The sequence below is a fragment of the Pleurodeles waltl genome, chromosome 3_1 (genome assembly GCF_031143425.1).
Source record: "Pleurodeles waltl isolate 20211129_DDA chromosome 3_1, aPleWal1.hap1.20221129, whole genome shotgun sequence".
NCBI classification, from domain to species: domain Eukaryota; kingdom Metazoa; phylum Chordata; class Amphibia; order Caudata; family Salamandridae; genus Pleurodeles; species Pleurodeles waltl.
The window spans coordinates 1,404,402,465-1,404,474,553 of record NC_090440.1 but is presented as its reverse complement, the minus strand read 5'-3'; the positions used below and the strand labels follow the sequence as shown (position 1 = coordinate 1,404,474,553).

The 72,089-nt window shown below is 45.5% G+C and overlaps 1 non-coding gene across 1 annotated transcript; it reads left to right on the top strand.

The window, feature by feature from the left end:
- Window positions 1-48,827: 48,827 nt before the first annotated feature.
- LOC138286239 (U6 spliceosomal RNA) lies at window positions 48,828-48,933 on the top strand. The gene has a single exon (XR_011201904.1). It is a non-coding gene; the product is annotated as a U6 spliceosomal RNA (small nuclear RNA).
- The last annotated feature ends 23,156 nt before the right edge of the window (window positions 48,934-72,089 follow it).

Genomic DNA, 72,089 nt, shown 5'->3' with positions numbered 1-72,089 from the left:
TTATATATATATTAATTTTTCTTAATATTATTTCTAAAAATTAATTAATTAAATAATTATTTGTAGATTACATATAGAATTGTTTTGTTTTTTTGGTGTTAGAAATTTTTGCATTTGCAATAATGTTTTTTTTCATGTAAATTTAATTTTTTTTAAATAAAAATACCATTCATTTTTTAAAAATATTTTTTATTTTGAACATAATCAAGTTTAATAAATGCAAAAAAAAAATTAAAATTATTATTTGATATTTACAGATTTATAGAATTTTTTATTATTTTTTATATATTTCTTTATCTATTTTCTGTGGTATTTTCTTATTTTCCCTATTATAGTCTATGATTGAAATAGTCAGTTTTCTATTTTTAGTGCTCTTCCATGTTTACGTTGTTTGATGTCTTCTGTATTCAGTCGGAGGAGCGTCGCGGTCAAGATAGGACGGAAGCGGAGACCTCGTTCAGGTAAGTGGGATTATAATTGTTTTTTACAGTATGTAGTAGGGTATTTTTATTACAGAAATAGTTGTCGGAGGTAGTTATAAGGTAGGTAGTAGATTTTCAGTGTTTCTTATGTTTCTAATGTTTAATTATTTGTTTTCGTATATTTTTGTATACGATAGTGGTTTCGTAAAAGTAAACAAATTTGTTTAGCAGTGTTTGATCTTATAAATGATTATACTGCTTTTGTAGTAGTTGGAAAGAATTGTATATTTTTTTGATAAATTTAGTTTTGGGATTTTTGAGGGAGTCAGTTGTTCGGTTTATGAAACAAGACATTAGTTCATTGTAATAGGTTTTGTGATTAATTTTTTCTTTTGTGTTAGTAGTATCCTTTATATTGTTTTAATGTATTTTTCTTGATAGTTAATGTTTTAATTAATCATGTGGCTTTGGTTAGTATGTGATTAATTTTTTTACTTTTTTTTGGCAAAAAAAAGTATATTTGGTATTTTACGTTTTTTAGATATTTTTCGAATTTCTGGTTTGGTAAAGTATTATATTTTATTTCTTTCATTGTTTTTATAGTATATAGAGTTTTTTTTTTATCATCCATGTAATATGAATATTTTTCTATTTGTTTTTGGATGATTAATGTTTTTTTTTTCTTTTCGAAGTATGAGATGCCTCTTTCTATATTAATGAAGAAGATTTATTCAGCATCACGTGTTTGGATAAAGACATGAAAACTTGAAAGGTAAGAACAATTTTTGTTGTGTAAATTTAGTGTAAAATTTGAAAAATGCCAATTTAATTGATGGTGTTTTTTTTTTTTAGAACTGGCAAGTAATTTTTCAATAGGTTAGTGGTTGTTAGTAATGTAGAATATATGCTAGACTTTTGAGGTAGTCTGATGGTGTTATTGTATCAAATTGTTGTATTTTTGCCAAAATTCTTTCGGTCATTTCTTTGCTTTTTTTACGCGTGGGTTCAGGCTACCTGACAGTGATTGAGCAAGTCTCATTTCTTGGAAACTTTGTTCCTTTTTCAAAATTTCCATGAAATGATACAGGTTTGGGTTGGGTTTACCTATTACTTTATTGAAGGCGTTGTGCCATCCTTCAATGGCATTATTAGTCTTTGCACCACCTTCTAAACAGGTTTGGTAGCAGTTCCACCATTCTATTGGAAATCTTGGCTTTCGTCTGCAACCAGATCTGTTTAGGTGTCCAATCCAGGTTTCTTCGAAGTAATTTAGTAAGGGTTCTAATTTGTCTTCATTTTGTGTATAATAGTTAGACTCTGTTATTGCGGTGTAATACTCATCTACTTTTGTAGGTGGTACAAAGCATAATGCTGTGAGTTTTTTTAATTCAAATTGTAGTATGCAATCTGAGAAATATTCTCTACTTAGGGATGATTTTTGTATTCTACGCCAATATGCTTGTGAAAAGTGGAAAAAGCATCCTTGAATTTGGGTTTGTGGATATATTTTTAGTATTGTATTTATCATTGATAATTCGAAATCTAGTATTACTTTTCTAGGTGTTTTATTTAATGTTTTGTTTTTGATTGTTGATAAAAATTCACTGTATGTAGAGGAATGTTTATCAGGCAGTAATGCATACACTAGGGGGATTGTAGTGTTATTTTTTGTGGCATGTATGGTGTAAATTTGAGTGAATGGATGGGGTGTAGATTTAAAGGTTCCATCCATCATCCAAATTTCACTATTTTGTAGGATTAGTAAGTTGGATGTTGTGCTGAATATTAAAATTCTTTTTTGAGGGTTTTCGTTGTCGTGAATGAGGAAAGTATCTTTGGAGAAGGTAATTGTTTGTTCTGGGGGATGTTAATGTCTTCATTGGTTTGTGGTGGTATATGTTGGGGATTACTTGCCAGTCTTTCTTGTTGAAATATTCTCCTAAGGTTTGGGAGAAGGCATGCTACAGGAAATCTGTATTGGAATATTTTGTACTACCTCCCTTATAACCTGTCCGCAGGAGTCATTGGAGGTGTGTGCAATGTTTTTTATTTTTTGTATGTTTTCTCTTATCTCAATTTCTATTGCAGAGGCAGAGTGGTTGTGATCTGTTGTCTTAACAACTGTGTTTTCTAGAGATAAAGCTCTGCCTCTACAATGTGAAGAGTAGAATTGTACACACCTCCAGCGGCTCCTGAGGTTGACAACCTTGTCTCTGCAATAAAGATAACCTTCATACTTTAGTAGCTGGTTTCCGGTTCTTGAGGTTATGTAACTTGCTTCTCCTTGCGATGCCATTTGTGAAAGATCTGTAAATAATATAAAAGAAATAGGTTAAAAGAAGTTTGCAGTTTTTATTATTAAATTTGTGGTGGATTTAGTTTACCACTTAGTAAGTTAATTAATATATAATGTGTCCTATTTGTAGGTGTTTGGTGTAGGTGGTTTGTTATCTTTTATATTTGGTGAATGTGTGTTATTTATTGAGGTAATTAGGTTAGTGGGGGGGTTTAGGTTTAGGGGAGGGGGTGGGGGGTTAGGGGTTTTAGGTTTTAGGGTGGGGTTGGGGGGGTGGGGCGTTTTTGGTTTTGGGGAGGGGGTTGGGGTGAGGGGGTTTTAGGTTTTGGGGTGGGTTTGGGGGGGTGGGGTGTTTTTGGTTTTGGGGAGGGGGTGGAGGGTCAGGGGGTTTTAGGTTTTGGGGTGGGGTTGGGTGGGTGGGGCGTTTTTGGTTTTGGGGAAGTGGTGGAGGGTGAGGGGGTTTTAGGTTTTGGTATGGAGTTGGGGGGGTGGGGCGTTTTTGGTTTTGGGGAAGTGGTGGAGGGTGAGGGGGTTTTAGGTTTTGGGGTGGGGTTGGGGGGGTGGGGTGTTTTTGGTTTTGGGGAGTGGGTGTGGGGTTAGGGGGGTTTAGGTTTAGGGGTGGGGTTGGGGGGGTGGGGTGTTTTTGGTTTTGGGGAGGGGTTGGGGGCAGGGGGTTTTCAGTTTTGGGGTGGGGTTGGGGGTGGGCGTTTTTGGTTTTGGGGAGGGGGTTGGGGGTCAGGGGGTTTTAGGTTTTGGGGTGGGGTTGGGGGGGTGGGGTGTTTTTGGTTTTGGGGAGGGGGTGGGAGATCAGGGGGTTTTAGGTTTTTGGGTGGGTTTGGGGGGTGGGGCGTTTTTGGTTTTGGGGAGGAGGTGGGGGTTAGGGGGTTTTAGGTTTTGGGGTGGGGTTGGGGGGTGGGGCGTTTTTGGTTTTGGGGAGGGGGTGGGGGGGTCAGGGGGTTTTAGGTTTTGGGGTGTGGTTTGGGGGGTGGGGTGAGGGATGTAGGGTGAATGGTGACTATTAGTAATGCTTTTATCAAGAATGCTTTTACAAGGAAATATTGTTGTTAAGGCATTTGTGGTAAAATTATTAGTAGTAAGAACAAGGTTGGTGTTCTGTCCTTGTTGTTAAGGTACTAGTTGTTTTGGAAGTTGGTGTTTTGTTGTAAAATGTATTTATGTTTATTGTCCAGCAGCTGTTTAGAGGTAAGTGTTTGGTGGAGTTGTAATAGTTATTTTTTTTATATAATATATGTACTGTGTTTGCGAAGTGTTTTTAATTTTATTGAATTTATGTGTGTTTGGTGTTACGTTAAGGGGTATTTGAATAAGAATGTTTGTTTAGTTTTATTTAACTAGAAAATCTGGTTGTATGTTATAATGAAAATATTATACTTACTTTGAGTTTTTTTTCTTATTTCAGATGTTATTTTTTTTCAAATTTATTTATTTCACTTTTTTATGTCTTCTGGTGTTTTTTTGGGTTCTTGGGCCAGTATTTATACTTTTTTTAGCACCGCATTTGCGCCGCTTTTTGACACAAAACGGCGCAAACCTACAAAATACAATGGTATTTTGCAAGTTTGCGCCGTTTTTGCGTCAAAAAACGACGCAAATGCGGCGCTAAAAAAGTATAAATACGGGCCTTGGAGTCTGTAAGAAATAAGAAAGAGTGTATTATTTAGTTTATTCTTTTGTTTTAAGAATTATTTAGTTTTTTTGATTTAGAAGTAATTTTTTTAGTGGGTTTGAAATTTGGTGAATAATATTTGGTTTTTGGTTAAATTTATTAGGTGAATTAATTTTTTTTTAAACTAATTTGTAGTTTTAATATTTTAAATATATATTTTAATTATATTATTTAACAATTTTTTTAATGCTATTGTTTATGGTTTAGTGAAATTGTTTTTGAATAATGGTAATGGTTTACCTTTGATGGTGAAGGTGTGGTGTTTATCTTTTTGGTCAGATTCTTGATATTTATGCCTGTAACAAAATAGTACGAAAGGTACATCAATTATATATTATTTTAGCTGTGGTATGGGTTAGTAAATTTATTTTATTTATTTATGGATATTTTACCTTGTTATCTCAGTAGATGGCGGTGTTGGATAAATTATATTTTAATTCTTTTCCGTAGTGATATGCTCGTCTTCTCTGTAAGTTGTTCGGTGTAGTAATGAGTACAAAATGGAGGTCGTTGGTATTTATATGTGTTTTTGTAAGTATTGTTTTATTTGTAAATTGAATGTGTTTTGGATGTGTTTTTTTATTGTGAATTCGTTTGTGATGTTAGATATATATAATTGGGGAGTGTATTTGTTTTATAGTTTGTATTTTTTTTTATGTTCGTTCTCGTTTGTTTAGTAGAGGAAGTACTTCACGGGTCATGTAGAAAGTGTTGTAGGACTATCGTTTTATGTAGGTTTTTTTTTTAGTGTTGGGTTTGTTTTATAATTATTTAAGTATTATTTATTTTGATTTTAAACGGTGTTAATATGTTTTGGATTTTTGTGATGTTTTGTTTTTTGTATGTAGGAAATATATTGTTATTTTCGATTTCGTTTATTTTTTACGTAGTACTGTAGTGGTTTTAATATTTAATTTATTAATCGTTATTGTTTAGTTGTGATATTAATTATTAATATTTTTCGTTGTTTGGAGTTCGTTTTAAATATATTAGGTGTTTAGGCGTTTTCGGTGTTGGGTAGTATTTGTTTGGGTATTCGTTGTTTGGCTAGTCGTTTGTTTGGGTAGTAGTTATTTTAGGATTCGTTGTTTAAGTATTCGTTGTTTGGGTAGTAGTTTGTTTGGGTATTAGTTATTTGGGGAGTCGCTATTTAGGTAAAAAAAAAATTGGGTAGTCGTTGTTTAGGTAGTAGTTATTTGGGGAGTCGTTGTTTAGGTAGTCGTGGTTTACATAGTAGTGGTTTAGTGGAATATTCGTGATTTAGTGGTTTTCGTAGTCGTTAAATAGGTGTTCGTTGTTCAGGAATAATTTCGTTAATGTTTTTTTTCATTGTTTAGACTTCGTTGTAAAATAATTCGTTTTATAGTTTTTTTCGGTGTTGGGAAGTCGTTGTTTAAGTAGTAGTTGTTTAGGTAGTAGTGGTTTAGTGTCATATTAAGCTGATAAGTTTAGCTCCTAGCCTAGGAGCTAGATCTTTGGAGCAATTTACAAAGGAAGAGAGATCTGATGTAAAATGAAGAAAAAAAACAGATGGATGGGACCAAGATTCACCCCTGGTTTAGGCTATTCTCAGTGTTCATCTTTAGTGATAAAACTTCACCAGCAAGTTTGATCTGAAGCCACTTATAATCATGTAGAGACATGACATTAAACATTGTAGTAAAAATTTATTAATACCCCATTTTGTTAGTCTGTCCCAGAATTTTTCTAATTGACTTTATCCAAGGCCTGGGAGTAGTCAACATAGCATACTTATAAAGGCAAATGTGTTTAATACATAATTTACCAGAGGTTTATGGACACCATTATTTTCTATTGTAGAGAAACCTAATGTGAATCTAGATCGATTGACTGGAATTAGATGCCTGCTGGGGGCCCAAACGGGGAGATGTTTGCAGAGATTACAGAGTGGGTTCGGTGAAATACAGGGCATGGACTGGGCTCCTACACCAATTCCTACACCAATTAGAAGTTACAGACTAAGGCCCTCATTACAACCCAGGCGGTCAGTGTTAAGGCTGCGGTAAAACCGCCAACAGGCCGGCGGGAATTTTTTTTTAATCACGACCATGGTGGAAACCGGCAACATAGACAGCCACTTTAACACTCCGACCGCCACGGCGGAACAAACAAACACCGCGGCAGTAACCACCAACAGACAGGTGGAACACAATGTACCGCCCACAGTATTACAACAGGCCAATCCGCCACCTTTTCCGGGGCGGATTCACCCCGAACAAAAACACGGTGGAAACAGGACTTCGAAGGGAAAACACTCACCTCTACACACCCCACGAGGAACCAGGACGCCATGGAGCCAGAACTCCATATTCTACCTGCCTTTGTCTTCCTGGAGCACGAACGCCGGCGGCGAAGACCACGGTGAGTACTGCACCTACGACACAGGGGAGGGAAAAGAGAATGACACACACACGCAACACGCAACACCCCCACCCCCACCCTCACCCACTACAACACACCCACTAATACATGTTGATATATTACAGTTACACCTCCCAACCCCCCCCGGAAGAATGCAAAGACAAAAGGAAATGATTGTAACGATTGTAATCAATTAAAATCCAGTACTCAAAAATATATATACACTATTAACAAATATATACACCAAGAATACAAGCCCAGGTACTGCACCATTTATAGTCCGTAGACCACTGGGCCCAAAATGCATGGGCGAAGCCCACACAAGAAACCCAATCAAAACGGAGAGAACACTGCAGGGGCATCAGATAGAAATACAACAGGCACCTCAGGGGGAAGGGAAGAGGGGGCACCTCAGCCGGATGAGTGCACAACACCAGATCCACGAGTGGGCTCTATGCCCACTGCTGTATCCTGGGGAGTGCAAAGCCACAGTCTCTCAAGTCTCTCCAGTGGGTGGGTTGCCCACTGCTTTAGTAATAAAAAGAGGGATGGGGAGGAATATTGGTCCAGTGTACAGCCTCCCTAGAGATATGCAAATAAAGAAAAATACACTGTTCCAGCTAGAAAGAGAGAAGGATATGTAAGAGGGGTCCTATTTTTTAGGAGCAAAAAACCTCACACGCCCAGATGGGTGTCATGCTTCATCATCGGAGTTGCTCCTCGTCAGACTGGCGCTGCAATATCTGACGGGCACCACCCCAAATGGGGGGGCTCTTTCCGGAGTTCTTATCTGAGATGATGCCACGACCCTAGGTGTGTGTGTAAAGGAAGGATATCAAAAAGAACGAAATATAAAATTGACTCCCTAAACCTGAAAAGAGTGATCTATTTATTAGTCCAAATGAAGGTCAGAGGCCAAGATTAAAACTAATCATAAGAGTGAAACAGAGATAATGGTCAATCACTCTCTGACAAGAGGGTGGGGAATTTCCACGCCATCCCTCATAAGGGTCAACATGTTTCGCGTCTCTCAAGGCCCAAACGGGTTCAGTGACGCTTCTTCAGGACCAGATTGAGTAAATGTATCTCCTATTCGTAAAAAACGCGGAAAAACCAAAACCTGAAATTGTCAGGACAAACGTATCCAGTCACTTACGCTAGTATGGGACAACTAATCCTCTCTGTCGCCCGTCCCCATTAGGGAGCGCGCTACATGGGACCACACGGACCAATGGTCAGGCACACAACTCCTTTATTACGGGTGCTCCTGACAGCGGGTCTCCTACCCGGGTCCGCGTCTCCCGAATACATATCCTTCTCTCTTTCTAGCTGGAACGGTGTATTTTTCTTTATTTTCCCACTGCTTTATCCTGGGAAATGCAAAGCCACAGTCTCTCAAGTCTCTCCAGTGGGTGGGTTGCCCACTGCTGTATCCTGGGGAGTGCAAAGCCACAGTCTCTCAAGTCTTTCCAGTGGGTGGGTTGCCCACTGCTTTATCCAGAGGAGTGCAAAGCCACAGTCTCACAAGTGGATAACAGTCTCCACTGGTTCTGGAGGGGGCTTTGTGCCCAGAGTGCTTCATCCTGCCAAGTACAGAGGTAGTGGATGCCTTTCTCCACTGGTTCTGGAGGGGGCTTTGTGCTCAGAGCGCTTCATCCTGCCAAGGACAGAGGTAGTGGATGCCTTTCTCCACTGGTTCTGGAGGGGGCTTTGTGCCCAGAGTGCTTCATCCTGCTTGTGGCGGCTTCAGTAGCGGCGGTGCTTGCGGCGCTCATTGGCCTGCGGTGCTGGTGGGTGGCTCAGTGAGCGTGCTGCTGTCGGCGGTGTCCTTGGCAGCGATGCTTCTGGCGGCGGTGTCCTTGGAAGCGGTGCTGCTGGCGGCGGTGTCCTTGGCAGCGGTGCTGCTGGTGGCGGTGTCCTCGGCAGCGGTGCTGGTGGCGGTCTTGTCCGCCGTGCAGGTTGGCGGCGACTTCCCTTTCTTTCTGTGCCCCTTCCCCACCTTGGATGGTGGCACAGCTGTCTTCCCACTCCCAACTGTAGTCCTGGGAGAGCCCTTGGTGGAAGGTGTTTTGTCCTTTTCCCTCCGGGCAGTTGCCAACTTCTTATGCTTCTGAGGTGGGGGACTGTCCGTGGTCTGGCTCCTTGGCACACTGGCTGCCCTGCTGCTTGGCGCACTCCAGAAGCCAGTTACTGCTGGCACCACTGTTCCCGCTGATGTGGTGTCTGAGGTGCTGGGTTGGGACCTGGAAAGGCGTGCCCTAGGGGACTGAAGGGGTGGGGGAGGTGAGGGGAAGAGGTCATGGTTGGACAGGAAATGTTTTTTAGACACACTGGGACAGGTAGATTGAGGGGGTTTGGGAGTGGAGGAAGAGGGAGTGGTTGTAGGAGGTGTACGTTTGCTGACTTTGGGTGAATGTGCATGGGCTGGAGGCTGTCGTGAGGTGGATGGCTGTTGGGTGGGTGTGTGACTGCGTTTGTGTACCTTGGGAGGTGGGCTCACAGACACACTGGTAGAGCACACAGGGGATGTGTGAATGGTAGTGGTGGTGGTGAGTGCACGTGAGCAGTGTGTGGTGATGGATGTGCTGGTGATGGACGTAGTGGATGAAGATGTAGTGCATGCAGGTGTGAGTGGAGACGTGACAGGGAGGGAGGAGGGAGACGAGGAGGAGGAGGGGGACACAGTGGAGGCAGTGGCTGTTGGTATGTCTGCATGGGTATGATGCTTGTGTGAGTGCCTGTGGGATGTGTGGTGCTTATGTTTGCCAGAGCTTCCCTTGTTTGTTGAGGTGTGTGCATGCTGGTCTGATGGTGTGCTTGGGATAGGCTGAGGTACAGGGGTTTGGGTCTGGGTGGAGGAAGTTGGAGGGGGGAGGCTGGACACAGGAACAATGGCTGCCATCAGTGCTGAGGCCTGAGTCTGAAAAGCTCGCTGTTGGGCTGCCTGAGCAGAATGAATGCTCTCCAGGTGTGCATTTGTCTGTTGCAACTGCCGCTCTACACCCTTGATGGCATTCAGAATGGTAGACTGCCCAACAGTGAGGGATCTGAGGAGGTCAATGGCCTCCTCACTGAGGGCAGCAGGGCTGACTGGGGAAGGGGCTGAGGTGCCTGGGGCGAAGGAGATGCCCACCCTCCTGGGTGAGCGGCCACGGGGCTGCTGGGAGGGCGGTGCTGGTAAGGGGGAGTGGCGGCTGTACCTGTAGATGCGGGGGCCACAGAGGGGCCCACCATCGCAAGGGAGCTCCCATCAGAGGAGGAGTCCGTGTCGCTGGTCTCAGCTCCTGTCCCCGCCGTGGAGCTCCCATCGCCCTCCGTCCCACTGGTGGCTTCAGACTCCGTTGTCTCGCCCTCCAGGGCCATGTGGGATGGAGCTCCCTCCTGCTCCGGTGCCACTGCGCCTCCGCCTGATGATGCTATTGCACACAAGAGCAGGGAGACCAAAAAAAGGGGGGAGAAAGTCAGAAGAAAGATATGTTGAGTGCATGCAATACCGCCACTGTTAACGGACACTACAGACACAAAAGACCTCTGCACTACGCCGTGCACTTAGAGTTCCCTAATTAATCACAGGGACATGGGGTACAAGGCCTATGCCCGATTGCTGCACACATGGAAGCCACAGGAGCCTGACTAGGTGTACTTGGCTCTGAACACTGGTGGGGTGGGGTGCCACATGGCCTGCCTTACGAAGGGACCTTGCCTACTAAACTCGCCCTGGCCTAGGGGAACCCACAGCCCACCCCCCCCCCACTCAGACACCTCGTAATGCGTGCTGATTCAGCTGAATGAGAGTGTACTCACCCCCTTGTGGCTGCTGTGATGCTCTCAAGCGCCCATCCAACTCCGGGTACGCCACCGCCAGGATCCGGAACATCATGTGGGTCATGGTGCGACAGGCACCCCTCCCACGTTGGGAGGCCATCCCCAGCTGGGCCTACGCCGTCTTCTTGCTCCAGCGGTGAATGTCCTCCCATCTTTTCCGGCAGTGGGTGCTCCATCTGTGATGGACCCCCAGGGTCCGGACTTCCTTGGCGATGGCACGCCAAATATCCTTCTTCTGGTGGGCGCTGACCTACAGAAATAGTACAGGGGAAAAGGAGAAGAGATAACCGTCCGGACCGTCACAGTCAATGGCCCACGTTCCTACCCTTGCCATGATGCACATGCACTCACCGTCGTTTCATGCACGCCTCATTCTCCCCCCCTCTTTCTTCCATCCACACCACTCAACACAGGCATTGCCCATACAGCATGCTCACAGTGTACTTACCTGTTTGTCTGGAGGACTGTAGAGTAGTGTGTACTGGGGGAGGACCCCATCCACTAGTTTCTCCAACTCCTCCGTGGTGAAGGCAGGGGCCCGTTCTCCAGACATATGAGCCATTGTCTCTTCCAGACCGAGGTCACAGCAGCACTAGCAGTGTAGGTCCTCTCCTGCCGAAGATCAGGTATCAAGCGAGTGAACAGATAGAAAATGGCGGTCACGTCCGCAGCGGTGCGTACCGTCACCTCCGGCGTAAATCGTCATTGGCTCCTGGGACCCATAGCGTCCAATGTTAACCAATGCAGGATTGCGCCACGGTCTTCGACCGCCTACCGCGACGGTGTACAACGCCAGCGCAGTTACCTCATATCCCCTTGTCCCACATTACAGGTCAGGCAGCTGCCATTTCAGGGGGCCACATGGCATTATTTTTAGATGTGTCACACATATCTAGGCCTTGCATACACATTAAGACAGGGACATAGCGGAATGAAAAATGTGTGCAATAAAGTTGTGTTTTCGTACCTCAGTGTTGGCTGACCCTCTGCTCGCTGTTCCCCTCCATACAGCACGTCCGCTGGGGCAGGTGAGGAGATGGCAGCATCCTCCGGTGTACAGACAGCTGGTGGACCTGTCGACAATGGAAGAGGGACATGTAATTGTCACCTACAGACTGGACCGTGCTACAATCCAGGAACTGTGTGCCCAGTTGGAGCCGGACCTAATGTTAGCTATCCGCCATCCCACAGTTATCCCCCCTCTAGTATAGGTGCTGTCAGTACTCCATTTCCTGGCAAGTGGGTCTTTTCAGATGACAGTGGCCATAGCATCAGGGATGTCCCAGCCTATGTTCTCCAACGTGTTGTCCAGAGTGTTGTCTGCCCTGCTAAAACACATGCGCAGCTACATCGTTTTCCCTCAGGTGGAGGATTTGCCTACAGTGAAAGATGACTTCTATGCCCTGGGACATATCCCCAACATCACTGGTGCCACTGATGGGACACATGTGGCCTTGGTCCCCTCTGCAGGAGTGAACAGGTGTACAGAAACCGGAAGAGTTACCATTCTATGAATGTACAGATGGTGTGTTTGGCCGACCAGTACATCTCCCATGTGAATGCCAAATTTCCTTGCTCAGTGCATGACGCTTACATTCTGAGGAATAGCAGCATCCCTTATGTGATGGGGCAACTCCCGAGGCACCGTGTGTGGCTATTAGATGAGGACATGGACCCTAAACAGTGTGACTAGGTGTCTGGGTCTGGGGTTGTCCCTGAGGGTTAGTGTGTGTCTAACAGTTGTCCCTCGACATTTGCAGGTGACTCTGGGTACCCCAACCTGTCATGGCTACTGACCCCAGTGAGAAATCCCAGGACAAGGGCAGAGGAACGCTACAATGAGGCCCATGGGCGAACTAGAAGGGTTATAGAAAGGACCTTGGGCCTCCTGAAGGCCAGGTTCAGGTGCCTCCATATGACAGGTGGTTCCCTATTCTGCTCACCAAAGAAGGTGTGCCAGATCATCGTGGCCTGCTGTATGCTTCACAACTTGGCTTTGCGACAACAGGTGCCTTTTCTGCAGGAGGATGGTCCAGATGGAGGTCTTGTGGCAGCTGTGGAGCCTGTGGAGAGTGAAGACGAGGAAGCAGAAGAAGAGGATATCGACAACAGAAACACAGTGATTCATCAATACTTCCAGTGAGACACAGGTAAGAAGACATCACTGCCTGCTACATCTGATACACTTGTTCTACCTCTTATCTGTCTGTCACTTTCACCCAGTGTATGGACCCTGAGTTGTCACTTTCCCTTTTGATTTCACAGGTGTGACATCTGCTTTGTTTCCTCATGGACTAGAGCTGTGTGACATAGGTATGATGACAATACAATGGATATTGCAATTTTTTACTCAGTTATTGCAAATACCCATTTTCGAAAGCACAGACTGACTCAAGATAGTTTTGTGATTTAAGGGTGTTTATTTAAGTGCTAAATAGTGGACGGGTTGTAAAATGGTCAGGGGTGATGGTGGAGGAATGTCCATGGCAGAGTCCAGTCTATTAGTCTCACAGGTGCATTGTCCAAAGGGGCATAGGAAGTGGAGCTGGGGCAGTTGATGGATGGACAGGGTGACAAAGTAGGACAAAAGGATGACAATCAGGGTGGTCTCATTTCTTGGCGGGGGTCTTGGCATTGTTCTCTGTCTTTGTCCTGGATCTCAGGGACCGCTTGCGGGGTGGTTCTCCATCTGCAGGGGGTGGGGTGCTGGTGTTGTGGTCCTGTGGCGGTGCCTCCTGTCCCCTATCGCCGGTGGAGGTGGTGGGCAGTTCATCATCCAGGCTAGTGTCAGGGGCCCCTTGTTGTGCCACAGTGTCCCTCCTGGTGTTCACGAGTTCCTTCAGCACCCCTACAATGGTGCCCAGGGTGGTATTGATGGGTTTGAGTTCCTCTCTGACCCCCATATACTGTTCCTCCTGCAGCTGCTGGGTCTCCTGAAACTTGGCCAGTACCGTTGCCATTGTCTCCTGGGAATGGTGGTAGGTTCCCATGATGTTGGAGAGGGCCTCGTGGAGAGTGGGTCCCTGGGCCTGTCCTCCCCCTGTCGCACAGCAGCCATCCCAGTTCCCCTGTGTTCCTGGGCCTCTGTCCCCTGAACCGTGTGCCCACTGCCACTGCCCCCAGGTCCCTGCTATTGTTGGGGTGGTGGGTTGGCCTGATTCCTGTAGTGGTGGACACACTGCTGCTTGACGTGTCCTGGGGACAGAGGTATGGGCCCGCTGGGTGGGTGCTGTGCTGGTGTTTCCAGAGTGGGGAGGCTCTGTTGTGGCTTGTGCCAGTGTGAGGGGAACCGACTGTCCCGAGGTCCCAGATGGGCCGGGCTGTCATGATTCACCCTTGGCTTACCGTCTGGATCAGAGAGGGATGGTGTGCGGCCCTGGTTCCTGCAAGTCCTACTCTGACCAAGGTAGGGGAGACCCCTTCCGGTAGCCACGGTGCTGTTAACAATAGTACGCCACCACAGTCCGTCCCTTCCAGAAGGAGTCCCAGAGGAAAAAAACCAAAGGGAAAAAACCTCCAACCAACAGGAACTCCTGGAACAGAAGGAGGACACAAGGAATTAGCACTCAGAAGCCTGGAAATACTGGAAAGCAGAGGAAAAAACAGGAACAACTGGAGTCCAAGCGAAGACCAGCCGGAGCGTGACCACCACAGCAGAAGTGTTGCAACGCAATGAGAAGAAGAATTGATTCCCCTCATATACCCCTAGACAGGAAGTGATAGACAGGAAGAAGTAACACCACCATTTTGGATTGGGAAGGGGCTATAGCAATAGATAGGAACAGACACCATAGCAAAAAAGGGAACAGATGCATGCAGGGAAAAAGAGAGGTGCAAGGTGTGCTGGGAAGGCATGGCTCCATTAATCAGGAGGAAAGGAAGGCCCTGAAATGGGGCACCCGGTAAGTGTGTGATGCGAGGGGGAGGTGCAGACACCCCACGACAACACCCGCGCCGTGCGATGTGCGCGGCGAGGACCGATGCCCAGTCCTGGGCCCCAGGCCTCGCCACGGCAAAAAGAACAGCGTGCGGCGTGAGAAAAGGGCCGCCGCGGGCCCCACGACCCTTAATACTCCCACCGTGGCGCGCAGCCGGAAAAAGGGCCGCCATGGGCCCTGCGACCTCTAACACGGGCTTCGGCTCCCACTGTGATCCGATCAGGAGATACCGCGGGTCGCCGCGGCACGACACGGGCTGGTCATCTAGATCCAGTTGGACAGAGCTGCTGTCATCACTGTGGGCCTCTTCTGTGGGGGGAGTGGACATGTCTGGAACCTCCTGTCTGGTGACGTTGGGTAGGGGTCCTGCATGGGTGTAAAGGAATAATTATTGCATCTGTGTGTGCCATGGTGTGCAATGGGTGGGTGACCCTGTACCCCAGTGCTTGCATTCTTGTGTAGGACCTTGTGTGATCATTGTTTAGGGGTGTGTGTGGGTATGTGCAGCAGCCATGCATTGGTGATGGGTGTCCATGCTTTGGTGTTGCATGCAGGGCTTGGTGTTGGGATGGGTGGGTTGTGATAGTGGGACATATGTGAGGAGTTAGAGTGATGGGGGTGAGGGCAGGGGTATGTGATAGCATGCAGGTAGGGTGGGGGATGAAGTAGTGAAAGATTTGACTTACCAGAGTCCATACCTCCAGCTACTCCTGCGAGTCCCTCAGGATGCAGTATAGCCAAGACCTGATCCTCCCATGTTGTTGGGGAGGAGGTGGGGGTCTGCTGCCAGTCCTCTGAACCGCGATGTGGTGTCTTGAGACCCCGGAACGTACCTTCCCCCCTAGGTCGTTCCACCTCTTCCTGATGTCATCCCTAGTTCTTGGGTGCTGTCCCACTGCGTTGACCCTGTCCACGATTCTGCGCCATAGCTCCATCTTCCTAGCTATGGTGGTGTGCTGCACCTGTGATCCGAATAGCTGTGGCTCTACCCGGATGATTTCCTCCACCATGACCCTGAGCTCCTCCTCAGAAAACCTGGGGTGTCTTTCCGGTGCCCTGGGGTGGTGTGGGTGATGAGTGAGGTGGTGTGTGTTGTGATGTGTGGGGTGATGTTTAGGGGTGTGTGGTGTTTTGTGCGTGGATGTGTATGTGTGATGGTGTTGTGTGCCTCTGTATGGTGGGGTTGTCTTTGCTGTGCTGTCTCTCTGGCCTTCGTCTACATTTCTGGTTGTAAGGGTTTATGGGTGATGTGGGTGTGTGTTTTATATTGTATTGAGTGTGTGGGAGTGGTGTGTGTATGTGTATCAGGTGTGTGTACTTGGAATTGTCCAATGTGGTTGTGTTTTGTAAATGTGTGTGTATTTTGAGCGCGGCGGTGTGTACCGCCAATGGAATACCGCGGTTGAAAGACCGCCGCGTGGATTTGTGGGTTGTGATAGTATGGGCTTATTCCTGGTAGCGTGACGGTGTGGGTTTTGTTATCACCAGTTTATCACTGACCTTTGGTGTGGCGGACTTGTGTGGGTGTCTGGATTTTGGCAGATCTCGAGCTGTGGCTCGTAATAGCTGTGGCGGAATTCCGTGGCGGTGTGTTGGCGGTCTTCTGCACGGCACTAAGCGGCATTTACTGCCAATGTTGTAATGACCCCCTATGTGATTCACTCCATTTTATTCAAACAGGGAAGCAGTAGTCGTGTTGGATTGGGGATTTAGGGAGGGTTTCAGTTTGGGTTATTTAAGTGCCTGCAAAAAGAGGTGAAATGACTATTTGAATTAAGCAAAGGAGTGGCTGCAGATTGTGTGACACAAGGTTTAGAAAGAGGTGGAGAACGGTAGAGTTGCAGGTCCCTTTGTTACTTGGCCTTTACTTGACCTGATAATTACCCTGTTATGAGTTAATCCTAAGAATGAGGAATTTTGTTAGATTTATAACTCATTCTGACCAACAGGTAATTCTGTGAATGATTTTATTGTACAAAAACAATTCTTCAGTTAGGTACCTCACAGTGAGTGATTCTATAAATCTAATGGCATTGCATGGAGAGGTTGAGCTGGTGAACTACAATATTAAGTCTGCATTCAGGCTTTTGTCATAGTATCCCACTGATTTCTCTTTGTTGTGAATGTAGTTTCAGTGAAACACAGGGGGGGTTTCTCTGCTATGGCGGAGGAGCGTCGCCCCCCGCCAGCAGCAGCAGGAGCTGCAAACCTTTAGAAATAAAACGATAATAAATTGTGTTTTCTATCGTTTTATTTTTAAAGGGGCGGGCCAAGGGGGTGACAAGCAGTGAGGGGAGTCTCGGGCTGGCCAAACACACTTGCGCACAAGGGCTCTCTCCAACCCCGCACTGTGTTGCTGAGTTGAAGAGAGACGGCCTAGGCTCCTAGTCTGCATTGGTGCACCCAGCCGGGGTCCTCCAGGCAATCATAATGCTGCTATGAGCAGCATCATGATTAGTGCATTGCAGGCTGGGAGCCTGTGCCTGGAGTGCAGTGGTAGTGACCAGGTAAGTTTGATTTTTTTATATATATTTTTATTTTTGTTTCGCTCCCCCCACCCTCCCAACACTTTGCCGAGTGGCCAGCCGCGACTGGGGAAACTTATTTACTAAACAAACATTTGCAATGCAGTGGGCCTCACGTTTACTCGAATTAAAGCTATTAGCTTCGTAAACTCCTAACCTGACTTTTCTTGCCACATTAAGAGAAAAGTAAAACAGTTTCACCAAAGTGATCTGACGTTTGCCATGAGCTCAAAGCAAACACACAATAGGAAACAGAAGTTCGCTCGCAGTGAAACGTATCAGCAAAAGTGCAATTATCAATGTAACCCGCAAAAGTGCAAATATCCATGTAATCGGCAAAAGTGTAAATATCCCTGTATCAAAGTAGTCAAGAAACCATGCTGAAAACACAGAGCCTTGTATGTTTTCGGTAGTTGGCTGGTGCGCTCGAAAGGGGCTAAACATCGGAAAAGGTATGACATGTGCATGCCTTTCACTAATGAAATGAAGCAAATTGTAAAAGGCAAGCCCTCAAACCAACCAAAGTGATGGGCCTGACATGGGTGTGGTTACAAGCCAGTAGAGACTCTGAAAAGGTGTTGCACATGGGTTGTGCCATCTCTTGCTCCCTCTTTGCAACGTTTAGTTCTAATTTGCAGTGTGCCTTTTTGTTGAAATGAGGTTGTGAACAGCCAATGCTTTATTTTTGTGATTTTTGTTTGTTGGACCCAAGATGTCAGGTTTGTTCCTGTAGGCTTTCACACAGTTTGGGATTTTGGCAGCTGAACTCAGTGCTTAGTGTGATTCTTACAAAGGAGAAAAAGGAAAGCAGAGCACTGTTTTGACTTACTTAGGTATTGAGCTGAGGATGACAAGGATGCAATTACACCCTTCACTTAGCTGTACTCAGAGCAGGACTGGCACTCATCAGTAGATTTCAGTAGTGGGTTTCAAGTTAAACATCTTTTAGAAGCCCTCCTAGTGTATTCTGGTCAACGTGGTCTATCGATGCAAAGTTGCAATTCTTCTAATGAAGCAAAACTTGATAATGTTTAGTTTCTTCCCATATTTCTTAGCTCGATAACCCTTCATCTCATCTAATATTTCACTTTCTTAGCCCAAAATGCATGTGGTTTGCTCTTTCACAAGCTTCTTACTAGAGTGCAGCAGGTACTGAGTGCCAAACCTTTTTTGCAAGATATTTAAAGAACACTGCTTTTGTGACTGTTCATCAAACAATGTATCAATATGTTACTGCTAGCATCATCTTCCTGTGTATGCAATAACCACCTCCATGTGGCTGCACTCAAAACAGGACTCACACTCACCAATAGACTGCAATCAATACACAACTCACTAGCCCTCCCAGTCCATTCTGGTCAATGCAGTCTATCTATCTAAGGTTGCAGATCCTCCAATGAAACAAAGCTTGATAACTGTTAATGTCTTCAAATATTTCATTTTCTTAGCCCAAGACACTTGTTTTGCTTTTCATAAGCTCTTAGGTGGAGCACAGCAGACACTGAGTTGAAGCAAGACAGGTGAATCATGGTCTTTGAATTCATTTCTAGGATGTTGAGATTGGTGTTGTGTTAGAACTAGCAAACAATGGGTGACTTTCAATATTGATAACCATTAACTAGAGGAGTTTATAAATTGATATAAAGCTGAGGACATGCAGGTGCTGAAGTTCCTACATAGGTTCATGATGGCTTGTTTGCATCACAATGTACTTTTTAAATCAATGCAAGTGCCATGTGTGGACATATAACATAGCTGATGGTTTATCTCATTTGCAGTGGCAGAGATTCCATGGGCTGGAACGAAAAGTAGAAGAGCTGGAGCTTTAGGAGAATGAGAGCGACAAAACTGATCAGAAATGTGTTGATGGCTTCAACTAGGAGTAGTTAGGCACAGGCTTGGCAGTGGTGCCTGGATAGTGATGGTAGGAAAACGCACCCTCTGGGGTGGAGTTGCATAGCAGGAAGGTTGACTTGGCCCATTTCATCATAGGCTTGATTAAGAATATGCTTTCAGCCTTGACTATAGTGGACAAGCTTCCCTTTTCTGGAAAGTTGTTTTGGAAGTATGAACTGGCTGCAGGGGAATTAGAGAAAATGATATTAGACGGTTAGGCTCCTAGAAAAAGAGGCGATTGTGGAATAGTCGACAACCTGTTTCTGCCAAGCTATTGGTAGATTTAGTTGGCATGCTACCCAGGTACTGTTGTGCAGATTTTGAGGTCAAGGTTTTAGCCTTGCGCATGGTTTGGATGTCTTTTTGGTGCATTCAGGCTACGTGATTTGTTAGGTTGCAACACAAGAGTGAGTATTGCGCATCGAGGGATAATAGGGGCTACGGAAATAAAGCCTTGGGGCTAAGGCAGTCGAATACTGATCAGCGAGGAAAGGGACAGTAGGTTTTTTGGAGCCCTGCTGCAGGTGGCTGTTTGTGTCCAGGGCCAGTTTGATCGAGCTTTGTTGATTTAAGGGAGAGGGTCAGGATGGACAAGTGACTGAGGGCTTTGGACTTGCCATTTGACCAGTATGGCACGGATTCCTTCAGGATAGAGGCTGTCATGCAGGGAGACAGATTGGGATTTTCCAGAACAGAGATTATATGCATGGGGCATTGGAAACCTCCTTTCTATTTCTATGAGAGATGTATTAGGCCCACTGATATAGAGATGTAAACTTCAATAGCCTTTATTATTCCAATTCTTTTTCTGCTGTTTTTCCTGCAGGTTGTGTCCTTGGGACTTCTGCGGCTAAAGCCACAACATGGGTTTCTCTGCGGCTAAAGCTACAACATTGATTGTTATGCTTTTGTTAGTGAAATGGAATACCAAGAATGCGTATTCGTGAGCATTTGAATGCTTGCTGGGGCTGAACAGCAGTAAGAATGTGGTATGCTGGTAGGGTAGGACTGGAATGGGATTGACCTTTCTACTGCTTTTGTTAGAGGCGTTGTTCAAGGAAGAGGATACAGGGACAAATGTTCCTTCATCTTGGAGAAAATGATCAAGTCCAGCTGCCAGAGTTAGACCTATTGAAGGTCATTACACATTTGTTACAGATTAAGCCACTTTAGATGGGAAGTGTTCTGCAAAAGTCATGGTATGGGGGTTAAAGCAAATAGTAGCATACGTTAAGATAATTTTTCAATGTTTCACTCTGAAAGGGTACAGATTTTATTGGTTAGCAATTACTACTACTTGTTGAAGGTAGGGGAAATTATATCAAAAGTTGTATCTTAGATTCTGGGTTAGAACCTGTGGTTTTAATTGTGGTGTTGGACCTTGGGTGGTAGTCACTTCAGGCTGAGCGGTTACCAGGAAATCTCCTGGTCATGGTTTGCTCGGTTTGCAGAGGGGAGGCTGGTGAGCCGGTATTTGGACTGGGTTTCAATGGGGTTGCTGGTCTGTTATTTCAGGGATTTAGATAAAGGAAAAGTGGGCAGGGTAAAGAAGCTGAGGATTCAGTGAGATGTTGCAGTTTGGAAGGATGAGCACTTGCTGGAAGAGTGAGGGTGGATGTTTGAGAGTGTATTTGTTATCACATGCAGATATCACTGCATGAGCAGGTTTTATCTGAATGTGGAATAAGTCGTGAGACCTATTTAAAGATAAACCAACTCTGAGAACCAGTTGTAAACCCAGAGCCCCTCACGTAGACTACTTCAAAGTACAACATGACACCCAACCCCCACCCAGCCTCCTTTGTAATACATAACCACTGACTCCCAGGTGACACCAAGGTCCACCTTCTTAGGTAGACGGCCTCTCAGTGTGCGAAAAGAGAACTACATGACTCAAACCGGTGCAAGCACATGCAGAGCTGTGTATGCTATGGTGGGAACAAGCTTGCAAAATACCTGCTGCGTGGTCTTGATTTATTTTCTAGTATACGTCATGCATGAAAAAGGCAACAAATGGTCCTCTTAAGAATTTCACAGTAAGCGCAAAATATGATCGGACAGAAATATGTAACTAGTGCTTTAAGATAAATTAATCATCAACAAAATATCTCAGCACCTGAGCCTAATATTTAAAGTGCGTGAACTGCATTAAGCTGCCACGTGTATCTTGCTTTATAAATTTGCAATCAATCACGGTTTCCTGTTAGGAACATCTAACAAACAGCCGCTAAAGTGCTTCGTGAAGGTTACCCTGAGCGCAATCAATAAGGCTTCTCTACCGCCGTCAACCTCCCACATAAAATGACCCCCATTATGCGCATAAGCGAGCGAAAAAATAAAGGAAAATCGTCAATAAACTTAATGCACGGTTCGTAAAAAGAGTAACAGAGAGAAAAGAAGCCCCGCAGAAATGTGGGTGGCAAACTGGCACGTACTGAATTAAGATGCCTTATCGAAATATTGCCATGTAGCTAGGCTACCACTTATTGGGGCCCAACACAAAGCTTCCTTCGTCTCTAGAATTGACAGCCTACATAATGGAAACAAGAAGTTACAATGCAATAGGTTTCGCATTCGCTTGAGTTGGAGCTATTGGCGCTGTAAAAGCATAACTGGACTTTTCTTGCCACATAAACTGGTCAACCCTGCCGCATAATTTGGGCCTCTCTGCCACATAATTCCAGTAGCCCTGTATATAACTAAAGCACTTCCATTTACCTAAATTGGTGTACGGTGCACATTGAAGTGGAGTTACAGGGAAACATTTACCTAAGCTGGGGCACCCTGAAAAGTTAGGTGCTTGTGCTACAACTCTGAAAGGAAGGGAGGAAAATAATACAGCGAGCACCGCGGAGAAAGCCTTCACAGTAAATTCCGTTTTTTATTTATGGGTCACAGCCCACATCCTTGGGGTACAGGTGTAGGAGGCTGGACTGGCTTGTAGTGAGTACCAAGGGGTACTTGCACCTTGCACCAGGCCCAGTTATCCCTTATTAGTGTATAGGGTGTCTAGCAGCTTAGGCTGATAGATAATGGTAGCTTAGCAGAGCAGCTTAGGCTGAACTAGGAGACGTGTGAAGCTACTACAGTACCACTTAGTGTCATATGCACAATATCATAAGAAAACACAATACACAGTTATACTAAAAATAAAGGTACTTTATTTTTATGACAATATGCCAAAGTATCTTAGAGTGTACCCTCAGGGAGAGGATAGGAAATATACACAAGATATATATACACAATAGCAAAAATATGCAGTATAGTCTTAGAAAACAGTGCAAACAATGTTTAGTTAAAATAGGATGCAATGGGAACACATAGGGATAGGGGCAACACAAACCATATACTCCAAAAGTGGAATGTGAACCACGAATGGACCCCAAACCTATGTGACCTTGTAGAGGGTCGCTGGGTCTATTAGAAAATAGTGAGAGTTAGAAAAATAACCCTCCCCAAGACCCTGAAAAGTGAGTGCAAAGTGCACTAAAGTTCCCCTAAGGACAAAATAGTCGTGTTAGAGGGAAAATGCAAGGAAAACACAAATCAGCAATGCAACAACGATGGATTCCTGACTGAGGGTACCTGTGGAACAAGGGGACCAAGTCCAAAAGTCACAAGCAGCTCGGAGATGGGCAGATGCCCAAGAAATGCCAGTGGTTGGTGCAAAGAAGCTCTTACTAGGCTGAAGAACTGTGAATACTGCAGGAACGACAAGGGCTAGAGACTTCCCCTTTGGAGGATGGATCCCCCACGCCTTGGAGAGTCGTGCAGAAGTATTTTCCCGCCGGATGGACGCCAACAAGCCTTGCTACACGCAAATCATGCGTTTGGCGTTTTTGGACGCTGCTGGGGCCCAGGAGGGACCAGGAGGTCGCAAATTGGACCTGCAGAGAGAGGGGACGTCGAGCAAGACAAGGAGCCCTCACTGAAGCAGGTAGCACCCGGAGAAGTGCCAGAAACAAGCACTACGAGGATGCGTGAAACGGTGCTCGCCGAAGTTGCACAAAGGAGTCCCACGTCGCCGGAGACCAACTTAGAAAGTCGTGCAATGCAGGTTAGAGTGCCGTGGACCCAGGCTTGGCTGTGCACGAAGGATTTCCGCCGGAAGTGCACAGGGGCCGGAGTAGCTTGCAAAGTCGCGGTTCCCAGCAATGCAGCCCAGCGAGGTGAGGCAAGGACTTACCTCCACCAAACTTGGGCTGAAGAGTCACTGGACTGTGGGGGTCACTTGGACGGTGTCGCTGGATTCGAGGGACCTCGCTCGTCGGGCTGAGAGGAGACCCAAGGGACCGGTAATGCAGCTTTTTGGTGCCTGCGGTTGCAGGGGGAAGATTCCGTCGACCCACGGGAGATTTCTTCGGAGCTTCTGGTGCAGAGAGGAGGCAGGCTACCCCCACAGCATGCACAAGCAGGAAAACAGTCGAGAAGGCGGCAGGATCAGCGTTACAGAGTTGCAGTAGTCGTCTTTGCTACTATGTTGCAGGTTTGCAGGCTTCCAGCGCAGTCAGCGGTCGTTTCCTTATCAGAAGGTGAAGAGAGAGATGCAGACGAACTCGGCTGAGCTCATGCATTCGTTATCTAAAGTTTCCCCAGAGACAGAGACCCTAAATAGCCAGAAAAGAGGGTTTGGCTACCTAGGAGAGAGGAAAGGCTACTAACACCTGAAGGAGCCTATCACAAGGAGTCTCTGACGTCACCTGGTGGCACTGGCCACTCAGAGCAGTCCAGTGTGCCAGCAGCACCTCTGTTTCCAAGATGGCAGAGGTCTGGAGCACACTGGAGGAGCTCTGGACACCTCCCAGGGGAGGTGCAGGTCAGGGGAGTGGTCACTCCCCTTTCCTTTGTCCAGTTTCGCGCCAGAGCAGGGGCTAAGGGGTCCCTGAACCGGTGTAGACTGGCTTATGCAGAATTGGGCACATCTGTGCCCAACAAAGCATTTCCAGAGGCTGGGGGAGGCTACTCCTCCCCTGCCTTCACACCATTTTCCAAAGGGAGAGGGTGTGACACCCTCTCTCAGAGGAAGTTCTTTGTTCTGCCATCCTGGGCCAGGCCTGGCTGGACCCCAGGAGGGCAGCTGCCTGTCTGAGGGGTTGGCAGCAGCAGCAGCTGCAGAGAAACCCCAGGAAGGGCAGTCTGGCAGTACCAGGGTCTGTGCTACAGACCACTGGGATCATGGAATTGTACCAATAATGCCAGGATGGCATAGAGGGGGCAATTCCATGATCATAGACATGTTACATGGCCATATTCGGAGTTACCATGGTGAAGCTACATATAGGTAGTGACCTATATGTAGTGCACGCGTGTAATGGTGTCCCCGCACTCACAAAGTTCAGTGAATTGGCTCTGAACAATGTGGGGGCACCTTGGCTAGTGCCAGGGTGCCCTCACACTAAGTAACTTTGCACCTAACCTTTACCAGGTAAAGGTTAGACATATAGGTGACTTATAAGTTACTTAAGTGCAGTGTAAAATGGCTGTGAAATAACGTGGACGTTATTTCACTCAGGCTGCAGTGGCAGGCCTGTGTAAGATTTGTCAGAGCTCCCTATGGGTGGCAAAAGAAATGCTGCAGCCCATAGGGATCTCCTGGAACCCCAATACCCTGGGTACCTCAGTACCATATACTAGGGAATTATAAGGGTGTTCCAGTAAGCCAATGTAAATTGGTAAAAATGGTCACTAGCCTGTTAGTGACAATTTGAAAGTAATGAGAGAGCATAACCACTGAGGTTCTGGTTAGCAGAGCCTCAGTGAGACAGTTAGGCACCACACAGGGAACATATACATGCACACCTATGAGCACTGGGGCCCTGTGTGACAGGGTCCCAGTGACACATACATATAGGCCCCAAACCTATGAGCACTGGGGTCCTGACCAGCAGGATCCCAGTGACACATAACAACCATACTGAAAACATGTTGTTTTCACTATGAGCACTGAGGCCTGGCTATCAGGATCCCAGTGAGACAGTGAAAACAGTGACAAACACCCTGACATACACTCACAAACAGGCCTAAAGTGGGGGTAACAAGGCTAGAAAGAGGCTACCTTCTCACACAACCCCCCCCCAAACGAAGGACAATAAGGCTAACCTTGGCCAGTTGAGACTTTATTGTCTAAGTGGTGATAAGTAGAGAGTAGCTCTGCAATAGACTGGTTACTCCCTTTATCATCCACTATATGGTTACTTCCCTGTGGGGATGTAAACCACCCTGTTTGAAGTTTTTTAGCTAAGCAACAATGTGAAGATGTATTTTCAGAGTTTCTATCAGTAAGTTTTAGTTTAGAGCCGTGGGAATTGTCCACTGAACCTATTTGTAGTGATGGAAATGCCAGACAGGGATGCTGTCTCAGAAAAGCCATAGCTGGGCAAAAACTTTGTCCATATGGCTGGAAGAGAGAACAGGGATGCTGTTTCTCTTGGGTTGGAGCAGGGCAGGGATGCTGTCCTATCAGCTCCACACTAGGGCAGGGATGCTGTCCTAAGTGTTGTGAGGCAGTGCAGAGTTTCTGCACTAAAGTTTCTCTGGGAGGGTTGGAGGGATGCTCCATGTTAACTAAAATGGTGCTATTTTTCTCACCAATGTTAGTTATCCCACAGAGAGGTACTTCCACCTCAGGGAGTACAGTTTTGCCAACTGATGATTCCCTTGGAACAGGTGCCACCCCAGGAGAGGTTTCTCCCACCACAGGAATGGTATCCTGAATGGTAGGGTGGTTAGGGGATACTGTGATACCCTTTTTACCTGTTGATGGAGAGGGTTCCTGAGTTTTCAGGCCTTCTCTCCTTTGCTTTTTCATTTCAGTAGAAATGAGAGGGAACAATTCCTCAGGGATGCCCAGCATGGCTGCATGGGCATAAAACTCTACATCAGCCCAACCTGAGGCCTCTAGGTCATTACCTAAGAGACAGTCTACAGGTAAGCTAGGTGATACCACCACCTGCTTAGGGCCAGTAACTCCACCCCAACTAAACTGAATTATAGCTAAGGGAAGAAACTTAGTGGAGTTATGGACATCAATAATCTTATACTGTTGTCCAATGATGTGTTGTTCAGGAGGCACTAGGTTTTCAGTCACCAAAGTGAAACTGGCACCTGTGTCCCTGTAGGCCAAGGCCTCAACACCATTTATTGAAACTGTCTGCCTGTACTTATCCATTGTAAGGGGACAAGCAGCCAGTGTGGCAAGGCCAATGCCACTAGGTGTGACAGAAACTGTCTTGGGACTGATGACATCAGTTTCCACTATGGACCCATAAGTGAACCCAACTACACCCTTTGCTTGACTGTTGCCAGCAGTCCCACCACTAGTACCACTACTGCTAGGGGCACTAGAGCTTGATGTATTAGTGGTGGTAGGCTCAGGGGGTTTACCTGGACAGGACTTATCCCCTGGCCTATGGCCTCTATTTTTACACACAAAGCACCAAGGCTTTTTAATGTGTGCAGGTTGGGAAGAAGAGGAAGAATTTGTTTTATCCCCACCCTCTGAAGAGTGTTTAAGATTTGAAGTGGGATCTTTGGTTTTACCCTTATCCCCATGCTTATCTTGAGATTTTTCACCATCTTTCTTCTTATTGCCATCTTTGTCACCCCCTGTATGAACTTTTCTGTTCACCCTTGTTCTGACCCATTTGTCTGCCTTCTTTCCCAATTCTTGGGGAGAGGTCAGATCAGAGTCTACCAGGTACTGGTGCAACAAATCAGACACACAATTATTAAGTATATGCTCTCTCAGGATTGTGTTATACAGGCTTTCATAATCAGTAACTTTACTGCCATGTAACCACCCCTCCAAGGCCTTCACTGAATGGTCAATGAAATCAACCCAGTCTTGTGAAGACTCCTTTTTGGTCTCTCTGAACTTTATCCTGTACTGTTCAGTGGTTAAGCCATAACCATCCAGGAGTGCATTCTTAAGAACTGTAAAATTATTGGCATCACTTTCTTTCACAGTAAGGAGCCTATCCCTACCTTTTCCACTAAATGATAGCCATAGGATAGCAGCCCACTGCTTTTGAGGGACATCCTGTACAGCACAGGCCCTCTCAAGTGCAGCAAACCACTTGTTAATGTCATCCCCCTCCTTGTAAGGGGGAACTATCTTATGCAGATTCCTGGAATCATGCTCTTTTGCAGGATGACTATGGGGAATACTGCTGCTGCCACCATGGGTATCTAAACCCATCTTCTGTCTTTCCCTCTCTATTTCTAAAGACTGTCTATCCAAATCCAGCTGTTGCTTCTTGAGCTTCAGTCTGGTTTGCTCCACTCTCAATCTATTGAGCTCCCTTTCTAACAATCTGTCATCAGGGTGGGTGGGAGGGACATTTCTAGATACAGAGGTATGATGGGAATGAACAGAAGGAGACCTGTCCCTTACAGAGGGCACCCTAACAGCTTGGCTACCAGTATAATGTGAGAGCACACCATCAGTATGGTGTGATTCAACCTCTGTACCAACTATGCTAGACTGTCTAGTAATGGGCAGGCTGAAAAGTTTCTTTCCTGAACCTTTTCCTGGGGGAGTCCCTGGATCAGATTGAGAACCATTAGCTACTTTTTCTACAGATTGGGCACTTATGGCCTTATCCTGTACTCTAAGCATATTAATTAACAGTTCTAAAGAAGGATTCTTCCCTACACTCAAACCTCTCTCTATGCAGAGACTCCTTGCTCCTTTCCAGCTAAGGTGATCATATGCAAGTTTGGACAGTTCAACTTTTTGGCCTGTGCCAGACATTTTTAGAGAGAGTTAAAGTGATAGACAAAGAGAAAAAAGTTTTCAGAACTTTTTGGAAAGACAGAAAAAAAACTTTTTAAACTTTTAAGAACTTTTTGAAAGTTTAGAAGTACTTTTCAGCACTTAGAAAAGAGTGAAAAGAGGAAATGCAAAACTTTTTGGCTATGTGTATATACACTGACCTTGTTTTGTATATTTTTCTCTTATGAAAAGTACAATGACAAGAGTGGTAAGTAGTCTCAAAGCACTTATCCCACCGCTGCACAACCAATGTAGGAGGCTGGACTGGCTTGTAGTGAGTACCAAGGGGTACTTGCACCTTGCACCAGGCCCAGTTATCCCTTATTAGTGTATAGGGTGTCTAGCAGCTTAGGCTGATAGATAATGGTAGCTTAGCAGAGCAGCTTAGCCTGAACTAGGAGACGTGTGAAGCTACTACAGTACCACTTAGTGTCATATGCACAATATCATAAGAAAACACAATACACAGTTATACTAAAAATAAAGGTACTTTATTTTTATGACAATATGCCAAAGTATCTTAGAGTGTACCCTCAGGGAGAGGATAGGAAATATACACAAGATATATATACACAATAGCAAAAATATGCAGTATAGTCTTAGAAAACAGTGCAAACAATGTTTAGTTACAATAGGATGCAATGGGAACACATAGGGATAGGGGCAACACAAACCATATACTCCAAAAGTGGAATGTGAACCACGAATGGACCCCAAACCTATGTGACCTTGTAGAGGGTCGCTGGGTCTATTAGAAAATAGTGAGAGTTAGAAAAATAACCCTCCCCAAGACCCTGAAAAGTGAGTGCAAAGTGCACTAAAGTTCCCCTAAGGACAAAATAGTCGTGTTAGAGGGAAAATGCAAGGAAAACACAAAGCAGCAATGCAACAACGATGGATTCCTGACTGAGGGTACCTGTGGAACAAGGGGACCAAGTCCAAAAGTCACAAGCAGCTCGGAGATGGGCAGATGCCCAAGAAATGCCAGCGGTTGGTGCAAAGAAGCTCTTACTAGGCTGAAGAACTGTGAATACTGCAGGAACGACAAGGGCTAGAGACTTCCCCTTTGGAGGATGGATCCCCCACGCCTTGGAGAGTCGTGCAGAAGTATTTTCCCGCCGGATGGACGCCAACAAGCCTTGCTACACGCAAATCGTGTGTTTGGCGTTTTTGGACGCTGCTGGGGCCCAGGAGGGACCAGGAGGTCGCAAATTGGACCTGCAGAGAGAGGGGACGTCGAGCAAGACAAGGAGCCCTCACTGAAGCAGGTAGCACCCAGAGAAGTGCCAGAAACAGGCACTACGAGGATGCGTGAAACGGTGCTCGCCGAAGTTGCACAAAGGAGTCCCACGTCACCGGAGACCAACTTAGAAAGTCGTGCAATGCAGGTTAGAGTGCCGTGGACCCAGGCTTGGCTGTGCACGAAGGATTTCCGCCGGAAGTGCACAGGGGCCGGAGTAGCTTGCAAAGTCGCGGTTCCCAGCAATGCAGCCCAGCGAGGTGAGGCAAGGACTTACCTCCACCAAACTTGGGCTGAAGAGTCACTGGACTGTGGGGGTCACTTGGACGGTGTTGCTGGATTCGAGGGACCTCGCTCGTCGGGCTGAGAGGAGACCCAAGGGACCGGTAATGCAGCTTTTTGGTGCCTGCGGTTGCAGGGGGAAGATTCCGTCGACCCACGGGAGATTTCTTCGGAGCTTCTGGTGCAGAGAGGAGGCAGGCTACCCCCACAGCATGCACAAGCAGGAAAACAGTCGAGAAGGCGGCAGGATCAGCGTTACAGAGTTGCAGTAGTCGTCTTTGCTACTATGTTGCAGGTTTGCAGGCTTCCAGCGCAGTCAGCGGTCGTTTCCTTATCAGAAGGTGAAGAGAGAGATGCAGAGGAACTCGGCTGAGCTCATGCATTCGTTATCTAAAGTTTCCCCAGAGACAGAGACCCTAAATAGCCAGAAAAGAGGGTTTGGCTACCTAGGAGAGAGGAAAGGCTACTAACACCTGAAGGAGCCTATCACAAGGAGTCTCTGACGTCACCTGGTGGCACTGGCCACTCAGAGCAGTCCAGTGTGCCAGCAGCACCTCTGTTTCCAAGATGGCAGAGGTCTGGAGCACACTGGAGGAGCTCTGGACACCTCCCAGGGGAGGTGCAGGTCAGGGGAGTGTTCACTCCCCTTTCCTTTGTCCAGTTTCGCGCCAGAGCAGGGGCTAAGGGGTCCCTGAACTGGTGTAGACTGGCTTATGCAGAATTGGGCACATCTGTGCCCAACAAAGCATTTCCAGAGGCTGGGGGAGGCTACTCCTCCCCTGCCTTCACACCATTTTCCAAAGGGAGAGGGTGTGACACCCTCTCTCAGAGGAAGTTCTTTGTTCTGCCATCCTGGGCCAGGCCTGGCTGGACCCCAGGAGGGCAGCTGCCTGTCTGAGGGGTTGGCAGCAGCAGCAGCTGCAGAGAAACCCCAGGAAGGGCAGTCTGGCAGTACCAGGGTCTGTGCTACAGACCACTGGGATCATGGAATTGTACCAATAATGCCAGGATGGCATAGAGGGGGCAATTCCATGATCATAGACATGTTACATGGCCATATTCGGAGTTACCATGGTGAAGCTACATATAGGTAGTGACCTATATGTAGTGCACGCGTGTAATGGTGTCCCCGCACTCACAAAGTTCAGTGAATTGGCTCTGAACAATGTGGGGGCACCTTGGCTAGTGCCAGGGTGCCCTCACACTAAGTAACTTTGCACCTAACCTTTACCAGGTAAAGGTTAGACATATAGGTGACTTATAAGTTACTTAAGTGCAGTGTAAAATGGCTGTGAAATAACGTGGACGTTATTTCACTCAGGCTGCAGTGGCAGGCCTGTGTATGATTTGTCAGAGCTCCCTATGGGTGGCAAAAGAAATGCTGCAGCCCATAGGGATCTCCTGGAACCCCAATACCCTGGGTACCTCAGTGCCATATACTAGGGAATTATAAGGGTGTTCCAGTAAGCCAATGTAAATTGGTAAAAATGGTCACTAGCCTGTTAGTGACAATTTGAAAGTAATGAGAGAGCATAACCACTGAGGTTCTGGTTAGCAGAGCCTCAGTGAGACAGTTAGGCACCACACAGGGAACATATACATGCACACCTATGAGCACTGGGGCCCTGTGTGACAGGGTCCCAGTGACACATACATATAGGCCCCAAACCTATGAGCACTGGGGTCCTGACCAGCAGGATCCCAGTGACACATAACAACCATACTGAAAACATGGTGTTTTCACTATGAGCACTGAGGCCTGGATATCAGGATCCCAGTGAGACAGTGAAAACAGTGACAAACACCCTGACATACACTCACAAACAGGCCTAAAGTGGGGGTAACAAGGCTAGAAAGAGGCTACCTTCTCACAACAGGCCGCTCCTAAATCTCTAACACAACCTGCCACGCACCCCCAGAGGGGTCTGGGAAAGGCTAGCACAAAGCAAACCAGCTAAAATAGCTAGTTTGTGCAACATTTGTAAGCCCATACATCCATTTGTTTTTTTTGCACATTTGCAAACTGAGATACCAGTGACTAACAATGTAAAATGTTTTAAAGTGCAGTGAGGTCTGCAATGGTAAAAATAGGGATTGGAGCCTTTGTGTTCAAAGTATGGAAAATATTTGTTGCGAATGTTTTAAAGCACTAGAGTGAAACGTTTAGGCTTTAGGGAAGATTTAGCACCTTAGACGTTTTTCACGGAGTCACACATTTTCTATGAACCTGCGCCAGGATGGAGTCACAGATGGCCCAAAAAGGATGAATCCTTGCAACCCAAAAACGAGGAGATAAAATCACCGCATTCCTTCCTTTGTGGAAGTTTGGCGGCAGAGAAGTGGAAATTATGTGAGTGTGAAAGAAACTGGACGAGAAGGACGGAAATGCGTCAGAAAGGGAGAAATCAGAAACCTGCATGAGTTAGCTGGAGAGGCGGGGAGGGGAGTGTTTGTAAACTGGTTAAAGAGGCCCAAGGTGGCTTTAGGATTACGCTGCCTCAGTGTTTGGTGCTCGCACATTTAATTGCAGCAGCCACGTTTCAAAGGAGAGCTTTGAGCACCGGCACGTTTTTATTTACAAATTAAGCACGTGCCATCCGGTAAATAGAGGGTTCTCTTTGACCAGTCCTGTACCTGTGATGGTGACAGCTGCTGGGTTTTGAGGCCTACTGTGATGTCGTTCACCGGATGCTCCTTTTTATTAAATCCTTACAGAGGCGTGGACGTTAAAGAAATGGGCAAAAGGTGGATAGTGGTCGCTTATGCGATCTTAACGAGTTCAGAACCTGTCAATGTGTACAATAGTTTAAGAAACCTGTGGCCCTTGCAAAGAAGGCGGCTCCATGTGTAGGGGGGCCATGTTGTGTGATCACGCGGCATCCAGTGACCAGAGCAACACAGCACTATTTACCATATCCCACATCAACAGCACTAACAATCACAGTCACTCGGTTGCGGCCGAATTCAAAGTTTAGGCCACTGGGGACCCGAGAGCTTGAAGAGACGGAGGGGTAAATACAAATACAAATTATGATCAAAAACAAATCATCCGGGTACTTTAAAAATAAAAATCCTCTTGCCAAGTGAGAAAAGAAACAATAGCACGCTATTACTGCATACTTCTCGTCTTACGTTGGGACTGCTAAAATCAGGTTGTGGTGTGCTCCGGCATAAAGGAAAGCTAAAATCTCGAACCTTGTTTCTTTTTTGCTTGCGCTGACATATTCAAAAGATACATCAGTAGCTCAGACAGGGGAGGTGTACACGCCCATTGATATTATTGTAGTCTTGTGGTCAGAGTGGAATCAAAATGAGAGATAAGAAGGTGTGAAAGACAAAGTTCAAGAGTGAAGTAAAAAAATAGGATGTGCACTGTGGTGAAAGAAAGAGATAGGATGCAATTCACACTATGCAGCCTAAATATTCGTTGATCCCAGTATTCGCAATGAGACCCAATCGCCAGTTTCTTACCTGCTCTGTGCCAGCGCCCACTAGCAAGGCTTTGTTTGGGAGGAGTCCGTGATCCGGGCCTGTCCCTTCCTTCACCTCACGCTGAGATGAAGGAAGGATGAAGACCGATCGGTGTGGTGAAGATCGTCTAGGGTGACCACCTGTCCGTAAATTTCACGGACTGTCCGTATTTTCGCCCTGCTGTCCGTTGTCGTGATGAAAGCTTTAACAGACGGCATTTGCCCGTAATTTTAGCCTTTCACCTAAAGGGCAATGGAGGCAGGGCAAAATTAGGGGCACAGGAGTTTCCCCAGCTCTGCTGGAAGGCAGGGGGTCTCCTGTGCTCTGAGGGAGGGAGGGGCAGGCAGATAAGATAAGGCCTTCTTGCCAGGGGGTCTCTTTCCCTAAAGACATGCAAATGTGGGCAACTGGTAAATCTGCAAATACAAAGGGGCTTGAAAACCTGCATTGACATTACTAAAAGGAGTCACTTGAAGTTTTCTGGTGGCAAAGATATTTCTTTCAGAGAGGTATTGTAATGGTGTTCCAAGGTGAGCTGTGGAGTGTGTAGTTTTAAAGGAGTGTTATACATTTTTTAATCACTAGGTATAAACTGTATATAATTCAAATCTGTATTTGAAAAGCACTTTTTATTTATTTAACCAAAATGTATTTGCGCATTTTGTAGCTGCCTTTATTATGATGTAATTGTATTTTTCACAGTTCTTTCAGGTACCTCGGTACCTCATAGTACTAACAAACATTGGCAAAGCCAATAGGTCTCATCTACGAAACAGTTATTGGCTTTGCTAATGTGTTTTAGCCATTAGCCATGTTATACACCAGAGTAGCTGCTGTTCAGCATGGCTTAAAGCTAGTGGAATAGTGGTGTGGAGTGGAGTAGAGTAGCATAGGAGTAGTGGCGTAGAGCCCAGTAGTGCAAAGTACAGTGCAGTGGGGTACAGTGCAGTTGTTTGCGTTAGCGTAGAGTGCAGTGGTTTAGAGTAGAGTGGTGTAGAGTTGCAGAGTAGAGTGTCAGTGCAGTGGTGTAGAGTGGTCCAGAGAACAGTGGCATAGAGTACAGTGGTTCAGAGTAAAGGGCAGTGCAGTTGTTTAGAGTGCACTGGTGTAGAGTGCAGTTGCATTGAGTGGCATTGGGCAGAGTAGAGTGGCATAGAATGCAGTGGAATAGAGTATATTGGTGCAAAATGCAGTAGTACAGGGCAGAGTGGTGTAGAGTATAGTGGCGGCCAGAGCAGTGTTGCAGAGTGTCAGCTTGCAGTGGTGTAGAGTGCATTGAACTAGAGTGCAGTGGTCAGAGTGGTATAGAGTACAGTGGCATAGAATAGATTGTTTCAGAGTAGAGTGCAGTTGCATAGAGTGAAGAGGTGCAGAGTAGAGTGCAATAGCATAGAATGCAGTGGCACAGAGTGCAGTGGCATAAAGTAGATTATTTCACAGTAGAGTGAGGTGGCTTAGAGTGGAGAAGTGCAGGTTAGAGTGGAGTTGCATAAAGTGGCATAGAGTGTGATGGCATAGAGTAAAGTAGTGAAGAGTGCCGTGGCATAGAGTGCAGAGGTGCAGAGTAGATTAGAATGATGTACAGTGTATTGATGTAGAGTGCAGGGGCATAGAGTTGAGTGTTACAGAGTAAAGTGCATTAGCATAGAGTGTATTAGCTTAGAGTGCAGTGGCGTACAGTGCAGCGTTGCAGAGTGGCAGAGAGTGGAGTTGTGCGGATTAGATTGGTGTTGCCTAGACTGGAGTGGTATGGCGTGCAGACGAGCAGAGTGCAGTGGTGTAGAGAGACGCAAAGTGCGGTGGCTTAGAGTAGAGTAGTACAGAGTAGAGTAGAGAGGCATAGTTGCAGCCAGGGCTGTAAAGAAACACAGCCGGGCTCTGTTTACACAACACTATAGAGCAACTATGAGCAGTTACCAAGGGGCCGTCCCTGTTTTTCGGCCCGCGCGGCTCTAAAACTGCAAATCTGTGGCTTATCCGCTTGAATTTGTCTGGAGCAAATCTTATTTTTGTCATTACTGTGTACAATAAAGCAACCAGTAGATTTAAAGAGGTAGGAAACAAAGAAAATAGTCTGTCCAAACAACGGAAAAACATGTGTGTAGTGAGTAAACTGTACTTGACCGGTGCTCCTCGGCCAAGTACAGGCAGTGACGTATTGGCTGCCAAACCATTTAAAAGGCAGCACAACAAGAGCAACACTGCCTTCAACCTATTGGAAGTGGCAGGCAGCGGCAGGTGGGACAAAAATGCTTATATCCCTAACAACAGGTCTTCAGGACAGCTCATTTGCGCTGTCGAGGCTCAGCCTAAAAATGGATGTTGGGGCAAACAGACGTTTGATATTGCGAGTCAATTTTTTTCACAACTGCCCTGAACAGCTCGACATACGTTCTGCTCTAAGCATTCCGATCCTAACGTTTTGCTTGTTTTGTAGTGTTATTGGAACATGGCATGTGACATCACCTCCACTACCATTATGGTTTCGGTAAAATGAGAGCATTGAAAATTCAGAAGGAAGCTGACAAAATGATAGATGGAATTCTTGAATTCCTTTCAGATACTTAAAATCTCTCTATGCTGCATTCTAACCCAGAGCTCTTCTGTGGCATTATCAAAAGAACCAACCATATGAAAATAATCCTTGTCCAGGCACCTAAAGCCATGGTCCAAGCGACATTAAAAAACAGATACCCAGACTGCTTTTTGCTTTGTGCCCCATCAGTGATGTACAACTTAAGTCCTATGACATTGGGATCTCGGCATAAATATTGGTTTACATCACAGGTGAATTGGCTGTAAGTACATTGATTTCATCACTCTGACAGCTAATCTTTCTTAACTAAGTATGCCTATTTATTTTGACATATTGCTGTTATGTTAAAAAAGGCTTGTCATTTTTATGTTCAACCTCACATTCACATAGAAGACAAAGATGTCTCAAATTCTTGCAATAGATGATATCCATTCTTTTAGATAGTAGCCTACTGTGTTGATCTTTTATTTGCTTTTATTCAATGGATCGTGTAGACACTGGATAAAGTCCACCTACTTAAACTTGAAAAGATTTCTAAAGTACTTGCAAATACATAGATAACTAGCTTACACCATCAATAGTGGAGACCAAAACACTAACAGTAGGCTTATTTGAAGTTGAGAAGTGCCAAGCCTTGTAACTCCTAATTTCTTTAACATTTTGCAAGACTTATGTAACACAAAGCTGATAAATTTGAAAAACCAGCTGGTGAAGCTAGCAAACTTTGGAAAAACAACTGGGATAAACAAGCATTGGCAAACCCAATAGTTCTCGCCTATGCAGGAGCTATTGGCATTGCTAATGTGTTTTTAGCCATGTTGTACACCACCTGGGCTGCTGTTCAGCATGACTGAAAGTTAGTGGCATAGAAGGGAGTGATGTGGAGTGTTATAGAGTGGAATGGCGAAGAGTGGAGTAGAGTGTTGTTGAGTTGAGTGGCAAAGGTTGTCGTGTTTAGGAGTGGAATAGTGTTGTGCTGCATAGAGTGGCATACATCGGGGATGCATAGAGTAGAGTGGGCTGGTGAGCGCATTGGCGTAGAGTGTTACAGAGTATAATTGCATAGAGTGCAGTGGTATTGAGTGCAATGGCACTGAATTTAGTGGCATACAATATAGCATTGTAGAATGCAGTGGCGTAGATTACAGTGGTGCAAAGCAGAGTGGAGTGGCATGGATTGGTGCAAAGTGGAGTATCGCATAGTGGAATTGCGCAAAATGGAGTGGTGCAGAGTCAAGTGATGTGGAGTGATGCACAGTGGAGTGGCATAGAGTTGAGTGATGCAGAGGCCACTAGCGCAGGATAGAGTTGAGTGGCATAGAGTGCAGTGGCACTGGGTGTAGAGTAGAGTCGAGTGACATAGAGTGAAGTATCATAGAGTGGTTCAGAGTATGGTAGCATAGAGTGGTGCAGAGTAGAGTGCAGTGGCATAGAGTGCAGTGGTATAGAGTGGAGGAGTGCATGGTAGAGTGATGTAGAGTTTAGTAGCAGAGAGTGAAGTGTTGCAGTGTGTCAGAGTGCAGTGGTGTAGAGTGGTGTACAGAGCAGTGGCATGGAGTACAGTGATTCCAAGTAGAGTGCAGTGGCATAGAGTGCATTGACATAGGGTGCAGTTGTGTGGAGTGCAGTGGCATACAGTGCAGTGGTTAAGAGTAGAGTGCAGGGGCATAGAGTGGAGTGGTGCAGAGTGGAGTAGAGTTGCGTACAGTGGATTGGCGTAGAGTGTAGGGGCATAGAGTTGAGTGCTACAGAGTAAAGTGCATTGGTATAGAGTGTGTTGGCATATAGATCAGTGATGTAGAGGGCAGTGTTGCAGAGTAACCTAGAGTACAGTTGCATAGACTGGAGTTGTGCAGAGTAAATTGGTGTCGCCTAGATTGCAGTGGTGTAGAGTAAAGTGATGAACATGCATTGGCATAGAAGAGAGTAGCACAGGTTGGAGTAGAGCGGTGTAGAATGAAGTGGCATAGAGTAGTGGTGCAGAGTGCAGTGGTGTGGAGTGCAGTGATGAGGAGTGGTGCAGAGTAGAGTAGAGTGGTGTGGTAGCACACTGACATTACAGACAACACATTTTCAATTGAAATCACCATTACATTTGTACAGACATACAATATACCTCATAAAATTATACATGTGCTCAGATGAAAATATGTGGAAATTGCATCACCTGGACTAATGATTTCTTTTGATCATATTAGAGCAAGATACTTCAGAAATAACAAAAAAATGCATTTTTGTGTTGCTGACTCTGATATATTCTGAAATACTTACACAGTTCATTTAAATGTTGCCATGTGCTAGAAACACAAAAACTCTATACTGCCCCCCCTTGAATCCAGCATGATTGTCACATAATTCCTCAAGCGCAGTTGGAAGACAGTGCCTGACATTTGACCTTGGTCTTTGAATGCACAGCAAATGTGATGAGATAAGAAAAAGATTTACAGGCCTGTTTACAGAAAAGGAGCACTTGGAAGGATACTGTAAATAAGGTTTGCGTAAGTAAAGGTACAAACTCAAGCTGGCCAGCCTAAAACAAATAACACCAGCAAATAGAAAGCAAAATAATGTGAGTTACAAACCACTAAGCCAGTGGCAAGCAACCAGCAGAATACATTCCTAGGTCTGCTTTCTGAATGTCCCCAAGATGTCTTTAGCAAGCCAGACAGCTGTGCTGTCTCATAGGCTGCAACCTAAAAAAGGGTCTCCGAGTTCCAGCAGGAACATTCTACATATTGCACAAGGCTGTTATTGTGCCACTCGGCAGCCACTTACTGCTTGCCCCATGCACCTCTCCTTATCCCACAACCAAAAGTATCAAAATAAATCTTTGGGCTCTAGAATGTCACATATTTTGAGTTAGTCCAAGCCAGAGTGGGATTTGGTCACCCTTTTTCTTGTTGAACATCTGACTGCTGAGACAGGGGTCAGGATAGTGAAACTACACAGAGCGCACATTGATGTAAACTTGGCAATTCCCTGCGAAGTTCCCTGATTTTGCTTTCTTAAGATTTTGCTGCTCCTAACCTTAATAAAAAAGCAAACCACACATAAGTAGCAAGCATATTCATTACTGAGAGGCAAAGTACTGCATATGTCACACGTATCATTATTGCACATATATTCAATATATTTTTTACTATTTTTGTTCTTCATTTGGGATAACCTGAAAATGTGGCTCAAACAGAACCATACCTTCACCTTGGTCTTTTTGATTTATTTGCCATGATTGGCATAGTGGTCCATTGATTCTGACAGAATGCCTGGCTTGTCTTGCAATATGGAACAACAGCACTAACATGGGCATTTAACCTACAGTAGCTATCTTTAAGGTGCCACGTTTATTTAGTTGCAAAGTGTTTTGGCTTGTAAAAATCTTTGGGGCTTATTTACAAGAAAGAGGTGCATCATAGGTGATGCACCACTTTTCTTGTGCCCCTCCTACCGACACCAAACGACACCATGGCCTCGCCATGGCAGTCATTTTTGATGCTATTGTGGCGCTTTGCTACACTAGCATCAACATTTTTGACGCTAGTGTAGCAAAGCAAAGGGAGGCCCACTGAACATAATGGGTGCATCATATTAATGCCTGCTCTGAGCAGGGGTTAAAAATGACTCACAAAATGGCTCAGTCAAATCTTGCAAATTTCACTGCACCATCTTTGTTTTGGGCCTCCCAGTGCCGGAACACCCCCCTTGCGTACGTTATGCCTGGTGCAGGCATAATGTGGCACAAGAGGTTACAAAGTGGTGCGATGCAAGCATTGCACCAAGCATTGAGCCACTTTGTAAATATGACACGTCAGAAATGCCTAACTAATGCCACATTAATGTAAACAAAATGATGCTAATGTTACACAAGGAGGAGCAAGGGGCTTGTAAATTATCCCCCCATGACATTTGCAATGACCTCCTTAGCAAAAGCTCACAAGTAAGATGTTGACGTGGAAGCTGCTACTGTTGTGATGGGGTTGCTTTTTCCATTCTCTGTAGCTTTTTCAGACTTCAACTGTATCTACTTATTACTGGCAAAAGGGGTTATTTAGAGTTTGGTGGGTTCTGGACATCTGCCAAAGATAGGCGATTCTTCCACCTATTGAGAGTGGATTGATGAATTACTCACTAAGGAGCATATTTATAATGCTCTAGCGCCACCTTGCGCCACATTAACATCTTTATTTTGTACGTTAATGTGGCCAAATGAGGCTGAAATCCCTGCGGCGTATTTACAAAGTGGCGCAATGCATGCATTGCGCAACTCTGTAACCCTTTGCACTACATTATGCCTGTGCCAGGCATAATGCCTGTGTCAGGCATAATGTATGCAGAGGGCGCAGGAAAAATGGCATAAGAAAATCTATGAGATTTCCGTGCACCATTTTTTACAGCACTTTTAATGCCTGCTAGAGAGCAGGTGTTAAAAGGAGTCTTCCATTCTTTTGAATGGGACCCTATGTACTCTGCAGGAGTTACTTTGGCGCTACTCCTGCAAAGCACATCAATAGCATCCTGAGAAATTACACTATTGCCCACTACCATGCACCATGGTGCGGCCGTATTATAACTACGGCGCCCACACGGTGGCAGCAGGGGAATGCTATGGGGCGCAGGGAAGGTGGCGCTGCACTCGGTGCAGCGACACTTTCCATAAAGCTGCCCCTTATTTTGGCACATGTGCCTCATCCTCATAGTGTGAATACACCCTTAAGCCAGGTATCAGAGCAGCACAAAGCAAATAACTTGTAAAGATATTTATATATGTCTTACTTGTTATGCAAACAAATAACAGTTACTAGCGCACAGAATAGAAAACTGAGGGGCATATTTATACTCTGTTTGCGCCGGAATTGCATCGTTTCTTTTTACGCAATTCCGACGCAAAACTAACTCCATATTTATACTTTGCCGTTAGACGCGTCTAGCGCCAAAGTCCATGGAGTTTGTGTAATTTTTTAGCGTGGACACCTACTTTGCGTTAATGATATGCAAGGTAGGCGTTCCCGTCTAAAAAATTGACTCCGAGGCATGTGCGCCGTATTTACACTCCCGGGCAAAATTCACGCCCGGGAGTGGGCGGGTAAAAAAAAATGACGTATGGCCGCTTTTGCGCCGTTTTTTAGCGCCTGGTCAGGGCAGGCGTTAAGGGACCTGTGGGCTCGGAAGGAGCCCAGAGGTGCCCTCCCATGCCCCCAGGGACCCCCCCTGTCACCCTTGCCCACCCCAGGAGGACGCCTAAGGATGGAGGGACCCATCCCAGGAACATTAAGGTAAGTTCAGGTAAGTGTTTTAAAAAAAAAGTTTTGTGGCATAGGGGGGCCTGATTTGTGCCCCACTACATGCCACTATGCCCAATGACCATCCCCAGGGGACAGAAGTCCCCTGGGCATGGCCGTTGGGCAAGGGGGCATGACTCCTGTCTTTGCTAAGACAGGAGTCATTTCTATAGGGGTTGGGAGTCGAAAAAAATGGCGCAAATCGGGTTGAGGCGAATAATTTGCCTCAACCTGACTTGCCCCATTTTTTGGCGCCCAAGCTCCATATCCCCCTACGCCGGCGCTGCCTGGTGTACGTCGTTTTTTTTCACGCACACCAGGCAGCGCCTGCGGCTAACGCCGGCTAACTTCATTGAATAAATACGGCGCCTGCATGGCGCTTCAGAATGGCGTTAGCCGGCGCTAATTTTTTTGACACAAAACTGCGTTAGCGCAGTTTTGCGTCAAAAAGTATAAATATGGCCCTGAATTTTTCTGTGTTTATCCTACTCCATGTGCACTCTCAGACCCACGTTTATTTTCATGAATCTAAAATGTCTATTCTTCTGGTGATATCAGTACAGTACACCAAACCTTTCAAACTGCAGCCCTTGAGTACTTGTGGGGATAAACTCTCTATAATGTTAGAAGCTCTAGCACTAGTTTTGCTACTAAGTTTTGTTACCTGAAAGGATGGATGATGAATACCTTGGAATCAATGTGAGATTCCATTTTCGTATGCGGTGCATTTTGGATTCGCTTTATTTATTCTCCTGATGTTTCGACTATTTCCTTCATTGTTCTTTCTATTCGCCCAGCTATTGCCTGATAGTTATTTATTCCTTTTATGTGAAACGTTTTAGTGATTTTGTTGCACCGTTCTATCCTCTTTCCTAAATAGGAAGTTTGTTCTAAGAAGCGAGACGGAAATAGCGCATGGTAAAGTTTCTTCTATTCAATGCCCCGTTTCGTGTGACTTGATATGATTTCACAAAGTGACGTTTGACGCTCCGCGTTTTCTCCATAGAATATACCAGGAAAGGACGATACATTTTTAAACCAACCTTCTTGTTCATTAAGAAAGGTGTCCTCCCATTCAATAAAACTTCGATCATATCACAGCAGGTCTACCATAGTACCCGCAACGCAGAACAGGCCTTTCATCTCACATCTGTCGAGTCAGCGGTGGAGGGCGGGGGCAAGTCTTCATGTAGGAACAGCATTGCAGCGACTCGCGTGCTCCTGTGAACCAACTGTAGGCATACACCATGAAAGTAGTCTCCTATTCTGGTGAACCAAGGGTAAACATATATAATGAGGCATGGAAAGTATGCTCCTCTCCCAGGACTTAAATTGTGAAAAAAATAAGAGCCAGGGCCCTTGTCAGGAGGCCACTGCAGCTTTCAGCAACCATTGTCCCTGCCAGCACTGCATAACTGCCAACCCAACTATTAACCATCACACTCCTACAAGTATGACACTTTCAACAATCCAGAACCCCAAAGCTGTAAGTATGGCTTGTATGGCAGGTATTAGTCATTTTAAAAGTATATTGAATTAATAAACAATTGCTGTTCTGCTCATCTTTGAATTAGACAAACAGCATCATCATGTGGCAGACTATCGTAAGAGCCACTGTTGAAAATTAGGTGCCAGTGCCGAGCACCAGAAACCACCAGAACAAATTAAGCACTTTCCTCTCCTGTGATCCAAGTGTAAACATACATCAGCCTGGAAGGTAGGTTCCTACTCCGGTGATCCAAGTGTAAACATATGCTACAACAGCATTGACAGTCTCACACTGGCTCTCACACCCAGAGACAAGACACCCTCGCACACCTATTCTCACACCCAGAGAGACAGGCCGTGCGGCCAACTCCTGGTGTGCTGGCTGTTGGGTTGGGTTGGAGTTGGGTGGTCATAGAGGGCTGGATGCAGGGCCTGGCACAGGCCAGGTTGGATGGATTAACGTATACTAATGAAAATTACTTTACGTTAAAAAACCCATATAAATTCACTGAAAAAAACTTAAGGTTACAGTAGGGACATTATAGTTAGGAAATATAATTAAAAAAACATAGACATTCACTTAAAAAGCCAAAGGTTACAGGGAGGTTATAGTTAGGTTCTGAATTTAGTTGCACAAAACCAGAACCATGCACTGCAGATATTACAGTACTCATGACCACTTTTATAATGTCAATAAAAATATTAATGAAACAGGAGCAGTCAAATTATGGAATGAAAAACTTGCATGGACAGGGCGCGAGTTATAGTTACCCAGTTATACTGCCCCAGTCTTCAATCTATTTTACTCGGGTAGAACAAGGAGACCTCACAATCTGGTGCAAACTTAATGCTTCTTTTTTAAAGGATTTTTATTTTTATTATTTCATCAAGTGCAAAGTGCAAGTTTCTACAAACGAACTGACCCATGTGTTTCGGCAGAAAGTCTTTGACTGGACCATTATGAGATGGAGTGTCAAGTGACGATTTAAGAGACAAAAGGCTTCCTCCCATCACCCAATTATTAAAGAAACAAAGACTGCGTTTTATATCACTAAGGCCCTTATCTATTAAAAAGTGGCGCATCAGAGCTGATGCTCAAATTTGTCTGAGTCCACCTACCGGCACCTAACGATGCCATGGTTGTGCCGTATTTATAATACAGTGCACCATGGTGCATGTTGGCTCCATAGCGTCAACCTTTTTGATGCTATTGTGGCCCTTTGCTACACTAGCATCAAAAAGGTTAACACTAGTGTAGTGAAGTGCAAGGAACCCACAGGTTTCTATGGAAGCATCATTTAACGCCTGCTCTGAGCAAGGCGTTAAGAATGATGCCAAAAATGGTGCCGTGAAATCTGTCACATTTCAGTGTGCCATTTTTGCGGGCCTCCTAGCGCTGGAATGCCCCGCTTCCATACATTATCCCTGGTGTAGGCATAATGTGGTGCAATGCATGCATTGCGCCACTTTGTAAATATAGTACCTTGGAAAAAACACTTTAGCGCAGCCTTAGCGTGAAAAATTGACACTATGTCGGCACTAAGGCGGAGCTAAAGGCTATTATATATGTCCCTTAATCTGGCCACTCACTTCATCCAATTTTGTCAATTCATTCCCTCAGTAGTAAATGTACAGTATTATATTATTGATAAATATACATTATTGATAAATATAAAGGATGAAGGTAAAAGAACAGGAAATAATTACTTTATATTCATGTGATTCATCAAATCTTCCCCTACATAAAAAAGTGCTGGATGCATGTTGAAGATAACAAACAGTAAAGTACTTAATCCATATTGATAACAAAATGCAGAGATAAATGGGTAATGACGTGCTAATTGCTTAGAACATTAAAGTACTGGATGTATATTTCTACCAAGAAACAAAAGACAATACAATGCTTAATGCATATCAATAATCAAAATCAATTTAAGACATTAAACTTACATTAAATTTAATCTGTCCCTCAGTGCCACTTCATGCCCACATGCATATCCATAAATCAGAACAGTAAAGTACTGGAATGTTTTCAGATTACAAAACAGATTTAACATTGCATCCTTTCTATGGTCACACTTCCCACTTCAACTGAAAAAAACAGCTAAAAATATGTAAATACTCAATCTGCATCCTCTTCATACCATACAAGATGAAGAATCTACATTGTGAAATACTGACTGATCACAGCCCTCAACTTAAAAGAGGAGGGAGAGAGAAAGAGAAGGAAATAGAAGAGAAAACAGAGAGAAAAGAAAAGAGAAAATGGGAAGAAAATCAGCAAAGGGAGAGAGTATGAGCACACATCCTGCTGTATTACAGCCACCAAACCTCTATATACCAAACTTTACAATCACCAAAAACCTGCACTCAAATATGTACATAAAGTTCAGCATCCGTATTCAGCCCCCTTGCTATTTCTGTTCCAATTGTGATGATCCACTTCGATTCTGATCTTCTCTGGGCCATCTCTCAATCTCCTCTTCTCACATTATCTCTGACATGATGGATCCCATAGTAACTCAAACCATTGTGTTCCCAATTAAGCTGTTCCCAAATATGTCTTGCTATCGCATAAGAATAGTGTCTACTCAACACCGCTCTCAGATGTTGCAGAATGCGTAATTTCATTTTATTCATAGTACTCCCAATGTATTTTTTACCACAACTGCATTCAAGAATTTAAACTACAAACGAGGTCTCACACAATATTTTTTCTCTTATCCTTCTCTTGTACCCATCAAAGCATCTGAACTCTGTCATGTTCTTACCATACCAACAGGCCTTACATTTTGAGCACTTGAAAAAAACATTCCTTTTGAACCAATTATTTGCACCCATCTTTTGTGTAGACAAATAACTTTTCACCAACATGTCACTTAATGATGGCGTTTTTTCTATATGTTAGATTTGGATTTTCTGCTACCCAGTTCTTTAACTCCTCGTCCTTTCTAATAATATTCCAGTTTTTCTTCGAAGCTTTTTTGATTTCCTTGTCAGAGCGATTATAATCCATACTGTATCTAATGCAATTTTCATGATCTTTCCTTTCCCCCTCTTGAGTTCTTTTGAACTAATAAATCGTCTCTATTTTTCTCCATTGCTCTTTTCATAGCGTCCTTCAACACTGAAAATGGATAGCCTTGTTTCATGAATCTTGAAAACATTTCATCACCTTGCACCTTAAAGTCATTCGACTCTGAGCAGTTCCTTTTGACCCTCAATTCTCTGTAGGGCACTCTCCACTTGAGTGCCTTCGGATGTGAGCTGTTTGCAAAAAGAATACTATTACAGCTAGTAGGCTTACAGTACAGCTTTGTACAGATCTTTTGATTGTCAAGGTAAACTTCTGTAACCAAATAGGTTATAGTCTCTTTGCTCATTTCATACATGAACTGTAGCCCTAGAGGGTTATGATTTAAATAAATTAAGAATGTCTACAGTTTATCCTGTTCCCGCTCCCAAATTAAGAACAGGTCATCAATAAAGTGGATCCATAAGATTACCTTTTTGATGATCTTCCCATTTTCTTCCATCCACACATATTCAGCCTACCAATGGCACATTGTAAAGTTGGCATAAGTTGGGGCAAAAGATGTGCCCAAAGCCTTACCTTTCTTCTCGATTAAATATTTTCCCTCAAAAATGAAGATGTTATTAGTGAGGCAAAACTCCATAATTCTCAACAGCATATGCGTATGTTCCATTAAATTCAATGATCTACTTCGTAAAAACTATTCACACCCCTTCAATCCATTCTCATGTATTATAGAAGTTTACAAAGGCACAACATCCACTGATTTTCCATTATACTGTCTTCCACGGTATGCCATTTATTCAAATAAAAAAATCCATGGAATCTCTAATATAGGATAGAAGTGCTGTTACATATGGAAACTAGAAGATATCAACAAATCTTGAGGCATTCTCCAACAAGAAGTCACAAGAGCTAACCCTTGGACATTCCAGAGGATTGCTAAAATGTTTATATGTTTTCAGTAATACGTATACGGTCGGTGTTATCAGATGGCTCTTCTTTAAATACAACAATTCTTCATCCTGCCACAATCCTCTTTAATGCCATTCATTCACTCCATTATGGACCACCTCCATGATTCTCCTCGTCGGATCCTCTTTAATTTCTCATAATTTCCTGGATCCATTAACTGCCTCATGTTTTATTGGCAGTATTTTCTCCAGTCCATCCCTACAATTTTGCCCCCTTTATCGGATGGTTTAATAACAATACTACTATCTTCCTGGCAATCGATCAATGTCCACCAATCATCTTTCATCATGTTGTTTAGTTGAGAAAGATGGTACTGTTTTTCCTTTACAATTTTATCTCTTAGATCTTCTGACATTAATTCCTGAAACAAATCCACCTTGTTCCCAGGTGGTAATTGTCAGCAGAATTTGGACTTTAGTTTGCAGCCACTTGTCAGTCTCCACACCACTCCTATGCAAAATTGCCATTCCAAGATGTCATCTTCATTTTCTGTGAGGGATGCATTAGATTGCTTTTCCAGGCTAGACGAAACCTGCATTAGGGCAATATCTTCAGTTGTCAAGTTAGACAGGTCCTGGGGCACATTCGTTCCCTTGCTCACATATGTTTTAGTGACAAAATAATTTTTCAATTTTAATTTCCTGCAATATTTGTATAAATTGACCCTCGTTGTTGCTAGGTCCATTCTCACACTTGGACATAACGTTAACCCTTTATTTAAAGGATTCATATGTTTGTTGTTCAAAATCTTTGAGAAAAAATTGATCACAAGATTATCCCCCAAACTAGATCTTACTTCTTTACGCCCCTGCCCCCCCTTCCTTTTGAAGTTCCGCCTTGTTCCTTTTGCCTTGTCTGGTTCCCTGGACTACTAGTCACTCCAGATATTACAGCACTCATGACAACTTTTATAAAGTCACTAAAAATATCAATGAAACATTAGCAGTCAAATTATTGAAGAAAAAACTGTGCATGGATTGGGCATTTATATATCAATACAATGCTTCTCCACGGGGAGACATGCGTAATCACCAGTCCTCAAGGAAGAAAAATACTGCGGCCACAATCGTCTTGGGTCAAACAAATGATTTATTCTTATGGCAACATTCACACCCAGTGCGTTTCGGTAAGCTCCGTTTCCTTGCTCATGGGTAGCGAGCTTTATGACAAAAAAATAAAAAATAAAAAAAATATATATATATATATATATATATATATATATATATATATATATATATATATCTTTGCTTGGGGTCCTGTTATGGAATAAAAGAAGTCCGATGAAATCCTGTGAGTGCCTCATTTTTTACTCAATTGTCATACTGGTATGAAGTTACATATATCTATATCTATATCTATATACATATATCTATATATATTTATATATATATATATATATATAGAGATATATGTATATATATCTCTATATATATATATGTATATATGTTTCCCCAACTTTTTGTCTGCTTCCTCCGTTTTCTGAGCTCTTTTGTGCTGGCTTTAGGACTCTGTTCACTTTAGCACTGCTAACAAGTACTAAAGTGCTTGTGCTGTCTCCCCTAAATCATGTTAATATTGACTTAACCCCAGTTTGCATATTTACTTTACTTAAAAGTTCCTACATGTGACCAGGGCCTGAAAAGTAAATACTACCAGCGGGCCTACAGCACTTATTGTGCCACCCACCTAAGTAGCCCTCAAACAATGGCTCAGGCCTGCCACTGCAGGGCTTGTCTTGGCAGTTTACAGTGCCACTTTAACCTGGCAAGATAAACCTCTTGCTAGGCCTAAATGATCCCTTTTCATACATAAAAGTCACCCCTAAGGTAGGCCCTATACTACCCGCAGGACAGGGTGCAATGTATTTAAAATGCAGGACATGTACGTTTTAAGTTTTACATGCCCTGATAATGAAAAACGCTCCAATTCATTTTTGACTACAGCAAGGTCTATCTATTCCATAGGATAACTTTAGGATTACCTTATTACATCTTATAAGTGTAATTCCCAATCTGAAAGACACAAATTTGTCATGTTTAGTGTCTCTAAACTCAAAATTTAAAATCACAACTTATGGTGAAGTTTAAATTAAAATTGCAGTTCTTGAAATGCCAATTTTAAAAAGTTATTTTTAACAAAGGGGTTAAGCCTGTTAGCCAGGTTAGACCACAATAAACTACACAAACACCATATTACTTTGGGTAATAATGACTCTGTAATGGAATTTAGTTTTGATCAAGAAACTTAATTAATGGCATGACATTTATTATATAACTTGTAAATACTTAAATTAATTAAATCACATATGTTGCATCACAAACACTGGATTACCAAACCAAATGTTGCAAGAGCTATTTGGCCCACACCGATCAGAAATTATCCACAGATTAACTTTTACAATTATTCACATAATACAAAGCAGGCATGGAAAATCCTTCCCAAAGCTCAGTGCTCATAAGAAAAAAAACAAATCTAGAATCAAACCTAAAAACTGTTGAAACCCATGTGCACTTAAATTACTCCCAAATGTCATTTAATTTGTGCCTTTTATGCCAACCTTAAATTGGTGATACCCATACTGACTATTAAACTCAGGAGTCTCTGTTTTCCCACTCTTCAAGACTCCTGAGTTTATAGCATCCGAAGGGGTTGTAATTACTAATTATTTTGCAGCATTAAGCACCGCTTTTTACTTTTCCAGGTTGTCTTAGTGTAATTGTTTAGCCCCACTACCCCTTAATGCTTTTAGGTAAAAAAAAATATGGAACACCACAAATTTGTGTGTTGCTTCAGCAGCACATATGTTAAAATTGGAACACTACAGAGACGATTAGCATGGCCTCTGAGCAAGGATGACACACAAATTTGTGAAAACAGAGACTCCCTCTGTTAAATATTCATTAGTAAGGTGTTTACATATTTTTAGAAAGTTAGCATTTTCTTGCTTTAGCCATTTGGTGCCCGCTGCTTGTCTCCACTACACATGTGGGGTGGGGTGACAGCTCGACTGGTGCATACCCTCTCGACAGCCACATTCAAAGGGAGCTTAGGTGTGACTGATGGGCCATCCACAGCCTGATGGGCCATCCCGACTCCCAAGAACCATACCTCTAGTCCTGGACGCTTGTAAGTGTTCTTTTGGCTCTTGAAATCAAGCTTGTGAGCTCTTCGTGACCGCAAACGGGCCCAGACACAGTGGAACTGCACACCTCCCCCAAAGAATCAGCGCTAGCTGCCACAAATTAATCTCTTCCCACAGCAAGCATAGCAGCTCACAACCGCTCTCTTTGCTCCCTGATAATGTCTTCCCTGTGAACAGGACTCTTGGCTCAATTCTTGAGAAGGTAAAACTTCAGTGGGTCTTGTCTGGGACTGTCTCCAACCTGCATTCCTTCACGTTTGGCCTGAACATTTGGATTTAATCCAGTGTAGCACAACCAGATCTCCCTAGTTGGCACTTTATGCTTTTAAGAACTATATTGCATTTTAGTCTTTAAAAATTCATGCCTCAACTTCTACTTTTGGATTTTATTTTAGTTTTGGTCTTGTTTTGTTCATAAAATTATGTTCCATGTTTTTCTCCCAGTGTGGGGTCTTTTGGGGTGTTTTCACAGTGTTTCTGTTTGAAGTAATAAATAAATACTTTACACATTGCTTCTTAAGTTAAGCCAGCCTGTTCTGCCAAGAAACCGAAAGCTGAGCACAGGTTAATTTATAGTGTGTATCTGACTTACCCTGAATAGGCCTGTCCTACCTAATTTCCATAGGAAGAGCAATTTTTGTTTTACTAATAACTTAGGTGCTGCTTGATGAATCTTCACGAAATTTTCAAAACTATTTTGTTAGTCACTTCAGCTGCTGTCTGGAACACTTCAGGGTGATCCGTCAACTGGAGGATGAGAAAAAAGGGGGTACCAAAACACTTTTTCCCCATGAAGGTTCCTATAGGGATTTTAGACACAACCACAACACCAAATTTGGTAGAAAACTGTTCAGATGTTTTAGAATTATCAAAGTTAAAAGATATATGTATATCTTGATATGCAGATCCACCGCAGATCCAAGGTTGTAGATCTGTAGATCTAAGCACTAACAGCAAAGCCTTGATAGGGTGGCTGCAACCTCGGAGGAAAGTTGCAGCTGCCATTTTGTGCATCAGGACTCGGTTCCCAGGAGGGAAAATAAAATGATAGAAGGAGTCAGAGTAGAGGTACCCTGACCCAATGGGACTGATAAAGGGGTCTGTTAGGGCAAAAGTTGCCCAAAGATGTTTTTTTTTTTAGTGTGAGAGGATATGTGAATCTAGCACAGCATTCTGCATGAACCCCTGTGTGCTCCGCAGCAGATCCATTGATCCAGACCTCAATTAAAAAATACATACACCCCATCACACACACACACACACACACACACAGCCATTCACTTAACCACTCAAACACCATACAGTCACTCATACATCCACTCACAGACCAACAAAACTACTCACACCCCCCCTCACAGACCCATACAGCCACTCTTATATCCACTCACACACTCACGCGTACTCATTTATACATCCACACAACCGCTCACACACCCACTCACAGATCCATAAAACCACCCACACACCCACTCATAGAACCACACATCCACTCAGACACCAACTCACACACCCACTTGCACTCTCACGTGCACACCCACTTACAGATCCACAAAACCACTACCACAACCAGTCATAGACCAACACAGCCACTCTGACACCCACTCATACACCCGCTCACAGACCTACAAAACACTTGCACTCCCACTCGTAGACTCACAAAGCCACTCCTACACCCTCTCAAAAACACATTCATGTACCCACTCATATACCCACACAGCCACTCACACATCCATACAGCCACTCATACACACACACACACACACTCACAGACCCTCAAAACCACTCACATACCCACTCATACACACACACTTATACACCCACAGAACTACACACATCCAGTCACACATCCATTCACACACCCACTCATACACCCACTCATAGTCCCACAGCATGGTGTTGGCTCCATGTGGGGGGTTGGCTATGCACACAGGGGGAATTAATGTTTGCTGAGGTATGCAATCCAGTGGAAGCTGCAGATACGGTAAAGATAAACTTGATTATTAGGCTGACTGAAACTTCGCCTCAGGAGCGTATTGATATTGGCATCGGTGTTGAAATTAACAGTGAAGGGTCCTTTGAGGGGGAGGAGCAAACCGAGGCCCCTGGCTTATCAGTCTTTCAGGCAAATTCTTGTGTAGGTCCCAAGGAAGTAGCAAGTGCCTGGGGAGGGACAGGTGATGTGATCAAGATGGTTGAGGGGGCCGAACCTGCGGATAGGAACCCACACGGCTTGGAGAAAGAATAAGGGCACGAGCATGCCATGACAAAGGTAGTACCTCCCTCAGTACCTCCCTCAGTTAGAGCCTCCGCGGTCAGAACTGATAGAACTGACAGACCCTAGAGAGGCTCACGAAAAGATAAGCGAGCCCGTAATCAAGCTGTTTTCGCCAGCTCTGACCCAAAAACAAATGACTTTTTTTTCTCTTCGTCAGAAGACGAAGAGGGGTCTGAAGTCAGAGGGTATGCACACATCACTCCACACCAATAGTAGGTCTGATTGCTTCACAAGGGTGGAAAGATGGAGGGGCTAGGGAGGCAAGGAGGGATTGGGCTGGTATAGGGAGGGATAGAGGGGAAGGTAGCAGGGTAGGAGGGAGGAAAAAAAGGAAAAAAAAGGAAAAAAGTGGGAACATTGACTTAAATGGATCAGATGGTGTAGGATACAGAACTGTGGACTTGACAGTGTTCGGAGTGCAAGATGGGGATATGATCCTAAGGTTTGTGTATCTTGTATCTAATGGGTAGATTGGTGATCTGTTTTGTCAATTTAGGAGGCCTGAACAATAAGGCGAAAAGGCAGAGAGTGGCTGAAATTTTAAGATCCTTTGTTGCTGATGTAATAAATATGTAGGAAACACATCTGCCATGGGGCAAGAGAGACTTGCTGCCTATTGAGGGATATACTCTAGCTGTGTATACATCTCAGAGTACCACAATCAAGGGGGTCGCAATCTTTATCAAGAATAGCATCAGACAGGTCAAACAGATTAGGATTGATAAATGGAGAAGGTGGGAAACCGTGGAATTGGTGTGGTGGTGTGTTCTACTTATGGTCCTAACCTGGACGACCCTAAACTATTTGAAGAACTTGAGGAGGAGCGATCCGGTTGGCCAACTCAGTTGGTAATATGCAAAGATTTAAATACACATGTGGGGATCCAAATACTGTGTGTGGAAGACCCTCGTAGCCTGGGCATTAGAAGCACTTAAGGGTAGTGATGGATGTGTGAGAGATCAAGAGAACCCCTGACCCAGGCTATACACATTTTCCTGCCCTTTTTAACTATATTACTTTATGGTCCCAACTAGTTTGGTTAGTAAGGGAACTATTAAGGAGATGCCAAGGCTTTTCTCAGATCAGAACTCTTTAACTCTAGAAATTGCTGGTCTGGGCTATCCCAACATTCCTCAGAAATTGTAATTTGATAGAAAGTTGCTATTAAATGAGAAATTCATAGAGCAGATGAGGAAATGGGTCATTGAGTTCTTCGAATTTAACATTTATAGTGCCTCACAGGGAGACGGTCTGGGACATGTTTAAAGCCAGTCTGTAAGGTGAAGTTATTAGCTTTACATCTTTTAGTAGGAAACAGGTGGCCGAGGAGGTATGTGGGCTGCATCATGTACTTGAGAGTCTGGATGAGAGTCATATGGAGAGAATCATGACCGGTCAGGAGATAGGGCAGATTCGAGTTCAAATTTTGGCAGTTAAAGCTGAGATCAATAGATCCTTCTCGAAGAGGGATGCACTAATGTTTAAGGTTCATAGAAACGAGTGCTATGAGTATGTTGATTCAGTTGGGAGACAGCTCACATTACGAATCAGACAAAAATAAGTAAGGAAGGGCATTAAGGAGATTAAAAGGCAGCATGGGTTTTATACTATGGAAACCAATGAGATTATTACGTTTTTCTAGGGTTTTTACCAAATACTTTATCATGAAGATCCTTCTGATTCTGATCTGAGCAAAAGAGTGGAAGGACATAAACTGTATTGGGGAAAATTGGCGATGGAGCTAAATAGGGCATTGGAGGCAGATATTACAATGGAGGAAGTTCTTGATGCCCTGGCATCCTTGGCCACTGGCAAAGCGGGAGGCCCCAACCGAATTCCCCTGGACTTCTGTAAGGCCTTACTCAATGAGCTGGTCCCCCTCCTTCTAGATCTGTTTTTGGATGTGCAGCAGAATGGGAAACCCCCTTTGTCATGGCAGGGTACTGATATTGTTATCTTCCTAAGAAGCATAAACTCCCGGACAACCCAGTGTCATACAGGCCTACCTCCTTAATTGATGCAGATGCCAAGGCATACTCAAAAATACTGGCTGCGCACTTGAAGACGTTTATCGATCGGATGGTGTGGCCATGGCAGCATGGGTTTATCCCTGGCCAGGGTACCACCGATCATATAAGACAAGTTAGCTCTCTTTTTGACATAAAGGATAGTACTGAGGGGCAAATGGCCATGATCCTCCTCGATGCCGAAAAAAGCCTTCAATAGAGTATGATGGCGATATTTATGGCATGTAATGGGACAGAAAGGAATAGCTGCAAGCTTTAAAACGGCTGTCAAGGCGATGTACAATACCCCTTTTGCGATATTGCAGATTATGGGGGCAGAACCAGGAAGGATAGCAATTACCAGAAGCACAAGGCAGGGATGCCCATGCTCACCCATGTCATTTTCCATCTATATTATCCCATTCATAGAGTTACTTATGCCGAATAAGGAGATCAAACCAATTTGAACAAATGGTTTTTCTACAAAAGTGCTTGCATATGCAGATGACATAGCAGTGGTAACTTCTGACCTAGGGCAGTCTATCCCTAAGGTTGAGCACCTGCCGGTAGAGTATGGGAAAGTCTCTGACTATCTATTGAACCCTATTGAATCAGGAAAAATTAAAGTATGTACTGAGAATATTACATTAACAGATGACTGAAGGGTGAAAACCGCAACCTATCTTGGGATTAAAATAACTTCTAAGGTTACTACTCTGTGTCAAAGGAATATCGAACCTATGATAGGTAAAATTGACATAGATATTAGATGTATCAATCGGCTACGTCTTTCAATTATTGGCAGATGTAATGTTCTTAAAATGCTAATTTTACCCTGGGTTCTTTATCTATTTTGTGCTAATCCTTTAGCTGTGGAAAGGCCCTTACTGAAGAAGTTGGATACTATCTGCACTAACTTCATTTGGCAATATCAGAGGGTCAGACGATCCCTTAAGCATCTAATTTGCCCAAGAGAGAGAGGTGATGGGCTGCATCTAGTTTTTTATTCTATCATTGGGCTGCCCTCCTCTAACAGATTGGAATATTGTTGTTGGTTGGCAGTAGAGAAGTTGAAAACCCCTTGACTGGAATTGTTACCCCAACTTTATATGAGCTTGTGCTTGGAAAGGTGGCGTACGGTTGCCTCCTTCGACAAATAGAGCCGAGCTACTACAAGAAGGTTTGGTCCAAGTGTGTCAGATCAGCCTGGAAGGTCTGAGACAGAGTTAAAAAGATGTTTAAGATCAGACCATATAACTGATACAACCCACTATGGCATGCAGCATGGTTCCTGGCTTATTTCTATGATATTGTGGGGAGAGGACGGGATCAGTTGCGTCTCCCTAAGTTAGGTGACCTCCTTCATTCAGTTCACATATGTTTATTTGATGGGCTTCAATCAGAGTTTGCTTTTGATTCCAGGTCTTTTTTCAAATATTGTCAGTTTCGAGCCTTCATGAGCAAGGTCAATCCTGACATAATTTCTCTGAATAGACTAAAATTGGAGGAAATAATCAATCAGCAAGAATGTAGGATGGGGCATATCTACAAGCTCCTAGGAGATACAGTGCCCGATGATATGGTAAAAATGGAAGCTCAGTGGGTTAGACAACTAGGGAAAGATGATGTGAATCTTTATGCGTCTATTGAGGTAGAGATAAAAGTCTTCCTTTTGTCTAGTTTGAAAGCACAGCACTGCAAAACAGTCTTTGATTTGTATTATACCCCAGCGCAGCTCTTTTCTTGGGGCAAAAGGGCTGATGACAGCTGCTGCAGTTGTGATAAGGTCCCAGCGGATATGCAGCATATGTTTTATGGGTGTGAGAAGCTATCCTGCCTGAAAGAAGGTTATAGAGGCTTTGTTGAATAAGCTGTTTAGGGGAGGCATCCAAATTACCCTGCTGATGATGCTTTTTAGACTTAGCCTTACTACCTATAGCAAGTCCCTGGCTTATTTTATATTATTTTGTATGTCTGTAGTCTGTTTGCTAATTGCCACGGATTAGAAAAATCACTAGCCTCCCACTTTTGGGGCTTAGTGAGGGTGACTCATGGGGAAATTTAACATAGAGAAGTCACTCTACAATTGTAAGGGTAGAAGGGCTAAAGAGTGGGGCAAAAAGATCTGGTCCCCCATGACTAAATGGCTGAATGGGTCTCTTGGGTATCCTGACTGGCAGAACCTATCCGAATAGTTGGTCATGTGGGAGATTTCTATGGTAAATTGTGGTGTATGAAAGGAAGCGGTGAGGCGAACAAGGATCTGATGTTCCCCTCGGTCAGAGAAGGTGAGGCCACACCAACAGATTTTCTGCCTCCAGTATGACCACTTTACAGATTTTGTAATCAAGCTTTAATGTGTGAATGTGTTTAACGTCTGTGTATGGTGAAACCACTATCTTTGCCTCTGTATTGATCTCTTTTTTTTGGCTTTTCTTCCTTTGTGCCACCCACTACGGTGCATACAATATTAAACAAAGAAAACCGTGGCTGTGTGTGGAAGGTGCGCAGTTCCAAAGGCTATTTGTTAGTAGAATACAAAGTTCATGAAGGCAAAGTCTCTTCTTGGAGAAAAGGAGTGCTCAAGTGGTTAAACACCCAGCCACAGGGTGTGTAAAGCTGTCGCCCAAGAAGGGTCCCAGTCCATGTATATAATGAGAGAACCATGGCACATCACAGGATCATAGTGTGAAACATTTAATAATTTGTAATATTTCAGGAAAAACAAATATCCTGATTCAATATAATACACTCATAAGGTTGCTTTTAGATTAATTCCATAGTGGTAAGAAAACAGCCGACACGTGTTTCGTCATCCTTGACTTTTTCAAGGCTGTGAAAGATGGAATATAACAATCATAAAGCTAGTTGGTACTGATGAGATGTATTTTAGTGTGAAATGCGAATGAATATAAGGTGTATAAGCCTAATAACGAAAAGGAAGGAGAAAGAGAAGACCCCATGTTATAGATGTGATCCGATTAAAATGTAGAACAAGAATATTATGTCAGCTTGATATTATAGTGATTCTATATATAAAAAATTGCCAGTGAGAAAGTGGATACTGATGTAGCACAGCAGTGAAAAGTCGTGGAAAGAGTGAGCAAACCAACTGCAACAGCAAAGTGTTGGGTGGTCTAAGAGTAAGAGCACATCACCACGCATAGCTATAAATATATGACAGTGTGTGTCCAGGCAAGAAAAAATAATAATATATACAAATAGGACATACCTCATTTAAATTGGAAAGGTTGAATGAATGGTGGAAGTTCCATGTTCCGACAAGTTTGTAAGTTCAATCAGTATGGCAGAATGATAGAAGGAGTCACAAGACCATGGTAAGTCTGTAATATGATAGGGGAAGCACGGATCGTAAGTTGAAAGCGGTCAAAAAAGGAAAATGAAAAAGGACAAAATATATGCTTATATATCCGATTGGAAAAAAAAAAATATTCTAAAAGCAAAGGTTATCAGTCCTAAGTCTGGAAAATGGAAATTTAGAAATTTCTTGGAAATATAGTTAGTTGCTTAAAAACGACACTACAATTAGAAGAGTCCTTGATGTAAAGAAGAGCCACAAAGGAATTATTGACGATGACACAAAAGAACAAAAAACCGAAGAAATCGGCAGTCCCATTTTAACTTGGAATCTAGTAGGAGGGCATGTAGTCGCCGTAACTTATAAGTATACGGTCAAATTATGGAGGTATAGAATGCTGAAAGCGAGTAGGAAACTAGTGAAAACTTACTGGTTGCGAAGGGTGAGAGAAGATAGCCTGTTAAACTAAGTCTCTTGGTATAGCACGCGTTGACTCAACAAAGATGTACGGCAATTAATTGGTACAAGAGTGCGGCACAGTGCGTAGCAATGCTCTCGGAGAAAATAGTAACAGAGCGCCCTTACCTGCAGCCGAACTATGAGTTGTTTGGACTGGGTGCCGTGTTGTAACTAAGGCGGACGTCGGCAATGCGTTTTTTAAGACGGGACGGACAATGGAAATGAAAAGCGGACTAAAAGAACGATGATGGGGTCCGCCATCTTAAAATGGTGCAAGGACACACAATGTCAATAATAGTGAAAGGAGAAAGAGAAATTATACGTGATGTGAAAACGGATGAATTGGGAAATTGAAAACCTAGCACATATGGATGTCAATTAAATGTGTGTACTTAAGTATAAATGTACTGGTGGTTATATGAGTACTGATTGTGTGTGGTTTGTCGTTACAATGATACATTTACATATTACAACATTACAAATATACTGGAAAAAATCGTTGGGCAAATAAAAAGGGCACAAATATCGTTTTTGACAATAACATCAATAATATGTGGTCTGTACAAATGTGTAGAAACTTGCAGATGGCATTGGAAAATAATTTACAAAAATATCAACAAAGGGAATGAATAATGAACTTGTCGCATGACTGATGACATAGTATATCGGTAACACAGTGCAATACACAGGTGGAGTACAAAGGTGAAATGCAAAGAACCACAGCAATATATTATAAGCAAGTTACAGAAAAACATGTAAATCCTTATCTGAGCTTAACTCTTCTTCCACTGTGCGGAGTCTGATTATCCACCTGCTCTCTAGTTGTCTCAGTAGGAGAGTTTTATTACCACCCCTATTAACTCTACCAAGGGTGGCGATGCCATGTGTTTGTATGTTTAACCTTTCTTGAGATGGATGTTCTAGGTTGTAATGGACTGCAAATGGGTAATCCTTGTTGTTGTTTTTGATCGCCCGTATCTGCTCTTGCAGTCTTTCTTTGAGTGGTCTAATAGTTCTGCCTGCATATATTTTCTTACATATGCATAAAATACAATAGACCACGAATTTGGTATTACAATTCATAAATTGCTTTATCGTTTGTGTCATTTTGGTATTATAACAGATTTTTTTTTGTCTTATCTAGAGTGTATTCACACTCATTGCACTGGCCGCATTTATAAAATCCCGGTGGCGGGGAAGGTAACCAGCTTTTGTTAATTGCCTTTGGTAAGAAACTATGACATAGTTTGTCTCTTAGCGTACGGCCCCTGCGATGGATTATGACCGGTTTGTCCTTGAGATTTTTCTTGAGGGTCTCATCGGAGAGTAGGATCTGCCAATTATTTCTGAAAATCTTAAAGACCTCTGTGCTGGCACAGGTGTATGTTGTCACGAAGTCCGGAGTTTTCCTCCTGTCGACCTGTTTGTGCGTTTTTTTTTAGAAAAGGGATAGTCTATCTGTTTTTAAAATTCTGTCACAAGTGTTATTCAACAATTTTTTGGAATAACCTCTATTTAGAAAACGACGTTCCAGTAAATTTAACTGTTTGAGAAATTCAGAATCATCTAGGCAAATACGTCTGATTCTCACTGCTTCTCCAGAGGGGATAGCTTTGATTTGGGAGTAGGGATGTGCACTACTGGCATGCAAAACTGAGTTGGAGGCTGTGGTCTTTCTAAAACGTTTAGCTAAAATTTGATTATCTTGAATGTATATTGTCAGATCTAAGAAGTCAACACTCACTGTGCTGGAGTAACTGGTGAAGTGTAAGTTATAATGGTTGGTGCTATAACAAGAGACTTAGGGCCGTATTTATACTTTTTGGTGCACAACTGCGCCAACGCAGTTGTGCGTCAAAAATGTTTACGCCGGCTAACGCCATTCCAAAGCGCCATGCGGGCGCCTTATTTATGGATTGACGTTAGCCGGCAGAGCTGCCTGGTGTGCGTCAAAAAAAATGACTTACACCAGGCAGCGCCGGCGTAGGGGAAAATGGAGTTTGGGCGTCAAAAACTGGGGCAAGTCAGGCTGAGGCAAAATTTTCGCCTCAACCCGATTTGCGCCATTTTTTTTGACTCCCAACCCCCATTTAAATGACTCCTGTCTTAGCAAAGACAGGAGTCATGCCCCCTTGCCCAATGGCCATGCCCAGGGGACTTCTGTCCCCTGGGCATGGTCATTGGGCATAGTGGCATGTAGGGGGGCACAAATCAGGCCCCCCTATGCCACCCAAAAAAAAAATATATACTTACCTGAACTTACCTTAAGTTCCCTGGGATGGGTCCCTCCATCCTTGGGTGTCCTCCTGGGGTGGGCAAGGGTGGCAGGGGGTGTCCCTGGGGGCATGGGAGGGCACCTCTGGGCTCCTTCCGAGCCCACAGGTCCCTTAACGCCTGCCCTGACCAGGCGTTAAAAAATGACGCTAAAACGGCTGGACGTCATTTTTTTTGACCCGCCCACTCCCGGGCGTCATTTTTGCCCGGGAGTGTAAATACGGCGCACATGCCTCGGAGTCATTTTTTAGATGGGAACGCCTACCTTGCATATCATTAACGCAAGGTAGGTGTCCACGCTAAAAAATGACGCAAACTCCAAGATCTTTGGCGCTAGACGGGTCTAACGCCAAAGTATAAATATGGAGTTAGTTTTGCGTCGGATTTGCGTAAAAAAAAAAAAGCAATTCCGGCGCAAACAGAGTGTAAATATGCCCCTTAGTTTAACAGGCTATCTTCTCTCACCCTTCGCAACCAGTAAGTTTTCATTACTTTCCTACTCGCTTTCAGCATTCTATACCTCCATAATTTGACCGTATACTTATAAGTTACGGCGACTACATGCCCTCCTACTAGATTCCAAGTTAAAATGGTACTGCCGATTTCTTTGGTTTTTTGTTCTTTTGTGTCATCGTCAATAATTCCTTTGTGGCTCTTCTATACATAAAGGATTCTTCTAATTGTAGTGTCGTTTTTAAGCAACTGACTCTATTTCCAAGAAATTTCAAAATTTCCATTTTCCAGACTTAGGACCGATAACCTTTGCTTTTAGAATATTTTTTTTTTTCCAATCGGATATATAAGCATATATTTTGTCCTTTTTCATTTTCCTTTTTTGACCGCTTTCAACTTACGATCCGTGCTTCCCCTATCATATTACAGACTTACCATGGTCTTGTGACTCCTTCTATCATTCTGCCATACTGATTGAACTTACAAACTTGTCGGAACATGGAACTTCCACCATTCATTCAACCTTTCCAATTTAAATGAGGTATGTCCTATTTGTATATATTATTATTTTTTCTTGCCTGGACACACACTGTCATATCTTTATAGCTATGCGTGGTGATGTGCTCTTACTCTTAGACCACCCAACACTTTGCTGTTGCAGTTGGTTTGCTCACTCTTTCCACGACTTTTCACTGCTGTGCTACATCAGTATCCACTTTCTCACTGGCAATTTTTTATATATAGAATCACTATAATATCAAGGTGACATAATATTCTTGTTCTACATTTTAATCGGATCACATCTATAACATGGGGTCTTCTCTTTCTCCTTCCTTTTCGTTATTAGGCTTATACACCTTATATTCATTCGCATTTCACACTAAAATACATCTCATCAGTACCAACTAGCTTTATGATTGTTATATTCCATCTTTCACAGCCTTGAAAAAGTCAAGGATGACGAAACACGTGTCGGCTGTTTTCTTACCACTATGGAATTAATCTAAAAGCAACCTTATGAGTGTATTATATTGAATCAGGATATTTGTTTTTCCTGAAATACTACAAATTATTAAATGTTTCACACTATGATCCTGTGATGTGCCGTGGTTCTCTCATTATACCACCCACTACGGTGTTAAAATAAAATGTAAAAAAAAAAAGGGGATCAGCATGGGAAACACAGCTTTTTTGACCCCCCCTTTTTCTCAGCCCCCACTTGACAGATTCATCAAATGGTGTAAAAGATATAGGCAAGTCAAAAAACACTTTTTCTACGGAAACCCGGTCCTAGCTATAACTAACTACTGGCAACCGCCAGTAGGTCATATATATATATATATATATATATATATATATATATGTATGCGTGTGTGTGTGTGTGTGCAAAAAATAAGAGAGAACTCTGGGTAGTTCCCAAGTTTAGGTGGAGAGCAGCTCCAGTAAGGAGCACCCTGCAACACTAGCAACACTCTAGGTTTGCTCACCTAAAACGTCTGTTTATCTATTAAAGTTTTTAAGCATAGGATTAGAACAGTGCTATCCATGCCGAGCTAGATAGGGACAAAGGTGGTCATTACAACCCTGGCGGACGGTGTTAAAGGGGATGTAAGACCGCCAACAGGCCGGCGGTAAAAAAATTGCAATTACGACCGTGGCGGAAACCGCCAACAAAGACAGCCACTTTAACACTCCGACCGCCACGGCGGTACAAACAAACAGCGCGGCGGTCACCGCCAACAGACAGGTGGGAGACAATGTACCGCCCACACTATTATGACAGGCCAATCCGCCACCTTTTCCGGGGCGTATACACCGCAGATAAAAACACGGCGGAAACAGGAATTTCGAAGGAAAAACGCTCACCTCTACACACTCCACGAGCAACGAGGACACCATGGAACAGGAACTCCAAATTCTACCTGCGATAGTCTTCCTGCTCCTCTACCAGGAGCACGAACACCGGCGGCGAAGACCACGGTGAGTACTGCACCTACGACACAGGGGAGGGGGGAGGCAAAAAACAGGGACACACACACGCAACACCCCACACCCACACCCACCCGCACCCACTACAACACACACACTAATGCATATCAATACATCACAGTTACACCCCCCAAAGCCCCCCGGAAGCATGCAAAGACCAAAGAAAATGAGTGTAACCATCGGAATATATTACAAACAAATAGGCAGAAATATATATATACACCATGTACAAAATATATACCAGGCATAGTAGTCCAGGTACTGCACAAAGAAAGTCCGTGGAACACTGGACCCACACGGTATGGGCGAGGCCCACACAAGATCCCCGACCATGACGGAGAGAACACTGCAGGGGCATCAGACAGCAACTAAACAGGCACCACAGGGGGAGGGAAAGGGGGGACACCTCAGCTGCTTGAGTGCACAACGCCAAATCCACGAGAGGGCCACATGCCCACTGTTCAATCCTGGGGAGTGCAAAGCCACAGTCTCTCAAGTGGATAACAGTCTCCACTGGTTCAGGAGGGGGACTGGTGCCCAGAGTGCTTCATCCTGTGAAGGACAGAGGTAGTGGATGGATGTCTCCACTGGTTCTGGAGGGGGACCGGTGCCCAGAGTGCTTCATCCTATGTAGGACAGAGGTAGTGGATGGATGTCTCCACTGGTTCTGGAGGGGGACTGGTGCCCAGAGTGCTTCATCCTGTGTAGGACAGAGGTAGTGGATGGATGTCTCCACTGGTTCTGGAGGGGGACTGGTGCCCAGAGTGCTTCATTCTGTGAAGGACAGAGGTAGTGAATGGATGTCTCCACTGGTTCTGGAGGGGCACTGGTGCCCAGAGTGCTTCATCCTATGTAGGACAGAGGTAGTGGATGGATGTCTCCACTGGTTCTGGAGGGGGACTGGTGCCCAGAGTGCTTCATCCTGTGTAGGACAGAGGTAGTGGATGGATGTCTCCACTGGTTCTGGAGGGGGACTGGTGCCCAGAGTGCTTCATCCTGTGAATGACAGAGGTAGTGGATGGATGTCTCCACTGGTTCTGGAGGGGGACTGGTGCCCAGAGTGCATCACTCACCCCATGATGGACCCAGTTGCGTCAGTGCCCCTGCCGCTAATGGGCTAGCGGTGCTTGAGCTGGCGGTGCCCTGTGCAGCGGTGCTTGAGTTGGCGGTGCCCTGTTCAGCGGTGCTTGAGTTGGCGGTGCCCTGTGCAGCGGTGCTTGAGTTGGCGGTGCCCTGTGCAGCGGTGCTTGAGTTGGCGGTGCCCTGTTCAGCGGTGCTTGAGTTGGCGGTGCCCTGTGCAGCGGTGCTTGAGTTGGCTGTGCCCTGTTCAGAGGTGCTTGAGTTGGTGGTGCCCAGTGCAGCGGTGCTTGAGTTGGCGGTGCCCTGTTCAGCGGTGCTTGAGATGGCGGTGCCCTGTTCAGCAGTGCTTGTGCTGGCGGTCCTTCATGGCCCAGCGGGGCTTGTGCTGGCGTCCTTCATGGCCCAGCGGGGCGGGTGCTGGCGGTCCTTCATTGCCCAGCGGGGCTGGTGCCTGCGGTCCTTCATGGATCAACGGGGCTGGGGCTGGTTGTGCCCTCCTGGGCAGCTGGGCTGGGGCTGGTGGTGCCCTCCTGGGCAGCTGGGCTGGGGCTGGCGGTGCCCTCCTGGGCAGCCGGTCTGGGGCTGGCCTCCTGGGCAGCTGGGCTGGGGCTGGCGGTGGCCTCCTGGGCAGCGGGGATGATGGCGGTCATCTCCGCCGTGCAGCTCTTCCCAGACTTGCCGGGTTTCTTGTGGCCCTTTCCCACCTTGGAAGGTATCACAGCTGACTCCACACTCCCAACGGGACCCCTGGGAGCGGCTTTGGCGGTTGGAGTCTTCCCCCTCTTCCGCCAGGCACTGGCCAACTTCTGATGCTTCACAGGTGGGGGACTGTCTGTGCTGTGGCTCCGTGCCACACTGGCCGTCCTGGTGGCCGGTGCACTCCACATACCAGTGACTACAGGCACCACTGGTCCCGGAGATGTTGTGGCTGAGGTGCTAGTTCGGGACCTATGAGATGGACGGGGTGGGGGAGGTGTGGGAAAAAGGTCACGGCTAGACAGGAAACATTTTTGGGACACACTGGGACGGGTAGCTGGAGGGGGTTTGGGAGTGGAGGAAGAGGTGGTGGTAGTAAGAGGTGTACGTTTGGTGTGGTGACTTTGGGTGCAGGTGCATGCACTGGATGCTGTTGTGAGGTGGATGGCTGTTGGGTGGGTGTGTGCCTGCGTTTGTGTATCTTGGGAGGGGGCGTCACAGATACATTGGGAAAGGACACAGGGGACGCGTGAATGGTAGTGGGGGTGGTGACTGCACGTGAGCGGGGTGTGCTGGTGGGTGTGCTGGTGAGGGACGTAGTGGCTGTAGAGGTAGTGCATGCAGGTGTGAGTGTAGACAAGACAGGGAGGGAGGAGGGAGAAGAGGAGGGGGGGACACAGTGGAGGCAGTGGATGTTGGTGTGTTTGCATGTGTGTGTTGCTTGCATGAGTGCCTGTGGGATGTGTGGTGCTTATGTTTGCCTGAGCTTCCCTTGTGTGTTGACGTGTGTGCATGCTGGTCTGATGGAGTGCTTGGGATAGGCAGAGGTACAGGGGATTGGGTCTGGGTGGAGGAAGTTGGAGGGGGGAGGCTAGAGACGGGGACAATGGCTGCCATCAGTGCTGAGGCCCGAGTTTGAAAAGCTCAGTGAAGGGCCCCCTGACCATAATGAATGCCCTCCAGGAATGCATTTGTTTGTTGCAACTGCCTTTCTACACCCTTGATGGCATTCAAAATGGTAGACTGCCCAACAGTGAGGGACCTGAGGAGGTCAATGGCCTCCTCACTGAGGGCAGCAGGGGTGACTGGGGCCGGGCCTGAGGTGCCTGGGGCGAAGGTGATGCCCACCCTCCTGGGTGAGCGGGCACGGGGCGAAGGCTGAGGGGCTGCTGGGAGGGCAGTGCTGGTAGGGGGGGTGGCGGCTGTACCTATAGATGCGGGGGGCACAGATGTTGCTGCCACCACAAGGGAGCTCCCATCAGAGGACGTGTCCGTGTCGCTGGTCTCAGCTCCTGTCCCCGCCGTGAAGCTCCCCTCGCCCTCCGTCCCACTGGTGCATTCCGAGTCCGTAGTCTCGCCCTCCAGGGCCATGTGGGATGCAGCTCCCTCGTGCTCCGGTGCCACTGCTCCTCCGCCTGATGATGCTAATGCACACAAGAACAGGGAGACCATAAAAAGGGGGGGAATGACAGAAGAAAGACATGTTGAGTGCATGGATTACTGCTACCGTTGGTGGACAAGACAGACAGAGAAGCCCCCTGCACTATGCCGCGCTCTTGGGCTCCACTGTTCAATTCCTGGGAAATGGCCTACAAGGCTATGGACGACATCTGCTCAGATAGATGACACAGGGGCATGAATAGCTGTACTTGGCAGTCTACAGAGGTGGGCTGGGGTGCCATTTGGCCTGCCTTACGGAGGGGCCTTGCCTACGGAACTCGCCCTTGCCTAGGGAAACCCACAGCCCTCCTCCCCCACCCAGACAACTCCACTGTGCGCAGTCAGCAGAATGAGAGTGTACTCACCCCCTTGTGTCTGCTGTGATGCCCTCAAGCGTCCATCCAACTCCGGGTAGGCCACCACCAGGATCCTGAACATCAGGGGGGTCATGGTGTGACGGGCAGCCCTCCCACGTTGGGAGGCCATCCCCAGCTGAGCCTCCGCTGTCTTCTTGCTCCAGCAGTGAATGTCCTCCCATCTTTTCTGGCAGTGGGTGATCTGTCTGTGGTAGACCCCCGGGGTCCGGACGTCCTTGGCGTTGGCACACCAAATATATTTTTTCTGGTGGGCGCTCACCTACAAGAAATGTACAGGGGAAAAAGAGAGTTTATTACCAGCTGCACCGTCAAAGTGATTGGCCCCCATCCCTACCCTTGCCATGTGGCACATGCATTCACCGTCTTTCATGCATGCAGCACTCTGCCCCCTTCATTCTGACATCCAGCCCTCTCCACACAGGCATAGCCCATACAACATGCTCCCTGTTTACTTACCTGTTTGTCTGGAGGACCGTAGAGTAGCGTGTACTGGGGGAGGACCCCATCCACGAGATTCTCCAACTCCTCCGATGTGAAAGCAGGGGCCCTATCCCCAAAAGCGCGAGCCATTGTCTCTTCCAGACCGAGGTCACAGCAGTACTTGCAGTGTAGGTCCTCTCCTGTCGAAGATCAGGTATTGAGTGATTGAACAGATAGAAAATGGCGGTCACGTCCGTGGCGGTGCGTACCGTCACCGCCGGCGTACATCGTTATTGGCTCCTGGGACCCATAGGGTCCAATGTTAACCAATGCAGCATTGCGCCGCGGTCTTCGACCGCCTATCGCGACGGTGTACAACGCCAGCGCAGTTACCTCACATCCCATTGTCCCACTTTACAGGTCAGGCAGCCGCCATTTCAGGGGCCCACATGGCTTAATTTTCAACTGCGTCACACATACCTAGGCCTAGTCTCAACAGACATACAGGCCACCTTTTGTGTATGATTGGTGTTCTGGGTAAACTGTGGGTACGCACCTCTGAGTTGTTTGACTCTGTGCTTGCTGTTGTCCTTCATAGGCACCGTCCGCTGGGACATGTGAGGAGATGGCGGCATCCTCCGGTGTACCGACCGTTGGTGGACCTGTCGACAATGGAGGAGCGACATTTGATAATCACCTACAGGTTTGACCGTGCCACAATCCAGGAACTGTGTACCCAGTTGGAGCCAGACCTGATGTCAGCAATCCGCCATCGCACAGGAATCCCCCCTCAAGTGCAGGTGCTGTCAGTGCTCCATTTCCTTTCAAGTGGCTCTTTTCAAACAACTGTGGCCATGGCATCAGGGATGTCCCAGCCTATGTTTTCCAACGCATTGTCCAGAGTGTTGTCTGCCCTTCTGAAACACATGCAGAGCTACATCGTTTTCCCTCAGGTGGAGGATATGCCTACAGTGAAAGGTGATTTCTATGCCTAGGGACATATCCCCAACATCATAGGTGACATTGATGGGACCCATGTGGCTTTGGTCCCCCCCACACAGGAGTGAACAGGTGTACAGAAACCGGAAAAGTTATCATTCTATGAATGTACAGATGGTATGTTTGGCAGACCAGTACATCTCCCATGTGAATGCCATGTTCCCTGGCTCAGTGCATGATGCCTACATCCTGCGGAATAGCAGCATCCCTTATGTGATGGGTCAACTCCAGAGGCACCGTGTGTGGCTATTAGGTGGGCACCTGGAAGCAAGTCAGTGGGAATGGTTGTCTGGGTCTGGAGTTATCCCTCCAGGTTAGTGTGTGTCTGACAGTTGCCCCTCACCATTTGCAGGTGACTCTGGTTACCCCAACCTGTCATGGCTACTGACCCCAGTGAGGAATCCCAGGACCAGGGCAGAGGAACGCTACAATGAGGCCCATGGGCGAACTAGGAGGGGGATCGAGCGGACCTTCGGCCTCCTGAAGGCCAGGGTCAGGTGCCTCCATATGACAGGTGGATCCCTATTCTACTCACCAAAGAAGGTGTGCCAGATCATAGTGGCCTGCTGTATGCTTCACAACTTGGCTTTGCAACGCCAGGTTCCTTTTCTGCAGGAGGATGGTCCAGATGGCGGTGTTGTTGCAGCTGTGGAGCCTGTGGACAGTGATGAGGAGGAAGCAGAGGAAGAAGACATGCACATCAGGGACTCAGTGATCCAGCAATATTTCCAGTGAGACGCAGGTAAGAATACAATCCTGCCTACTACATGTACTTTAACACTACTACCTCTCTCCTGTCTGTCGTTTTCACCCAGTGTATGGTCACTGAATTGCCACTTTCCCTTACGGTTTCACAGATGTGGGTCCCACTGTGTGACATCTGCTTAGATTCCTCATGGACTACAGCTGTGTGACATAGGTATGTTGACATTACTATTTCAAAAACATTTTGTCACTGTAATTGCTAATACACTATTTCGAAATCACAGACAGACTCCAGATCATTTTGTGCTTTAGGTGTGTTTATTTAAATGCTCACAATTGGAGGGGGTAGTGAAATGGTGAGGGGTGATGGCGGAGGAGTGTCCATGGCAGAGTCCAGTCTATTAGTCTCACAGGTGCATTGCCCATATGGGCATAGGAAGTGGAGCTGGGGCAGTTTAATTATGGACAAGGTGACAAAGTGGGACAGTAGGATGACAATCAGGGTGGTCTCATTTCTTGGCGGGGGTCTTGGCATCGTTCTCTGTCTTGTTCCTGGATCTTAGGGACCGTTTGCGGGGTGGTTCTCCCTCTGCAGGGGGTGGGGTGCTGGTGTGGTGGTCCTGAGGCGGGGCGTACTGTCCACTAGCGCCGGCGGAGGTGGTGGGCAGTTCACCGTCCATGCTAGTGTCAGGGGCCCCTTGTAGTGCAACAGTGTCCCTCCTGGTGTTGAGTACTTCCTTGAGCACCCCTACGATGGTGCCCAGGGTTGACCTGATGGTTCTGAGTTCCTCCCTGAAGCCCATATATTGTTCCTCCTGCATGCACTGGGTCTCCTGAAACTTGGCCAGGACCGTTGCCATCGTCTCCTGGGAGTGGTGGTATGCTCCCATGATGGAGGAGAGGGCCTCATAGAGAGTGGGTTCCCTTGGCCTGTCCGCCCCCTGTCGCACAGCAGCCCTCCCAGTTCCCCTGTGTTCCAGTGTCTCCGTCCCCTGGACCGTGTGCCCACTACCACTGCCCCCAGGTCCCTGTTGTTGTTGGGGTGGTGGGTTATCCTGGGTTCCCTGTAGTGGTGGACACACAGCTGATTGACGTGTCCTGGGGACGGAGGTATGGGCCCGCTGGGTGGGTGCTGTGCTAGTGTTTCCAGAGGGGGAAAGGTCTGTGGTGGCCTGTGCCTGTCTGAGGGGAACCGACTGTCCAGAGGTTCCCGATGGTCCGGGCTGGTCATCTAGATCCAGTTGGACAGAGGTGCTGTCATCACTGTGGGCCTCTTCTGTTGGTGGTGTGGACATGTGTGGACCCTCCTGTCCGGTGACGTTGGGTAGGGGTCCTGCAGGGGTATAAAATGATGATTGTTAAATCTCTGTGTGTAATGGTGTGCAATGGGTGGGTGACCGTGTACCCCAGTGCTAGCATTCCTGTGTGGGAACATGTGAGATGGTGGTTTAGGGGGGTGTATGGGTATGTGCAGTGGCCATGCTTTGGTGATGGGTGTCCATGCTTTGTAGTTGACGGTGGAGGTTTTGTTTTCGCCAGTTTATCACTGGCCTTTGGTGTGGCGGACTTTTGTGGGTGTCTGACTTTTGGCGGATTCCGAGATGTGGGTCATAATAGCTGTGGCGGAATTCCGTGGCCGCGGGGGTGTGTTGGCGGTCTTCTGCACGGCGGTAAGCGGCTCTTCCCGCCAATGTTGTAATGAGGGCCAAGGTCTTTTGCCATTCGTACAACAACATTTTAAGCATAGGATTGGCACAGTGCCATCCTCACCAAGCTGTAAAATGACAAAAGACTTTCACCCCTCCAAGCACAGTATTATAGCTGTGGACTGGTAAAATACCACCCAAGCCAACCTGAAATGAATAAAAGCAAACTCTGACACGTGTTTCAATGTCATTACAACTCTTCAGAGAGGTTTAGCTTTGCCCACACACAAGGGAGCACCCAGTACAAGTCAAAACAAAACCCTTTCAGGGTTAGAGTGACACATACATTATGCAAAAAAGAAGAGAGAACTCTGGGCAGTTCCCAAGTTTAGATGGAGAGCAGTTCCAGTAAGGAGCAACCTGCAACACCAGCGCCACTCTAGGTTTGTTCATATATATATATATATATATACACACAGCCAGTACTGTGCTCCAAACGGACCCGCTACCCCGGGAGGGTGGAGCGTCAACCAGCAGAGTACTCCGGCAATAATATCAAATCAAATTAAGACTCCTTTTATTTGCGATAGGTTACAGGGACGTTATAGTTAGCTTCACATTTGAAATCTACAAAACCATAGAAATTCAGCTGTTATAGTTATCTCAAGTAACTACCAGATGTACGAAAATACAATTTTGCATTTCTTAAAAAGTAACCTCATAGAAATTGCTATTTAGGAAATGTAAAATGCTATGTGCAAAGATACTGATTTCCTACAAAGTAGGAATCGCTAGTAGGAAATCAGTATTAAGAAATCCATTGCATTTCAGTCAATGGGCTGGTTTTGCATTTCCTACAGAGCGATTTCTTAAGAAATCGCTCTGTAGGAAATGAAAAATCAGGGATGGCAATGGAAAAAAGGTTCCTTTTTGGTGTACACCAAAAATAGAGGTGCACCTGTAGAGCACACATATGGCTAAGGGGCATGTGTGTGCTCAATAGCAATTAAAAATAGCACCTTAGGGTGCTTTTTTTAACCCCTTCTGTGCCTTGGACGAGATGATCTCGTCCAAGGCTACAGTTCCCCTGTGCCTTGGACGAGATCATCTCGTCCATGGCACAGGGGAACTTGGGGGCGCGCTAGCGCGCCCCCCGTGCACCCCCCTTACCCCCCCCAAGTCGGGATGGAAGGGGAAGACCTTCCCCTTCCACCCCCGACCCCCCACCCCCCCTGTGACGTTGGCGAGCGCGCGCTGATTTGTCACAGGGGCCTCCCTAGTCGCGCTGGAAGCTCTGCTTCCAGCGCGATTGAAAAAGAAATGCAAAAGCATTTCTTTTTCAATCACTTGGGAGGCCCGGAGGGGCTTCAAAGGGAAGGAAAAGTATTTCCTTCCCTTTGAAGTCCCTCCGAGGGTTTCAAAAGTCGGATTGCTTGCAATCCGGCTTTTGAAACCCCACTAGACACCAGGGATTTTTTATTTTTTTATTGAAACAGACAAAAGGGAGCGACCCCTTGGGCAAGGGTCGCTCCCAGGGGGGGCATTTTTTTGAGAAGGCCTTTTCTACCCCCCCTGGGGGCAGAAACCTCTAGGCACCAGGGACCATTTTTTTGTATTTTTTTTGTTTTATGTTTCATTTCTTTTTTTTTTGGTGGGGAGCGACCCCTTAGGCAAGGGTCGCTCCCCTTGGGGGAAAATTACATTTTGGCCATTTCTGCCCCCCTTGGGGGCAGATTGGCCTATTTTGATGAGGCCAATCTGCCTCCAAGGGGGGTAGAAACCACTAGACACCAGGGAATTTTTTCTTTGCGTGAATTTCACGCAAAGGGAGCGACCCCTTAGGCAAGGGTCGCTCCCTGGGGGGGAGGGCAATTTATTTTAGGCCATTTCTGCCCCCCCTGGGGGCAGATCGGCCTATTATTAGGCCAAACTGCCCCCAGGGGGGGGCAGAACCCTCAGGGCACCAGGGCAAATTTTTTTGTTGTGTTTTTTTTTTGTTTGTTTGTTTTTTTCGAGATGGGGAGCGACCCATCAGGCAAGGGTCGCTCCCCTGGGGGGCAAATTGTATTTAGGCCATTTCTGCCCCCCTTGAGGGCAGATTGGCAGATTTTAGGTCAATCTGCCCCCAAGGGGGCAGAAACCACTAGGCACCTGGGATTTGATTTTTGGCGCCAATGTCACGCAGGGGGAGCGACCCCGTAGGCAAGGGTCGCTCCGGGGGGGGTGGGGGCTGGGGGGGCAAATTTATTTTAGGCCATTTCTGCCCCCCCTGGGGGCAGATCGGCCTATTATTAGGCCGAACTGTCCCCAGGGGGGCAGAACCCTCTAGGCACCAGGGAATTTTTTTTTGTTGTGTTGTTTTTTTTTTGTTTGTTTGTTTTTTTCGAGATGGGGAGCGACCCATCAGGCAAGGGTCGCTCCCCTGGGGGGCAAATTGTATTTAGGCCATTTCTGCCCCCCTTGGGGGCAGATTGGCCGATTTTAGGTCAATCTGCCCCCAAGGGGGCAGAAACCACTAGGCACCGGGGATTTGTTTTTTGGCGCCAATGTCACGCAGGGGGAGCGACACCGTAGGCAAGGGTCGCTCCCGGGGGGGGTGGGGGCTGGGGGGGGGCAAATTTATTTTAGGGCATTTCTGCCCCCCCCCTCCCGGGGCTGGCTGAGCTAGAGGCCAAACTCCACAGGTAGGCACTTTGCAAAAAACACCTCTGTTTTCTGTGAAAAAATATGTTCTGTCCACGTTGTGTTTTGGGCCATTTCCTT